This window comes from Bidens hawaiensis, unplaced genomic scaffold, assembly GCF_021521415.1.
Source record: "Bidens hawaiensis isolate Kalapana, Puna unplaced genomic scaffold, B.hawaiensis_p1.1 tig00004748_1, whole genome shotgun sequence".
NCBI lineage: Eukaryota > Viridiplantae > Streptophyta > Magnoliopsida > Asterales > Asteraceae > Bidens > Bidens hawaiensis.
Genome location: NW_027491294.1, coordinates 410,450 through 476,024, shown reverse-complemented (window position 1 = coordinate 476,024; position 65,575 = coordinate 410,450). Strand labels below are relative to the sequence as shown.

The 65,575-nt window shown below is 35.0% G+C and overlaps 6 protein-coding genes across 7 annotated transcripts; 2 read left to right on the top strand and 4 right to left on the bottom strand.

Moving 5' to 3' along the window:
• Positions 1-31,443: 31,443 nt before the first annotated feature.
• On the bottom strand, positions 31,444-33,572 carry LOC143627894 (uncharacterized). The gene is made up of 2 exons (XM_077097609.1): positions 32,888-33,572; positions 31,444-31,818 (listed from the first exon to the last, which is right to left on the bottom strand). The coding sequence occupies exons 1-2, from the start codon at positions 33,502-33,504 to the stop codon at positions 31,812-31,814; spliced, it is 624 nt and encodes a 207-aa protein (XP_076953724.1). The 5' UTR covers positions 33,505-33,572; the 3' UTR covers positions 31,444-31,811.
• Positions 33,573-35,042: 1,470 nt separating this feature from the next.
• Positions 35,043-38,205, bottom strand: LOC143627893 (soluble inorganic pyrophosphatase 1-like). The gene is made up of 9 exons (XM_077097607.1): positions 38,097-38,205; positions 37,048-37,237; positions 36,906-36,934; positions 36,744-36,809; positions 36,549-36,656; positions 36,363-36,428; positions 35,934-36,054; positions 35,646-35,727; positions 35,043-35,323 (listed from the first exon to the last, which is right to left on the bottom strand). Exons 1-9 carry the CDS (start codon positions 38,142-38,144, stop codon positions 35,281-35,283), a joined length of 753 nt encoding a protein of 250 aa, XP_076953722.1. The 5' UTR covers positions 38,145-38,205; the 3' UTR covers positions 35,043-35,280.
• Positions 38,206-46,275: 8,070 nt separating this feature from the next.
• Positions 46,276-46,848, top strand: LOC143627892 (histone H3.2-like). The gene has a single exon (XM_077097606.1). It carries the CDS (start codon positions 46,336-46,338, stop codon positions 46,744-46,746), a length of 411 nt encoding a protein of 136 aa, XP_076953721.1. The 5' UTR covers positions 46,276-46,335; the 3' UTR covers positions 46,747-46,848.
• A 1,514-nt stretch (positions 46,849-48,362) lies between these two features.
• LOC143627891 (ras-related protein RABE1c-like) lies at positions 48,363-50,806 on the bottom strand. Of its 2 annotated transcripts, none has more exons than XM_077097604.1 (8): positions 50,552-50,806; positions 50,326-50,398; positions 50,132-50,232; positions 49,988-50,053; positions 49,799-49,896; positions 49,640-49,702; positions 49,452-49,550; positions 48,363-48,772 (listed from the first exon to the last, which is right to left on the bottom strand). In XM_077097604.1, the coding sequence occupies exons 1-8, from the start codon at positions 50,622-50,624 to the stop codon at positions 48,692-48,694; spliced, it is 654 nt and encodes a 217-aa protein (XP_076953719.1). In that variant the 5' UTR covers positions 50,625-50,806; the 3' UTR covers positions 48,363-48,691. The 2 variants fall into 2 exon arrangements, with proteins under 2 accessions (XP_076953719.1, XP_076953720.1); XM_077097605.1 differs by having other exon boundaries at positions 48,369-48,772; positions 49,458-49,550; positions 50,552-50,802.
• Positions 50,807-52,066: 1,260 nt separating this feature from the next.
• LOC143627889 (putative pectate lyase 4) lies at positions 52,067-54,801 on the bottom strand. Its single transcript, XM_077097603.1, has 5 exons — positions 54,663-54,801; positions 53,537-53,888; positions 53,232-53,442; positions 52,527-52,595; positions 52,067-52,456 (listed from the first exon to the last, which is right to left on the bottom strand). The coding sequence occupies exons 1-5, from the start codon at positions 54,796-54,798 to the stop codon at positions 52,232-52,234; spliced, it is 993 nt and encodes a 330-aa protein (XP_076953718.1). The 5' UTR covers positions 54,799-54,801; the 3' UTR covers positions 52,067-52,231.
• A 7,452-nt stretch (positions 54,802-62,253) lies between these two features.
• Positions 62,254-63,707, top strand: LOC143627888 (protein CANDIDATE G-PROTEIN COUPLED RECEPTOR 7-like). Its single transcript, XM_077097602.1, has 2 exons — positions 62,254-63,102; positions 63,241-63,707. Exons 1-2 carry the CDS (start codon positions 62,254-62,256, stop codon positions 63,658-63,660), a joined length of 1,269 nt encoding a protein of 422 aa, XP_076953717.1. The 3' UTR covers positions 63,661-63,707.
• Positions 63,708-65,575: the final 1,868 nt, after the last annotated feature.

The window sequence follows — 65,575 nt, the reverse complement described above, 5'->3', positions numbered from 1 at the left end:
ATACACATTCATCTTTCATATACATACCTCCCTTGTCAATACGTGCAATATCCGAAGATCATTCACGTACCGTGTCACACCCTCAAAATCCACTAACGGAGTTTTACCGTCAGAGGGTGTGAACTAACAGGATCGGAATCATTAGTTATAATCAAACCATAAAAACGTTTAAAAGAAAATAAGTGCGGAAGCGTAAAAACCAAAAGACAAAAGTTGCGTCACGCAGGACGACTTAAAATCCAATGACCACAGTTTAAAAATCAGTTTGCATAAACAAAAGCGTTTCAATCAATGCATGATCCTATATCGCGCGCCCGCCTCGGCTACCTGAGAATAACATACTAAAAGTGTCAACACGAGGTTGGTGAGTTCACAAGTTTATATAAAATAAAGCGTTTAACATTTTGCGTTTAGCGTTTTGCGTTACCAGATAGTGTTATATCAATTATATATCTATAGGTAGCTAGCCTATAAAGCAAGTATTACTAAGTGTTCGACACCGAAGCTGACTGTTTATCAAGTGCCTTGCCACCAGGTCATCCAGACCATGGTAATGTGTTAGCCAAAATTACACCCACTCGACCTCCAGTCGAGTTTAGCGTTGGGTGGGGTTTGTCAAACCCAGTAGTACTACTCAACAGTGACTCGCTATTTTCCAATACTAAACGGTTCGATGTGTAGGACTTCAATTGTTTCGTTTGCCACTTAGCCTTTACAAGTGATATATAATTTACTAACAAAATCTTAAAAGCGTTTTCGGAGTATGTTATCTTCCCCAAGAGAAAAACGTTTAAAGAGTTTAAAAGGGGTAAGTGAAACTCACTGTTTGCGAAGAATTTCCAAAACAAGTCACCAAGTGATGCGCGTCACAGAAAGCTCTCACTAGCGTTCTATAACAAGGAGATTTTCTAAGTATCGGAACTATTATTGAGTCTCTAGACCCGGCACATAATTCCTAAGCACAAGATACGTTTCGTGTTTCGTTTGTGAATCGTGTATGAATTAATAAGTATATTTGTGATACGTTACACGTGTAAACAACTTCTCAAGCATCAAGTATAATCATAGCATACTTCTAGTAATGTTCTAACACAAGGGTATTTTGGTCAAACACGTAGCAATTATCGACTATCAACATATTTCATGTACTTTCGCCTAACTTAGCAACTAGCTTTACCGAGACAGATTACTACTAGTAAAGATTACTCAAATCCACATATCACAACTCATCAATTAATTCATCAAAAATCACCACAAGAGAATACATGTGTTGGGTTTCCAGAACATATTTTGTTGTATTTTTATTCCACATATATTTCTCACAATGATCAATTTACTACAGCAAACTCACAACAGTCAAATTCATGCGCAACAGAATGTTATTTGAAATTCCCGTTAAATGAAAAATCCAACAAATGCAAGACCAATTGGGTTAGGTTCTTAACTCAACAAGTTAACTTCCAGAAGTGGAACCAACCCATTTGGTCTTGTAGTTCATGAGATATAATATTTACAAAACAACCTAACAGCAGGTCTCACAATTCAGATTTGCACAACGTTTTTGTAAAATCATAAAAGTTAACTTTTACACGTCCAAAAATTGCAAATTTATACTCTTTAGAAACTAGACTCAACCTAGTACACTGTAGTATCAATAATCTCAACCAATTTTCACATTTACACCCCGTTACAGTCAATTGAACATCAACAACACAATCTGTCCAGAAACTGTTTGCATCCAAACTCAACATATTAACTATCTATGGACCATAATCCGTTCATATGACATTCTAGACACCATAATCACTATCCATGCACATCAATTACATACTACATACATGATTAGGGTTTTATTTGAACTCAAAATCAAAGACACCAACGATTAACATGTAATAACACCAATTCTAGTTATCAAATCACAATCAATACATCATCTAATCAAAACAAAACATATGAACACCATACATATGATTTTCGGACCTAGGGTTTATAATTATACCTTCAAAAACACCAAAGCAAGCAAGAGGAAGGTAGAAGATGGCTAGAAACGGGTGTAGGATGCTTCAATTGAGAAAGACAAGATCAAAAATCAAGTAATATGTGTGTGTGTGTGAGCCGATCGCAAGGAGAGGGGAGGGGTGGGGCTGCCGTCGGGTTTGGGAGGAGAGAAAGAGAGGGCTAGGGTTCTTGATTAATATTATTTAATAACAATATATTACACTTAAGTCCCTCAACTTTCAAATGTTACTTTTCTAGCTTAATTAACTAGTTCTTGTTTCTTGTCTAGCATTACACATAATATCATCAAGTAACACATATGTCTAACACGTAATTATCACATAATTATTGTTTTGACGTTTTTCGTTTATTCACCAATTGTTTGCGTCAACTCGTTTGCGTTTCGGTGCAATTCCCGAAAGACTACACATGTAGTAATTGTTCAAGCGTCATTTAAACCCTAGTTTAAATGTAATGAGGTGTGCGTTATAGATTCAATGATCTTTAAGTTTGAATTGACGGAGTTGAGTTAACGGAGTTAACCTGAAATTGACGAATGTCACATCATTCCCATGTTAAAGAATTTTCGTCCCGAAAATTTGAGTCAAGTCGTGATGAGTGTCTGAAAAAGTAAGAAAAATTTTCAGTTTGTCATATACCGGCAAGCTTTCATTCACAATCATAACATAATATCTATCACATAAATCATACATGGCATACACTTACCATTTAAGGTAAGTGTATTAACTATCACATCGAGTATGCACACAGCCCCGAAAACATAACAAGAAAATGGGGCTAGAAACTCACCTAGATCCTGTTGCGTTCGCCATTAATAGTGATTTCTTTCTTTAACTGAGCACGACTGACTGTTAAACATATACCTTTGTTAATTAACCGTTCTCTTGATTAAGTTGGAGTCTAAGTTAACCAACATAATTCTAAATTGGGCTTAGTTGTTTAATTCCTACACATGGGCCAACTAATCAGATTGGGTTCACTAATCGCAATGTCTGGGCCCAACTGATCAGGCCCAAGGTCAACAGGTGGCTTGACCGAGAACCCGTTTCAGCCGAGAACCCATGTTGACCCAAACCGTTACCCGACCGAATACTCGTATCCAACCGAGAACCCATGTCCGACCGAGAACTCGTTGGCCGAGAACTCTCCTTGGCCGAGAACTCTCTTTTGCCGAGAACTCTCTTGGCCGAGAATTTTTCCTTGACCGAGAACCATGGGATTTGACCAAGAATTCTCAAACTTGGCCGAAAACCCCCAGCTCAGTTTATCCTTTACATTTCTATCACAGCCAAGTCATTGTTCTAAGGTTTAAATCATGAACTTTTAAATTTCTATATCATCTTCGTTCATACTTGGTTACACCCATTACTATCATGGCTTCAAGATCTATCCCGTTTTAGGCATAAAGTTTGGACCTTTATAAATTTAAAGCGTTCTAGGCTAGATTTAGGGTTCATCTTAAGCCGTTTATACCTATGAGTTCATACTGTCCATTTTAATCATCAAGTTTGCATTTTTACAAGATATCTAGATCCAATCTACTCTAGGGTCAAGTTTCATGGCTAACCGATCATAAAAACGTAACCTTTAATCATAGAGGACATACCTTTTGATGCTTCTCGGTTACGGATAGCTTGATATAGGATCTTGGACTCGTTGTCTAACTTGTATGGTTGAAGATCTAATGTTGTTATTATCGATTTAAGGTTTGGATTTGATCTCTGTTCCTTAATATAGGCGGCGGCCGAAATAGGAAAGGATGGGTGAGGGTTTTAGGCTTAGAGAGAGAATGAGATGGATATTATGGATGAAAATGGAAAAAGGGTTTAAGGGGTATTTATACTCCCTTAAGCCCATGGACCTAAGGCCCATCTTTCCTTTTTGGTCCATGATTAATTTCATCTAGTCTACTTATCTTTCTCTCTTATTATTATTTTATTTACTACCCAAGTAAACTTTTCCAATAAATGAAATAATATAAATTATTATTATTTTGAAAGTCCGGGATGTTACAAGTCTTCCCTCCTTAAAGAGGTTTCGTCCCCGAAACCTAACTATTACATAAACAGATCAAGGTAAAACTTGCGCATCTCGTCCTCAGCTTCCCAAGTGGCATCCGATCCCTTGCGGTGCTTCCATATCACTTTTACTAAGGGTATGACCTTGTGACGAAGTTGCTTTTCCTTACGATCAACAATCTCTATGGGTTGTTCAATGTAGTTCAGCTGTTCATCTACCTCAATGTCCATTAGTGGCATGTGAGACGTGTCATCTACTAGGCACTTTCTCAGATGAGAAACATGAAAGGTTGAATGAATTCCTTCTAGCTCCGCGGGTAAATCCAGCTTATAGGCCACTTCACCCACACGATCTAGAATCTTAAACGGTCCAATATACCTTGGACTCAACTTTTCTCTCTTTCTGAAACGAATGATCCCCTTCCAAGGCGAGACCTTGAGCATCACGTTGTCACCAACGTTAAACTCGATTGGTCGTCGCCGCTTATCAGCATACGATTTCTGTCTGTCTTGAGCAGCTTTCATTCTTGCTTTAATCTGATCGAACCTTGAAGATGTTTCTTGAACCACTTCTAGACTTCCCATTTTTTTCTGGCCAATCTCTCCCCAACACACGGGAGTCCTACATCGTCTTCCATAAAACATTTCAAATGGTGGCATACCAATACTTGAATGGTAACTGTTGTTGTAGGAGAACTCTGCTAGGTGCAGGTGATCATCCCAGCTTCCACCAAAGTCTAAAACACAAGCACGTAGAATATCCTCAAGGGTCTGGATCGTCCTCTCGGACTGTCCATCGGTTTGAGGATGATACGTTGTACTGATGTTCAATCTCGTCCCCATAGCTTCATGGAACTTCTTCCAAAACCTCGAAGTGAATCGGGTGTCTCTATCGGACACGATCGACAGTGGCACTCCATGCTTAGATACAACCTCTTTGATGAACAAACTTGCTAATGTTTCTGACGAGATGGCCTCTCGTATAGGCAGAAAGTGAGCACTTTTGGTCAAACGGTCCACTATCACCCAAATGGTATCATGGTGTTTAGCTATACGAGGTAGCTTAGTTATGAAATCCATGGTGATGTGTTCCCATTTCCATTCAGGTATCTCTAAAGGCTGCATCTTCCCATAAGGCTTCTGATGTTCGGCTTTGACTTGTAAACAGGTTAAGCACTTACTAACGTAATCTACTACATCATTTTTCATTCCAGGCCACCAGTAGTCTCTTTTCAAATCTTGGTACATCTTTGTAGCTCCAGGATGAATCGAGTATCTTGATTTGTGAGATTCATCTAAGATTCGACCTCTGAGATCTCCATGGCGTGGGATCCACATGCGGTCAAATCTAATCTTAACGCCATGAGTGTTTTCCATCAACTCACCTTGCTGGCCGTAAACTCTCTCTTTCTTCACTAACCCTTCATCTGATAACACCTCTGATTGTATTTTGATGATTTCTTCAAAAAGACTTGAGTTCATAATTAGCTTGTATGACTTCACTGTTGCAAGGACCTCCTCATTCTTACGACTTAACGCATCAGCGACCACATTAGCTTTTCCAGGGTAGTACTTTATATCAAAGTCGTAGTCTTTTATCAGCTCTAACCACCTTCTCTGTCTCATATTCAGTTCTTTCTGCTCAAAGAAATATTTTAAGCTCTTATGGTCAGTGTAGATGGTACACTTAGTACCATATAAGTAGTGTCTCCAAATCTTGAGAGTATGCACTACAGCTGCTAGCTCTAAGTCATGCGTCGGATAAGTACTCTCATGGACTTTCAACTGTCTAGATGCGTAAGCTATCACCTTTCCTCGTTGCATCAACACACAACCTAACCCACGGTGCGAAGCATCAGTACAAACAACTAAATCCTCGTCACCATCGGGTAAAGCAAGGATTGGGGCTTGCGTGAGTCTCTTCTTTAACTCCTGAAAAGCCTCTTCTTGAAACTTACCCCAACTGAATACTATAGTCTTCCAGGTCATACCGGTCAACGGTGCGGCTATCTTGGAGAAACCTTCGATGAATCTCCTATAGTAGCCAGCTAGGGGTGTTCAAAACCGGATATCCGAAGTTTCGGATATCCGAACTTCGGATATCCGGACCTTTCGGATAGAGGATTTCACTATCCGAATCCGAAATTTCGGATATCCGAAGTTCGGATATCCGAAATTTCGGATATCCGATCGGATAGTCAAACGGATATCCGAAACATGAACATCTTAGAAACAGATCTAGAAAAATAACTAGATCTGGACCACCATTGTTGGATGATCGGACCACCGCCATCTGAGGGAGGAGTGCGACCACCGAGAACCAGAGAATGATGGATCTGGAGGCGATGACCGAGCAGATCGGAGAACACCGGAGAGGAGAATGAGTGAACAACCACTGGCGAGAGGAGAATGGCCGCCACCGTCGTTTGTGAAGTGGAAAACGGCAAGGAGATAAGATGGGTTAAGGTTTAATAATGTTTTAACTGTCAAATGTTAGTGGAGTCTGAACGTTTGTAAGGGAATTAAAGTTTCAAAAGGATATAATATTGATTATTGTATATAAAATGTAATTAAAAAAATATTAAATTTAATATTTCGGATAGTTCGGATATCCGAACTATCCGAAAATTCCCAGAATTACTATCTGAATCCGAATCCGAAATTTCGGATATCCGAAATTCCGGATAGTTCGGATACGGATTTTCGGATATTTCGGATACGGATACGGATTCGGATTCGGATTCTTTTGAACACCCCTATAGCCAGCTAACCCTAAGAAGCTTCGTATATCAGTCGGATTCTATGGAGTCTTCCAATTAGTTATCACTTCAATCTTAGCTGGGTCCACGGTAATCCCTTCAGGATTAATCACGTGACCTAGAAATTGTACTTCTCGCAACCAGAATGCGCATTTCGAAAACTTAGCATACAACTTCTATTTCTTCAGAGTCTCCAATACCTCTTCCAGATGCTCAGCATGGTCAGACTCGCTCTTTGAATAAATCAATATATCGTCGATGAAGACAATAACTTACTTATCCAACATTGGCCGACACACCCTATTCATCATGTCCATAAATGCTGCGGGAGCATTTGTTAGACCGAATGACATCACGAGGAACTCGTAGTGTCCATACCGCGTTCGGAACGCTGTCTTAGGTATGTCTGCCTCCTTCACCTTTAGCTGGTGATAACCTGATCTAAGATCTATTCGTGAGAACCAACTTGAACCTTGCAGTTGGTCAAACAAATCATCAATCCTTGGCAAAGGATATCTATTCTTTATCGTAAGCTTATTCAACTCACGATAGCCTATGCACATTCTCATACTTCCATCATTCTTCTTCATGAACAAAACTGGAGCACCCCACGGGGAAACACTTGGTCTAATAAAACCCTTGCCGAGGAGTTCTTGCAGTTGGGACATTAATTCTTTCATCTCGGATGGTGCTAAACGGTAAGGTGCTTTCGCGACTGGTTGGGCTCCTGGTACTAAATATATCTGAAATTCTATCTCTCGCTCCGGCGGCAACCCCGGAAGATCCTCAGGGAATCCTTCTGGGTAATCGCGCACTATAGGAACATCTTTCATTTCTTTTGTCTCATCCGTAGCGTTGACAACATACGCCAGGTAGGCACCGCACCCTCGCCTTAACAATCCCTCGGCTTTTATCATCGAAATGACGTTAAGCCCAGAACTTTCCTTATCACCATAAACCGTCACCGCACTACCATCCAAGGACTTTAACCTTATTATCCTACTCTTACATACTATCTGAGCTTCAAACTCAGATAACCAATCCATTCCCAAAACTACATCGAACCCTCCTATGGTCATAACGTACAAGGTAACAGGGAACTCGTGTCCCTCTAACTCTATCTTACAGTCCTTAACCATTCTCATTATTTTAACTGAGGCATCACTAGCGGTTTCTACTATAAAAGTTTCAGACATTCGGCTACATTTCATTTTAGCTAATTTAGTAAATGGCGTCGCTACGAAACTTTTGTTTGCACCTGAATCAAATAATACTAAAGCAGAAATACCCTTTACTAGAAACGTACCTGTGACAACATCTGGGATCTGCTTGGCTTGTTCTTGAGTTAACATGTAGGCTCTGGTCCTTGGCCTAGTCTGATCAGCATCATTCTTCCCACTCCCTCCGGCACCACTGTCAGTGCATTCCTTAGCAAAATGTCCAGGCTTACCGCACTTGTAACATGCAGATTTTGCAGTACAATCGGGAGCATAATGCCCCACCTTTCCATACTTATAACAGGCATTCGATCCCAGCCTACATTCCCCACCATGAGCCTTACCACACTTATAACAAACATCCGATCCTTTACCCCAAATACACTCACCACCATGCATCTTGCCACACGTCTTGCACGACCTCTTCTCCCACACTTTCTGCTTCTTATCCTTGGAGTTCCACAACTGAGTACCAGGTCATTTAACCGGAGCAACCCACTTCTTATCCTTCTTCTCTTCTTCTACCACAATATCATCCGCAGCCAGATCTGCATAAACCATCTCTGCAAGCTCGACAGCAGAGTCAAAGGTAGCAGGTTTACTTGTCCTGACTAACATGCGGACTTTTTGTGGCAATCCTCTCACATAACACTTAATCCTTTTTGCCTCAATGTTGACCATATCGGGTACCAACCTAGACATTCGGTTGAACTCGGTGGTGTACTCACGATGAGTCATCGCTCCAGCTTTCAAGTTCAGGAATTTCATCTCCGCCCTCTCAACCTCGGCGTCAGCACAGAATTTCTTCATGACCAGTTCTTTCAGATCCTCTCACTTCATGGCCTTAATCTATTCCCAAGTCTTCCTCTGCTCCACACTTTCCCACAAATACATCGCCTCCTCTTCAAACGATTGAGTGGCGTAACCGACAGCTTGGTCAGGGCGACACTCGCTGATTCGGATAATTTTATCCATAGAGGTTATCCATTGGAGAGTAGCGATTGCGTCTCCCAAACCAGTCAGCTTCGGCGGGTCACATCCCTTGAAGGACTTATAGTTGCACCCACCTCGGCCTCGTTTCCTGTCACCGGCTTTCACAGACCTAACTCCACTCAAGGCCTCCCTCTCTTCTTCCTCATTTCTCTCACCATCACACCCTGCCCCTCCAGCAGTTCTTTCCCGACTTCCAGCAGACCCTCCAGGAGTAATATTCTTCACAGCGGTGGCTACAGCTTGAACAATAGCTGCTTGAATTGCGGGATTCAGTTGAACCCCTTCATTGTTGACCGGACCTCCTCCAGCTGCACTCCCTTCATCTCTAGTGTTGGAAGCTGTCTCAACCGAAGGTCGTTGGATACGACGAGGCCTGCCGCGACGTCCAGTGCGACCTCCAGCTCCTACATTTTCTTCCGTTCCAGCCATCGTATTCTAAAAAGGGGAAACACAAACATCATCACTCAAGGAACTATTTAGTACAAGGATAGTAAGGCTAACAGGTAATAACAGTGGCTAGCTGTGATTAACTGATCACGTTACTTTCCGTGTCCTATACACTTCCCTTTATGAGTCTATTTGTGTTGGTTCTACTTAAACAGTTAGTCAATCAAAACAATCAATTAATCCTATCCCTATCGTTCACATATCATTTCCTTATCATTTAACATGCATCATTTAATCGTACATCTTACCTTTGCTGAGCTTGCTTGAGCGACACATGGCATTCTTGAACTGACATCTTCTTTCTTTTCTTACTTAAATCCCATTCTCTGTTCGAGTCTAAGCATGTAGGATGCTTAAATCTCTCGAACTTTGCTCTGATACCAACTTGTAAAGCCCCGTTACCGGTGCCTCACATTGGACGTTGGATTTACTCATAAGCGTAGTTCTAAATATCAAAGTTAACTAAAACTTTTCGCGGAACATAAAACTTTCATAAAACGTTACATATCAAATCATAAACATGTCTTAAAACATTCTTCTTGTCTTTCAAAATTTAAAACATAACATATAAAACATAAAAGTTCTCCAGATGCCATGCTTTTATTCTTCTGCCATGTGTCCTGCTCACGCCAACTGTCGCATCCTACTCACCTGCGTGCATACTAAAAGTCAGCTACACTGAGTAAGTTCTAGTTAATCATACATCATACAATACATTCACTTACCTTCAATCACGCATCCGAAGATACATAATAGTTACTTTACTACTTTACTTATATATCGTACTTTCATACATACGTACATACTTCATTAAGTTTATACTTTATATATATTTACTGTCCATTCTATCTCAGATATTATTAGGGTCTGATCCCTTCATTTTCTATCTCAGATATTATTAGGGTCTGATCCCTCTTTCCTTTGTCTATCTCAGATATTATTTAGGGTCTGATCCCTTTCTTGTCTATCTCAGATATTATTAGGGTCTGATCCCTTTTTACTTCTCTATCTCAGACATTATAAGGGTCTGATCCCGTCTTCTCTATCTCAGATATTATTAGGGTCTGATCCCTCTTTTTTCTTCTTTGTTCATACTCATACATATACTTTCTTTAATCGTTATTACATACTCATATATCGTTCATATATTTATATCATACACATTCATCTTTCATATACATACCTCCCTTGTCAATACGTGCAATATCCGAAGATCGTTCACGTACCGACAAGCTTTCATTCACAATCATAACATAATATCTATCACATAAATCATACATGGCATACACTTACCATTTAAGGTAAGTGTATTAACTATCACATCGAGTATGCACACAGCCCCGAAAACATAACAAGTTAATGGGGCTAGAAACTCACCTGGATCCTGTTGCTTTCGCCGTTAAAAGTGATTCCTTTCTTTAACTGAGCACGACTTACTGTTAAACATATACCTTTGTTAATTAACCGCTCTCTTGATTAAGTTGGTTTCTAAGTTAACCAACATGATTCTAAATTGGGCTTAGTTGTTTAATTCCTACACATGGGCCAACTAATCAGATTGGGTTCACTAATCGCAATGTCTGGGCCCAACTGATCAGGCCCAAAGTCAACAGGTGGCTTGACCGAGAACCCGTTTCAGCTGAGAACCCATGTTGACCCAAGCCCTTTCCCGACCGAATACCCGTATCCAACCGAGAACCAATATCCGACCGAGAACTCGTTGGCCGAGAACTCTCCTTGGCCGAGAACTCTCTTGGTCGAGAATTCTGCCTTGACCGAGAACCATGGGATTTGACCAAGAATTCTCAAACTTGGCCGAAAACCCCAGCTCAGTTTATCCTTTTCATTTCTATCACAGCCAAGTCATTGTTCTAAGGTTTAATTCATGAACTTTTAAATTTCTATATCATCTTCGTTCATACTTGGTTACACCCATTACTATCATGGCTTCAAGATCTATCCCGTTTTAGGCATAAAGTTTGGACCTTTATAAATTTAAAGCGTTCTAGGCTAGATTTAGGGTTCATCTTAAGCCGTTTATACCTATGAGTCCATACCGTCCATTTTAATCATCAAGTTTGCATTTTTACAAGATATCTAGATCCAATCTACTCTAGGGTCAAGTTTCATGGCTAACCGATCATAAAAACGTAACCTTTAATCATAGAGGACATACCTTTTGATGCTTCTCGGTTACGGATAGCTTGATATAGGATCTTGGACTCGTCGTCTAACTTGTATGGTTGAAGATCTAATGTTGTTATGATCGATTTAAGGTTTGGATTTGATCTCGCTTCCTTAATATAGGCGGCGGCCGAAATAGGAAATGATGGGTGAGGGTTTTAGGCTTAGAGAGAGAATGAGATGGATATTATGGATGAAAATGGAAAGATTTAGGGTTTAAGGGGTATTTATATTCCCTTAAGCCCATGGACCTAAAGCCCATCTTTCCTTTTTAGTCCATGATTAATTTCATCTAGTCTACTATTCTTTCTCTCTTATTATTATTTTATTTACTACCCAAGTAAACTTTTCCATTAAATGAAATAATATAAATTATTATTATTTTGAAAGTCCGGGATGTTACATTTTTTGAACAATGGCGCAGTGCCAGCCATTTTAAGGATAGACACTTGCCGCAGTCTGCCACAATTTCACACTTTTTTATATAAATTATTGGAAGAACATATCTAATAAAACTTTGAATACCGAATGTTGAAAACTTGATGAAACTGGTAATTGCTTCCAGTAGCCTCATGTGGATTTCATAATCCCTATGGTGAAAAATGTCATTAAAAGTTGTAAGCTATTTTTTTTTCAAATTATTAATCTTAATGATTTTTTTGTTAATTTTATTCAATTTTTTTTTGTTACTCGATGTTTTGTAAAACTATAGTAATAAAAAATCCAGTCACAAAATATTTTGTCCAATAATATAGCAAGTAACACGCTTACATTTTCCGTTTGAATTTTTAAGCGATCAATAGTCAAATTTGATCAAGATTTTTTTAAACCTTTCCACTAATTTTGTCAATCTTTATAAATTTTCCTAATTTATCTCAATTTTATTAACTAAATTCCTTTGTTGCTAATTTGAATTAAATAACAAGATTTTAACTAGGTTGAGCATGCACGGTCAAGATACGTTACCTTATCAAGAGTTACAGGTAAACATGGACTAATGATTTTGATTTTTGATAAACAATGTATACTGACCATTACAATCACAAATGTAGTGTATAAAGAATGTTTTACTTATTTGTAACATATTTGTATAATCTTATTTTATAATTTCTGTAATTTTATTGTAAATTATAATTGTATTAACAACATATGATCATTTTCTTGATTGTATTTCACTTAATGGTTAAGGTTAAAATGCTCATCAATTACCGTGTAATACACGGGCCTCAAACTAGTTATATATATATAACATGGTTAAATTATTCATTTTCCATTAAACTCTAGTTATATTATATCTATAAATTTTTATAAAAATAAAAATAAATATTTACATATTATAATAATATACGTTGTTAGAATATATTTAACAATATACTTTGTGAAATCCAAAAATAACAGCAAAACGTGTTTGTTAAAGATTGAAAAGAACATAATTTTAAATGTTATCATCAACATATTATTCTATGTATATTGTTGACGATTGTAAATAAAAAAAACTCTAATAAGCTTTCATTTTATGAAACAATTTTTTAATCATTAAACCTTAAATATATATAAACGAAACCTTTAAAAACTCTCTGGTTTCTCTATACATTATATCAAACCACCATATTGTTTTATTTGTAAATTGAGGTTTCTAATACATTTGACCTGAATTCGGGTATGGGTCTCACCAAAGCCATATAGCCCTTAAAAAGGTAATAACATCTAATTAAATTAAAATTAATCTCACCAAATATTTGATACGAAAAATCCTATAAAATAATGATATACTAAAAATTAATATCCGATTTTTTTAAAGTATATATTATTTATAATTAAAAAACAATTTTATAGTAAAAAAAATACCGGATAACTTTTAAACCGGGTTCTAATATCTCATTTTATTGTGAACCCTTTCATCGTAAAGTCCTAAGTATATTATTAAGTTATTTATAATAAATAAATTAAAATCCAAAAAAATATAAATATTAGAAACGAATAATGTAAAATAACCCCGTAACACGGGGGAATTAAAACTAAGTATTGATAAAAAATATATTATGATATTACCAAGTGCATAAATGCTAATGTATAAAAATAAAAGAATGAATTAGCTCATTAGTATCTTTAATATATATAAATGAAAGCTCCCTAAATTCTCTCAAGTTTATTCTTAAATAAAGGTTTCTCATGCATTTGACCCGAATTCACGGGAATGGGTCACAACAAACCCATATAGCTCTTAAACGGGTTCTAACATCTCATTATATTAAAAATTAATCTCATCAAATATTTGATATGAAAATTTCTATAAAATATAGATATATTAAAAATTATTATCCATTTAAAAAAAAATATTTTTTATAATTAACCAAACAATTTTATAGTAAAAAAATATTAAATGGGTCATGGGTCTCACTAAACCCATATAACTTTTAAACCGAGTATAACATCTCATTTATTTACCAAACATTTTTATCATAATATCCTAAGTATATTATTAACTTTTTTTACAATAAATAAAATTAAAATAAAAAAAATATAAACGAAAGCTCCCTAAATTATCTCAAGCCACCAGATTGTTTTATTTGTAAACGAAGGCTTCTCATGCATTTGACCCGAATTCACGGGTATGAGTCTCACTAAACCCATATAACTCTTAAACGCGTTATAACATCTAATTATATTAAAAAAGAATCTCACCTTGATATGAAAAATCTTATAAAATAGGGATATACTAAAAATTAATATCTAGTTTTTTTTAAAAAAAAATAGTATTTATATTAAGTATCAATTTTATAATAAAAAATAAATAAAGGGGTCATGGGTCTTACCAAACTCATAGCTTTTAAACAGGGTATAACGTCTTATTTATTTGTGAAACGCTTTTATCTTCAAATCCTGAGTATATTACTAAATTTCTTACAACAAATAAAATTAAAATAAAAAAAACGCAACCCTCGTAATACGGGGGATAAAAACTAGTAATATATTGACGGGTGGTCCATGGGACAACCCTTAATTGATTTAAAGCCGTAATTATCATGTTTTGTATTGGTTTATTTTGTGGAATTAGATAACTACGGTATGGTTGGTGAATTGTAGGTAAAAGGAGGTTCCGGAGCTATTAAGACGTATAACGAAGAAACCCAAGGAACCGGAGATGCGAAAGAAGTCAAAAATAAGAGAAAGCGAGGGTGCATGGTCGGTGTCCACCGTGACCCACGGTTCAAACCGTGGGCCACGGTCCAAAGAAGATCAAATGGACAGAGGCCACCGTACCGTGGCGCTCTGTCCCACCATGGAGCTCACCGTGACCCACGGTTGAACCGTGGGCCACGGTCCAGGATTTTCAGGAAACCACCGTGACCCACGGTGTGAACCGTGGGCCACGGTCCAGAGTCGTAACTGCCGAATTTTATTCTTATTTTATGAGTTTTTGGGCTGTCTTTTCAATATTCTTCATTCTAAACACCTCTTGGACGATATTGGGAGTGCAAGTACTTTATTTGGGCAATTGTAATCATTGAACTGGATTGGAAATTCATCTACATACATTGATTTATGCTATGATGAACCGAATTATGAGTGGCTAGTACTCTTTATGTTCTCTCCCGAATTGTAAGGTTTTCTAATTGAATATTTGTTAATTGTTTATGTTATTGGTGAGATAGTATTTTGATCATATGATTATTGTGCTATGGTGATTGTGTATTTTTTTGTAATTGTCAGTGTGGTATAAATTCGTGTTCTTGACTATCCGTTCTTGGTGCTATAAGCAATCGAGATTTAGTAGAAGAGAATTAGGGTTAGCTATACTATATTGATTATTGAGTGATAACCTTGCATTTTTTATAATCCAAGTACTTCGTCCTCTTTGATCACTTTCAAACTCACTTTCATAAATTATGTTTATGTAGTTCTTCACAAAAGTAAACATTAACATTATCAATATTGAAAACCTGAAATCGGGAGAGAGCATTGTTTCTCTTATTGATTAAAACTCGTTTAATTGTTTTAGTTATTTCGTTAATCACATCAACCAACCAAATCATTGAATTTATTTTCTGCGCTTAGTTTAATATAGAGTAATTACTATGCTACTTAATAACACATTTTCCACAAACTCCATGTGTTCGATACCCGCTTACCGCTATCTAACTAGTTGTATTCGGTTTATTTATGAGTGAGTTTTCGACCTCACGTCATATATATAAACGAAAGCTTAAAAATCCTACGTATCACGATGTGGTCGCTCCCCCCTTTTATGGAAGCCACCAGATTGCTTGATTTTTAAATGGAGACTTCTCATGCATTTGACCTGATATCACGGGTATGGGTCTTACCAAACCCAGACAGTCCTTAAACGAGTTATAACATCTCATTAAATTAACAAAATTAATTTCACCAAATATTTGATATGAAAATCCTATAAAATAGGGATCTACTAAAAATTAATATATATATTTTTTAAAAGATATGATTTTTAATTAAGAAATAATTTTATATTTGAAAAAAGAAGCGGATCATGGGTCTTACCAAACTCATATAACTTTTAAACCAGGTTATAACATTTAATTTATTTGTGAAACAATTTTCATCATCAAATCCTAAGTATAATTATTAACTTCTTTACAATACAAAAAATTAAAATCATATATATATATATATATTAGATACGAGTAATATAAAATAACCCCGTAATACGAGCGGAACCTTTAATATCCTACGTGTCGCGCTCTAGTCATTCCCAACCCCCTCTCAAGCCACCAGATTGCTTAATTTGAAAATGAAGTCTTTTTATGCGTTTTAACCGCTTTGATGTGTATGGGGCTTCTAATGAAACCCAAATAGCCCATTGATCATAACAACTCATCTTAACATTTTCCTTTTTCTTCTACCTGCGAGATCTTTCTCACACCCACCTTATCGCTGGTGTGGATTGAAACAAGAAGAAGACTGAGCGAAGGTCATTGTAGATTGAAAGTCTTTCTCTATCTTCACAATTGCAAAACCTTACATTTCAATCAACGATTCCATGGTGCGATTTCATCACTTGAGCAACACATTAATTGCTCACTAATTTTGAATCCTTTTTTTTACAAGCAACACATTAATTGTTTAAAACCAATATATTATTTTAAAAGTGGTTGCAAATTGTTATTGACACAATGTTTGATTAAATAAAATAAAAACAAACACAAATTCCGTCAACAACCTACAAAACTTCCACTTAACAACAAAATTCGTCCTAATTAAGGGGAATGTTAACTTAGGGTTTCTAATTGCTAGATGAAACGAATGATTTGATAAAGAAGGCGAGAAAAGAGTTCTCAAGACGGTTTATTATCATTATAGCGTAACTTTCAAATGAAGGCTTCCATTTATTACCCATTTTAAAATATAAAAAAGAAATAAATCTACAAAACTTCATAATACAAAAATTTATGTATAAAATATTAAAAACGTATACATTATTAATAAAAAAAAATTTTAAAAACTTAGTTTTTACATATGATCATAAAATCTTCGTTAATATAATTCATAAACTAATATAACTTCTATTATATTTGATAAGAATAAAAACTAATTAACAAAATAAATGTTCTTTTAATACATAACAATAACTAAACTATAAAATCTATAAATACAACAAATACATACAAAATAATAAGAAAATCACAAACTAAACACCATACAAGAAAAAATATAATAAATTAATAATTGACCCAAAAATGAAATGATAACACATGACGTACCCATTTCAGATAGACGTGGAACTAGAATTGGCCTATAGAAATTCAAATACATCAATTTATTAAAAGCTCAACTCACTATCAAGCACAAAATACATATTTTAAACAACAAAACACAAAATGTTGGGCTACATTAATTGACACAAACCATATAAATTTGTTTTTTGCATTCATGTATATTAAGACGAAAATTCGCATTTTAAATAACAAAATGTTGGGTCACGTTAACTACTAGACCAATGAGACCCATTTAAGATATAAACAAAAAACAAAATAAACTATATATAACTACAGTTAATAAATAAAACATATTTTACAAGTTCATTTAACCTTTAAATTTAGTACCTAAACACATCCTATATAAAAAATATACATAAACAATAATTAAAAAAACAGTTATTAAAAAAAACTAAAAGTAACCCGCGTAACATGCGGGCTAAAAGCTAGTTATTAATATTGCCAATAATATGGTAGTGGAGTGATAAGGGAGAGATATTGTGTTTCATGTGACCTCGGTTCGGTTTCTGCCCCCATCATTTGGTATCGGCAGCACTGGGTGATGATGTGTAACATTTAAGTTTTTCCGTTTCTTGTATTTATATTATATACCCGACTCGGGTTTGTTATTCGGATGATTTGTATTAATTACATTATTCGGTTACCTTAATCGAGTAATTTCTAAACAATTAATTATAGTCTCTGCATTCTTAACCAAGACACAATTATAAACCCTACAACCTTTTATCTCAGCCATATCTAGCAAAACCCACGAAATTTCCATTTCCCATCATCAAATTCTTCAAGATTTAATCGATTTCATTTAAGACTAGTTGACTTTGGTATTCAAGACATCGTTGACCACAAATTTCTCTTAGTTTCAATCCGTGTTTGGGTAAGTAGTCTTCTTAAATATCGTAGATTTTTATCTCATTTACAAAAACCCTCAATCAATTTATGAGATTGAGGGGATTTACCATTTCAATTGGACTCTTACCCGTATAAGGGCAAAATAGTCAATAATATTGAGTAATTGATTTCTAACTAATCTGGTTGGAATTAGCTTTAGTGCCAGAAGACTTTTATGTTTATTTTTAGATTTTAAGTGTACTGACCAAAACCCGACTCCCGACTCTCTGTTCGGATTTTGGTAAGTACCAGCTCGTTATTTATTAAAAATATCATAACCGGAGTTCTATAGATCTATTTGGATTGATTCCAGCGGTATGTTCTCGGTTTTGAATCTATTTTCATTTTTATAAGTCCCATGTCTGTTTGGATCAGAATACTTGTCACGATAACCTTGCTCATTTATTTTATCTCTTGGTTTACTCGCTTAAACATCAAGGTGAGTAATCACCCCCCTATTTTACTGTTTCAAATACTTTTGGGGACTTTATGCATATATATTTTTACTTTTCATACTACATATTACCCATTCCAGCAAATCATGATTATTGTATTGTTGATCAATTAAATATTTATTTGCTAATTACTTATTTGCTTATTTTTTTGCTTCTAGCAATTCAGAGAGGTCTATCATTGATTCTAGCAAGTCTTGATTCTAGCAAATCATCATAGTGGCCATAGCCCGTTTGTGAGGCAGAGTCAACTAACACCCATTACTCATTATATTGATTCACAGTTTTTATCTCATGTTTTATTTAGAGTAAAAAACTAGTGATTTTCTCACTCAAACTCGTGCTGATAACATATATATATATATATATATATATATATATATATATATATATATATATATATATATATATATATATATTTACGCATATTGTAGGTTTTGGTTTGAGTGAAGATTGAAGATCACATATATTAGCTTTAGGTTATATATAAAAAAGACAACTAGTTTGATTTATTTGTTTTCAGATTAATTATTTGTAACAAGTTGAGACGATGTGTATTTTATTGAATATGAATATATAAATTAGATATTGTCATATTTAAATTGTGTGATAGTACCTTGTGAGCAATCAGTTCGCGTCCCGACATTTCCGTCTTAGGTTAGGGTGTGACAGTGGTGAATTTAGCCAATAGGTCATTTGAAGGATTCGTTGACCGTTTAGAAAAAAAGTATTACTAATATTTAATATATAATATCTACAAGAGTTAATTACGGTTTGCTTTCTTTAGATTTAACCAAAATGACCAGTTGAGTATCAAACCCGTTTTTTTTTTATAAATGTGAGGTTAAGGTGTCCTTATTTTATATATCTGCGTCATTTTAACTAATTCAACTAGATTTCTCAGTTAAGTAGAAGTGTGTTTTAATCATTTCACATCTGAGGGGTTATGTATGTTTATAAGTACATATATATGGTCTATTTGTGTAATTTATTATAAATAAAATAATAAATAATACTATTATTATTATTATTATTATTTATTCAACCCCTCACCCCTCCCTATCTTTTTTTTACGTGAAACCAATGTTTTAAAAACCGGTATTTTATTCGTACCGAGTTGGACTAAAAAATGATACAACCGGGTTGTAACATCCTGAAATTTCTAAAATAATATTAATTATATTATTATTGATGGTGAGAAAGTTTACTCAGGTTAGTGTGAAAATAATAAAATAAAGTAGGAGTTATTATGAGTCGGGCTTGTGTTGGGTTAGGTAATATGGGTAATGGACTTGGGTTAGAAAAAAGGGAAGATGGACCATGGGCTCAAGCCCATGACCCACATATATAAACCTTAATCACCCATTAATTCTTTCATTTTACACATATTCCATACACCACCCAAAACACACACTTAACTCTCTCTCATCCTACTTCTCTCTCTCTAGCCGAAATAAAAGAATAAACCGAGCATCAACCTGAGGTAAGGATAGTATGGTATTGTAGAGATCCTAACTGTTAGATCTAGTCTCGAAACGACGAGCCGACATCGTTAAACCGTTGATGTCACGAGATCCGGGTGGAATCGGGTATAAACCGAACCTAAGATGAGCTTAGGGATCACTCTAGCTTAGATCTGGATCGAGCGGGACGAAAAATAGTGAAAACGGTGGTGAAACAAGTGAGATCTCGCTTTTCCAGCGAGATTCACGTTTTTTCGGCAACGGCGGCGCTAGAAAGGCGGCGCCGAAGGTTGTGTCACATCAGATGTGATGTCTGACGTCTGACAAAACCCTAACCTAAATTCGTTACGGAAATATAACGAATTAGCGGTAATTCGTTAAATGAAGGATAACAAGTTCGTTATGGTAATTCGTTAGGGTGGGATGACGAACTAGAAACAGATCGCTAAGTAATTCGTTAAGGAGAAATAATGAATTAGACTATCGAACTGAGATAACGAACCAGAATAACGAATTAAGCTAACGAATCATGACAACGAAGCGGATAACGAATTAGAATGTGATCTGATAACGAATTAGAGTGTGAATTGATAACGAATTAGACTTAATTCGTTATAGCAAAATGAGATGGCGAATTAGATAATAATTTAAAATATTAATGGAAAATGTGTCAAGACAGTTTATAGAAATAAATTTTTTTCCAAGCTGACCTGGCAGCTCGACCCCAGCCGGGGGCTCTGCCCCTTGGACCCTGCTAGGGGCTGCCGCCCCTAGACCCCTCTGCCAGGGGCGTTGCCCCCGGACCCCCGTTCGTTGAGGGTAATAATTAAACTAGAAACGCGATATGGAGAGTGATAGTAATCAATGCGCGTAATTGTTATACAATTAGCTGTGCACAGCCAAAGAAAGGAGTAACCATTACGGAAGAAGTAACCGAGTTCAAGTGAGTTTCTAGCCCCATTCCTTGTTACGTTTCCGGGGCTGTGTGCATACTCGATGTGATAGCTAATACACTTACCTTAATTGGTAAGTGCATGTCATGTATGATTTATATGTTATCTATATATGTCTTGAATGAGAATGAAAGCTTGTCGGTACGTGAACGATCTTCGGATATTGCACGTACTGTCAAGTTATAAATATAGATTTGAATATTGTATGTAATGTAAAGATGATTGCTTGTCGGTACGTGAACGATCTTCGGATATTGCATGTATTGTTAAGAATAGTGATTGTCTCCTTATATGGATATTAAATAATAAATTATGTACAGAGTTCCTTCTACGGATATATATATAGAGTGTACCTTCTATGGAAAGCATAGTGTTCCTTTAATGGAAAGCATAGTGTTCCTTTAATGGAAAGTACAGTGTTCTTTTAATGGAAAACGTAGTGTTCCTTTAGTGGAAAGCATAGTGTTCCTTCTATGGAAATATATAGGATGTTCCTTCTATGAAAGTATATACAGAGTGTCCTTCTATGGAGAATATATATAGCATGGGCAATAGTAATAGTTCTTTTAATAGATATTACGTGACGTTCCTCTTATGGATATTTACACAAGGTTAAGATATTAATATGTACCTTTGGATATGTATGTATATGTGTGTAATTGTATATATGGTATGAGGTATGATTAACTAGAACTCACTCAGCGTAGCTGACTTTTAGTATGCACGCTGGTAAATGTGTTTAATGAGCTAGCATGAGGAGGGCACATGGCATGGATTGAACGACTGGCATTTGAAGATGGAAGAAATGATGTTTTAAATGGGATGTTTTACGTTATGGTTTTAAAGAAAAGATTAATGTTTTGTATCAAATGATTAAAGTTAATGTTTCCGAGAAAAGTTTTAAATAACTCTGATTGTAAGAACTGCGTTTATGAGTAAATCCGACGTTAAAGTAGGGCTACCGGGTTCGGGGCCTTACACGGGTTATATAGTTTACCTTATATTTTTATAAAAATGCAACTTTAACTAAAAAAACAAAAAATACATGACCCCATAATAAATATCATTCAAAAGTTAATCCATATTCAAAAAACAATACAAAAGCACTTAATAGATTTATGTCATCAGAGTGTTGTATGCATTGAGTTTACGTTCGTTTAAAAGATGAAATTCACTCTCATCGGCAATACATCAACAAGATTATAAGTACTTTCATTTCCTACTATAATAAACAAGAAGATTTAGTTACCTATAATCATAATATACAAAAATTACATGAACTAAATAACATATACAACAACAAAAATAAATAAATAAATAATATAAATAAATTTGGGCCTGAAACACAAAAAATCCAGTAGGCTTTTAAACCTGTTTACCGGTATAAGCCGGTGACAACGAGGATGAGTATGCGGAGTTGCCTCGACATGGCAATAGAAGAAGTCATGGAAAGGGGAAAACGGCGGGGTCATAGGCGGCTGGTGTTGAGTGTGGAAATGAAAGAAGAATTAAACGAAATGAATCGTCGACTCGCCGATTTACACCACCTTGAGAAATCAATGTTTTCAGGTGATGCAACAAAATTCTGAATCCAAGAAGGTGTTCGCCGAGATATTAAACGAGAGAAAATGGACAAATATCTCGTTTTTTTGCAGGAACCGATCAACCACCTTACCGGACATGTCCAGAGGCTAGCCGAAATAAAAAGAGATAAAATTATTAAAAAATATTTAATAAGTACTATTTTTTAGTACCACTCATTTTTTTAATGATTATATTAAATTAATGTATTGTTTTAATTTTAGTGTGGCTTTTGTTAATTTATTATATTTAATGGAACTTAATTTGTTTTGTTTTTATCATAAAAATAAAATATAATAATAATGAGGTAATTATTGGAATGAGCTCCATCAGCTACACGGTTTTTTTTTCTTTTTTTTTTGTCAAAAAGCCCATATGGTGACGTATCGACACATGGCGCCGAACGTCCCCATAAGGGATCCCACACATGGTCTAATAATGATAATGTTGAATTGGCTGAAATTGCAGCTAAACATTTGTTTGAAATCGAACCCGATACTGCAGGAAACCATGTCTTGCTTTCTAATATCTATGCTGCAAATAGACAATGGGATGAAGTTATACAAATAAGAAGGTTGTTAAAAGAAACAGGAGAAAACAATAAAGGGGTAAAAGTTGGATTAAAATTAAAGATAAAGTTTACGCCTTTATGGCTGGGAAAGCAACCATGAGAGAATTAGTGAGATTTATGAAAAAATGGAGGGTTCAACACTAGCTCGATCCTCTTAATTAGTTTCGGTTGCGTTTGTGTTGCCAAACATACTTTATGATCTAGGTTCAAAGGTCCGTGACATGTTTGATTGTTATGTATCGCTATGTTATTTTCCAGGTGGTGTTTGCATTAGTATGAAAAGCCTCGTTCGTGGCACATCAATAGAAGTTACGTCATTGGACCAAGAACTTATCACATATACTTCATCTTCAACCATTATATCATCATACTATGCAATGTGTTATGCGTGCTGCGTGCACCTATGTAGTCAAAGGCTCAAAACGCAAGATCCAGTGCAGTTAAACTGCCTTAGGGCCATCAAGCAGCTCCGGCGACCTTCTAGTGAGATTTTGGTCAAATCTGAAAATTCTGGTCCAAACAACTAAAACCGGTCTGAAACATAAAAAATTGAACCAAAACTAATCTAAAACAACATAAACTAGCCCTGAAGCAGCCTAAAATAAGTCTAAAACCCCAAATACTGGTTTGTTTATACGTGCGCATTACTAAAAAAACCATCAGTTTTTAAGCGCATTATGTATAGATCCAAGGCTCACCTTTGCGTCTTGAGTGCATGTAGCTTGCTCCTTGTAGCATGGTTGGTCCCTGTACACGGATTGGCCGTAGTGCCATCGGTTCATGGCTACCAACTACCATTCATAATACTTCATATGAAAATAAAAGAAACAAGTAAACAACACCATCATTAAACTGAAAACAACACTGGTTTAGTCAAATGTCATAAAACAAACAACAATACTAGCAGTCAAGAGTCAAGACTCAAGAAACAACTTATTCCAACGAAGATTATGATAAGTCTACCCATAAGGAAACAACCTTAAAAAACACGAAAACACGAAAAGGAGAAAACTAATCCTAGCTTTCTTCGCAGCTGTCTCAATCACGGTACATATCAAGCAAGCCATCTCCTCTGCCACACACAGGACACCTACGGTCCGCATCACACACCATCACATGCATGTAGCAGTTGCGACAACCCATCACAATCAAAACTGAACCACGAGCACTTGAAGACTCGGGAGCATAATTACCACGGGCTGCAGGATCCTGCCTAAAGCGTAAGCCCGATGATCTCCCGCTTTCAATCCTTGTGTTGTTACCACCAAGAGACAATCTCGAAGGCGCCGGCTGATCATGACTCGAAGAGGGTTTCATGAAACTTGGTTCAACTTTGATACGACAAGTGTTCTTGTATGCGGTCCCTGTGACCTCTTCAATCTACAAAAGAATATAAGAGTACTGGAGTCAACTTTATTCACAAATATAACTGCATGATTATTATTGTTGTATACTAAGAAAAATAAGTATTAAATTTCTTAACAAAAATGACCCTGATATTAAAATCTGCTTTTATATTATGTACTAAAAAGTTGAGACACCCTATATGGAAGCTTATTATTATTATTATTATTATTATTATTATTATTATTATTATTATTATTATTAAAATAGGTACCTTGATGGACTTTCCCTTTTTGGCTGAATCTTTGTTTTCCTGAGCCGCTAGATAGTTCCCGGCAAGATTCAAACTTAAATCACACATATCATCTGGCAGCTGTGAACTCTGGCTTCCACTTCCACTTGACTTGTTGATGGTTACATTTTTCATAGGATGCCCGCCAGGTTTTCCCATTTCTCTATATATAGTTTTTCCAACCATTGTTTAAAAGTAGAGTGAGGTGATGATAAAAAAAATTACAATCATGACAAGTAAATAAAGACTGTTTGCAACCAACAAATTGTCACAAAAGATTTTACTACTACTACTACTACTATTATTATTATTATTATTATGTTATGAGATTTTTTTTACCCCTAATCGAAAATCGAACCTAACCTAATTCGGAAAGGGGATAATCGATCTGAATTCATTTTGGTTCGGTTTCAGTTAAAAACAAACAAATCGCTTCAAATCGTATTATCTTGAATTCATCCAAAACAACAAACTTTCGCGTTTGTGTTCCTGATTCGGACAGTTGTTTTGAGTTTCATACTACATCAATATTTTCAAACAAACCCAATACACACAACCTAAGACATCCAAACCAACGAACCATTAAATAGTCGTGAACATGCAACTATTCAATCATGAATTAACCATCCTAAAACATCCAAAATGAAAAAAACGACATGGATTTGGATATGGACTATAAATTAGGCATTGACATATACAAAGTAACTAATACAAACTACATTTTAACGATTAATTCGGTTAAACCGAAAACATTGAACAAAACACATTAAAAAAAAGGTCACGTCAACAAATTAATCCGCATATATAACTTAGAGTTCAGTTTTCGGCTATAACCAAATCGAAAGTCAAATTATGAATTTGGATTCGTTTTTTTCAGTTTTTCTGAACGCTCCTAATATGATGTATTAATAAAATAATAATGATAATTTAATGACTAGTTAATAATACATTGGGAAATGATGAAGTTTGGTTTTTCAATTAATATAATAAGGAGTATTAACAATGACCAAAAAAAAATATTAACTCCAATATTATAAATTAAACCCTATAAATGCATACATAAGTATTAATTATAAATAAGTATTAAATAACTAACATTAAGTGTTCATTTAAAGTTTCATATTCTGTAAATTTTATAAATTGATTGTTTTTTTATAATGAAATTCCATTTTTACATTGTACTTATAGAGATTTGAACCCAAAATTTCATATTTATGAAAAGAAACACCGTACTACTAGACCAATAGATCATGAGTATTTTATAAATTGATTATTGTATGAAAAAAAGTTGTAAATGACTCACGCTCATTTTGTATTGCAAAACATAATTTCCGAAAATAAATTCACTCAAATATTGGCGGAAATTTCAATCAAACACCAAATACATATTTCTTTAAACGAAAAAGGACCTAGTTACCAAAAGAATTAAAAGAATTCCAGTGCAACAAAACAAAACATATGGTCATAAACGATTTATAAACTTACTTGCACGTCGTATTGTCTAGTGTTGCAGACTTGCAGATGCTTATCTTGCCTGTAAACAATAAAATGTGCATATGATTAAGCAATTGTTACTTTTCCTCGTATTTATAGCGGTGCATATGCATTTAATCGACTACTTAATAAATATAATTTACGTTGTCGTTTAGCGTTTACTGCACTGATTAAATATTTATTTTGTTATGTCGCTAAAATTGATGATAATAATATTAAAATTATTACCAAGCGCGTCAATGCTAATATATAAAAATATGAAATTAATAAAAAATATTATTTTTTAATATCAATTTAATGTATATTTAATTTACATGTTCTAATAAAGTAAAATAATTGTGGACACGTGTCGTTTTGTGGTTAATCCTTATAATTTTTTTTCTTCCAAAACTAATATACGCCATAGATCAACAAGTATTTACTTTCCTTTTACACTCCATTTTGTGTTATATATATAACATGGTTAAATTATTCATTTTCCATTAAACTCTATTTATATTATATCTATACATTTTTTAAAAATAAAAATAAAAATAAATATTTACCTATTATAATAATATACGTTGTTAGAGTATATTTGACAATATACTTTGTGAAATCCAAAAATTAACAGCAAACCGTGTTTGTTAAAAATTGAAAAGAACATAAATTTAAATATTATCATCAACATATTATTCTATGTATATTGTTGACGATTGTAAATAAAAAAAACTCTAATAAGCTATCATTTTACGAAACAATTTTTTTAATCATTAAACTTTAAATATATATAAACGAAACCTTTAAAAACTCTCTGGTTTCGCCTTACATTATATCAAACCACCAGATTGCTTTATTTGTAAATTGAGGTTTCTAATACATTTAACCCGAATTCGGGTATGGGTCTCACCAACCCAGATAGCCCTTAAACGGGTAATAACATCTAATTAAATTAAAATTAATCTCACCAGATATTTGATACTAAAATCATATAAAATAATGATATACTAAAAATTAATATCCGATTTTTTAAAGTATATATTATTTATAATTAAAAAACAATTTTATAGTAAAAAAAATACCGGATAACTTTTAAACCGGGTTATAACATTTCATTTATTTGTGAACCCTTTCATCATCAAATCCTAAGTATATTATTAACTTCTTTACAATAATTAAATCAAAATAAAAAAAAGTATAAATATTATAAACGAATAATGTAAAGCAGTCCCGTGATACGGGGGATTAAAACTAATATAGAATATACAATAAAGTTAATTTCAGTTTGCTTCTCTAAAGATTAACCGGAGTTAATTCCTTTTAATGTTTACTCCCTTATTAAATACTTATTTATTATGTAGCTTATATTGATAAAAAGAATATATTATGATATTACCAAGTGCGTAAATGCTAATGTATAAAAATAAAAGAATTAATTAGCTCCTTAGTATCTTTAATTATTAATTAGCTCATTAGTATCTTTAATATATATAAACGAAAGCTCTCTAAATTCTCTCAAGTCATCAGATTGTTTTATTCTTAAATAAAAGTTTATCATGCATTTGATCTGAATTCATGGACATGGGTCACACCAAACCCAGATAGCCCTTAAACGGGTTACAACATCTCATTATATTAAAAATTAATCTCATCAAAAATTTGATACGAAAAATCCTACATAATATAGATATATTAAAAATTAATATCCATTTTAAAAAAATATGTATTATTTATAATTAACCAAACAATTTTATAGTAAAAAAATATTAAATGGGTCATGGGTCTCACTAAACTCATATAACTTTTAAACCGAGTATAACATCTCATTTATTTGTGAAACATTTTTATCATAATATCCTAAGTATATTATTAACTTTTTTACAATAAATAAAATTAAAATCCAAAAAATATATATATAAACGAAAGCTCCCTAAGTTCTCTCAAGCCACCAGATTGTTTTATTTGTAAATGAAGGCTTCTGATGCATTTTACCTGAATTCACGGGTATGAGTCTCACTAAACTCAGATAACCCTTAAACGCGTTATAACATCTCATTATATTAAAAAATAATCTCACCTTGATATGAAAAATCTTATAAAATAGGGATATACTAAAAATTAATATCCATTTTTTTAAAAAAATATTTATATTAAATAACAATTTTATAATAAAAAATAAACGGGACATAGGTCTTGCCAAACCCATAGCTTTTAAACGGGTTATAACATATCATTTATCTGTGAAACACTTTTATAATCAAATCCTGAGTATATTATTAAATTTCTTACAACAAATAAAATTAAAATAGAAAAAACACAACCCCCGTAATACAGGGGGATAAAAACTAGTAATATATACAACCGAAAGCTAAAAAATCTTACGTTTCGCTATGTGGTCGCTCCCCACTTTTATGGAAGTCACCGGGTTATAACATCTAATTTATTTGTGAAACAATTTTCATCATCAAATCCTAAGTATATAGTTATTAACTTCTTTACAATACATAAAATTATGATCAAATATATATATATATACGAGTAATATAAAATAACCCCGTAATACTAGCGAAACCTTTAATATCATACGTGTCGCGCTCTGGTCACTCCTCACCCCTCTCAAGCCACCAGATTGCTTAATTTGTAAATAAAGTCTTTTTATGCGTTTGAACCGCTTTGACGGATATGAGGCTTCTAATGAACCAGATAGCCCACAAATCATAACAACTCATCTTAACATTTTCCTCTTTCCTCTGCCTGCGAGATCTTGCTCACACCCACCTTATCGCTAGTGTGGATTGAAACAAGAAGAATACTAAGCGAAATTGAAAGTCTTTATTTATCTTTACAATTGCAAAACCTTACCTTTCAATCAGCGATTTCATCACTTCAACAACACATTAATTGCGCATTAATTTTGAATCCTTTTTTTACAAGCAACACATTAATTGTTTAAAACCAATATATTATTTTAAAAGTGGTTGTAAATTGTTATTTACACAATGTTTGATTTTATAAACTAAGAACAAACACAAATCCCTTCAACAACCTATAAAACTTCCACTTAACAACAAAATTCGTCCTAATTAAGGGGAATATTAACTTAGAGTTTCTAATTGTTAGATGAAACGAAGAAAAGAGTTCTCAAGACGGTTTATTATCACTATAACGTAACTTTCAAATGACGGCTTCCAATTATTACCCATTTTAAAATATAAAAAAGAAATAAATCTACAAAACTTCATAATGCAAAAAAATATGTATAAAATATTAAAAACGTATACATTATTAATAAAAAATAAATTTTAAAAACTTAGATTTTACATATGATCATAAAATTTTTATTAATATAATTCATAAACTAATATAACTTCTATTATATTTGATAAGAATAAAAACTAATTAACAAATTAAATGTTCTTTTAATACATAACAATAACTAAACTATAAATTCTATAAATACAACAAATACATACAAAATAATAAGAAAATCACAAACTAAACACCACACTAGAAAAAATATAATAAATTAATAATTGACTCAAAATGAAATGGAAAATATAATAATTGCCCGGACAGGTCGGTAAACCCCAGACGGTAGCAAAACTCAAGCGTTGTTGGTCTTAAGCGTTGAAGCGGTACGTCGATGCGAATTCGGTCAGTTTCGGTTACGTGCGTTATAAAACAAAAAAAAATTATAAAAATTGAGACAGACCAATGGAGGTGGCGTCGATCAGTAAAAATCGAGTGCCGGTAAAACAGACCATTGTCGATTTCGGGCGTTGAGGTGGTGAGTCTACACAAATTTGGTCGGTTTAATCCGTCACGTTCGTTACGGTACCATAACTAAAATATATTTGCATCCGGCCGGTTTTCGTTACCGTATCGGAACTAAACAAAACTCGGTGAGTCTATGTGAATTCGGTCGGTCTCGATTACATTTGTGACGGTACCGAAACTAAACAAAAAGGGCGGTAAAACCCGGTCATTAGTAAAACCTGAAAGTTGTCGATCGCGGACATTGCTTCGGCGAGTCGACGTGAATAACCGTGGGGTTATCAAATTTAAAAATGTGTGGTTCATATTTTATGTTTTGTTATCAAATTACAAAATGTGTGGTTCATATTCAATGTTTTAATGAATAGTAACTTATGTAAGTGTGTTAAAAGTTGGCAAATTGGAATTTAATAATCTCATATTTTTACAGTTGACCGATAATAATATCAATTTAGAAAATAGTTGTCACCGGTTTCACTGTTCACACTAATTGTTTTCCCTAGACCTCCGTCAAAAAAACTTAACTCTATTAAGTTTTTTCGAATTTTAAACTGATGTGTTTAGGACTTTTGATTGAAAGAAAGAAACGAATCAATTAATGTAAAACTTATATTAAAGCAGTGCTCCAAGTTTGAATTCTTGTAGTGCAAATTTGATAAAACCATAAATTTTTCCTTAAATTATACGGTTGAATAACATATATGAATTCCAATGTAAATGCTCCGTGTGCAAAACACATATTTGTTTGGTTTATTAAACAAGCTTAAATTCTTCTCTTTTTCTAACACATTTTTGAAATTTGATAACTTGGAAATATGTAAGTTCGTAGTTTAATGAATTGAAATGGTGTGCCGGTTACATATAAACAGTTGACTCCATTTCACCAGCAAATATAATAGATCTGTGAAGGTGGCCTGTGAATTATTTACAGGTTTCGATTAATCGAGGTGGCACACAGTGCAGATGGTGAATGATAGCGATTCGTAGAGCTGCCACAATTCCTTCATCGATCGGCTTGGGATTCAATAATGCTTTCGTTTTGAAATAAACGAACTGCGTGTAAAAGACTAAAACTTAACAGAATTTTATGTAGGTTAGCCATCAAAATTTAAAACCAAAAAATTGTTAAAAACTAGTAAACAAAAAGTGTTACTTTTGCCTGAATACAACAAACCTATAGGGCAAACAGAGACCCGCATATGCGGTCCGGTTCTTAATTCCAGTAATCGATAACTCAATACCAGAAACGAAGCCAACATCATTTTCAAAAGAATGACAGAGCAATAATATAAAGATTGCTCGGGTTTGATGTAAGATGAAGAGCCAACTCAAAAGCAAGCCACATACAAACAGCCATTTCAGCAAAATACAAAAGATTAAACAAATGTTCCACGGTAGATTAACAAAGCTTCCATTCACAACATTAGTGAAAACTGAAAAGATCATTCTTTTGAGCATATATAATGCTTCAAAACTAGCTTATGAACATAAGAACACAATATCATCTGCTTTAAAAAGTATCAAAATCTTTGATTTTTGCACTAAACCTGATGGTCTCCACCTAGACCAGCAAACAACTATAGAAGAAAGGGATTCCTTGTTGCGTTTCTGATACGGACAGGCTTGTCTACGCTCTGCCAAAAGTACAAAAAGTTAGGATTCAACTTACACCAGTCTTATACTGCAGATAAATAACATTAACTTTTTCCATAAATAAGAATATAGCTACAAATAACAACGGAGGACGACATCTTCAATCAAGCGATTTTAGTACAGGTTCTAATGAATCTTATACATCTAAACCGCGTATGTTGGTTATTACCCTGAATTAATGAACATACAAATAATGAAATGATATAAGTTGGTGGAAACTTTTCCAACAAAAAAGAGACGAAAACTCTCATAAAAATTGCAACCGTTCCTTTTGTGGTATTTCACATAATTGACAAGGGTCGTCAAAATATATTACTTGAACTATGTAATGGTTAAAATATTGCAATTTCTATATATTGGACCACCAGATACTTGTGATCAAGAAATACAATGACATGAATATACTACTACAAAGGCAACACGGTAAAATTTAATGAAACACCTAACCCAATACTCGTTTTCTTTTTCTAACATAAATGGTATTACAACGTTAAACATGAATTTTGTAGTCAAGATTTCTACCTAATATACACGTATGGTCCTTGTAACTCATTAGACTACAAGCCTACAACCTGAAAACAATATACTATTCTTCCGTCGGAAAAAGTTACAAAAAAATTTGCATCACAATCAAGACCCTTATTTGTTTTCTTGGCATATGTTGCCACTTGTGTATGACTCTTAAAATTTAATGTGTTTAACAAACGGTAAACATGTATAGCAATCTCACATGTATGCTATAAACATCACTACAACAACCCTTCATATAAATTGAAAAACTTAATATGTACGCATCCTTTAAACAAACATATAGAACCATAAGGATATCTACTACGAAAAAAAAACCCAAAAAATCAGAGGTTGCTACAACACCCCGAAAAATTTCGTTAATCATGATAAAGAAAACCCGAACACACATTTGAGCACAAAATTCATAAAATCCTAAACACATTCTTTAATCCAATATGGATAACTACTATTAAAACCGTAATTGCAAAAACAGATAACTTTAAACAAATTGTTTAAAAGATTAAGGTTGTAAGATCAAACCTCGACGACCCAGCATTCATATTCCGATGAAGTATCCGACCCGTCCCCGACTCCTCACTCGCTCCAATCAACTCCTTCAAACCCGAATTCACATTCTTATCTTCCTTACCACCATCACCATCATCATCTTTCGCAACGTCCTCCGTCTTAACCTTACCTCTCAACCTCTCAAAATAATTCCCATAAATATACTCCGGGTTATACCCATTCTCATCATCAAACAACATAACATGCCCATGCCACTCCCACACCCGGTACTCCGACCCAGGCTCCATATGGTATCCAACACAAATATGGTGCTCCCCGATCGACACCGCCTGGCCCGAATTGGGCTTTAAAGTTTCCTCGGTGTTTCCGGCCAAAATTAACTTAATAATCTCTTTTTCGAGCTTTGATTCCTCTTTGGCGAGGTGGGTTTTGTTGCTGATGATGTTGCCGTCATCGTCTGGGTCTTCTTCTTCTGTGTCTGAGATGGTGTTAATGGTGTCCAGTAGAAGGTCTTCTAGGGTTTGATTGAAGAGTGGTGAGAGGTGTGGTTGAAGTGGGTTTGGTGGCCGGATTTGCAGGCGGCCGAGTAGGGTTTGGAGTAAGAGGTTATCGAAATTTGATGGGTTCATGGTTTGAGTGAATTTAGGGTTTTTGATGGAGAATGAAATGTGTGAGGAAGAGGGTTTATCAGGTTTATGATGAAATAGAATCTTTGAAAATGAATTTGTGAGAGTTAATATGCTCCCTTGGTTATTCTTTCATGTGCAATTCCTGATACGGGATTGTTAAACCGAACAATAAAAAATATGCAAAAACGTTAAAGCTTGAACGTGTTGCAGGTCAATGCGAATTTGGTCGGTGTCGGATTACGGAATCATACTAAACGTGTCAATGATAAAATATTAAAGTACAATAAGTTATCATATGTAGAACCAAAATAACTGAGACGTTAAAGCTGCGGACTGATGTGATTTCAGTTGGTATCGGTGATACCGACATTAATTTGTTAACATATGTTAATTAGCAAAAAAAATGCTTAAGTGTGATGTATTTAACATCAAAACACAGATAAAAACACATGTGACGACGGGATATTTGTAAATCAGGAAAAAAGTTTCGGTTATTATAAAGACAGACTATAGAAAATACAAAAAGAACCTTTAAAACAATCGTTTAACCAACAAAAAAACATGTAAAAACGACACTCGTTTAAATTAAAGGTTGGAAAATATAGTTTTAGAATATTATAATTATAATTAGTTGAAAAGAAAAGTAACATAAATGGAAAAAACCCATTTGATAGTGTGAAAAAATATATAAATAACAAAAGATATACTCAAGCTTGGGTAAAAGAAAAAAATTAAAGACATTGGTGGTTGTAGCCTTGTGTTCTTGTATAGGAAATTGAACAACCAAATCTTCCTTTTAATATATATACAATTCTGGACTATTTGTAAATGATAGATGGTTGATGTGGAAGAGAAAGGGAGCAACGGAGACGAAAAAGTTGACACACACGGCGAGAACGAAGACCTTATGCTTTGTGGCTAGGAAGTATATTTGTGAGTAGAAGGCAACTTCTGTGAAAGAGGAAGGTGAGGAGAAAAATGATGGCTCATGAGACATAATACTAGTAGTGAATCATAATTTATTTTATTTCGTAGAAGGCAACTTTGTGGTTGGTTGTATTGGTGTTTGGACGCCTTTCAATTCGATGCCAAAAAAAAAGTTCGGTCTAGTTAAGTCACTTAAACAATGACAACTTGTCGTTGTAAATGATAGTAGTAACTAGTAAGAATGGCCTCTTTTAAGGTAAGCATGACAACAAAATGGTAGCATGTGTAACCATTTAGAAATTGAAGTGCTCAATCAAAATCAATTTTTACCTAAATCTTACTTTTTTTTACTTCGCTATTAAAAAATTATATGAGCCCAGCATTCAAAGTTGAGTTATAAATGAGTTGAGTTCAAGATCAAGTTTCAACTCAGCAGAAGCCAGAGTACAGTTACAAGCGCCGGCTTGAGTTGAACCGACTATGTAATATACATAAGATATACCCATCTATTGGCTTTCCAGCAACAGATTGGAACACTTCTTAAAAAGAATTGTTTTCATTATATAAAATCAATATAAAAGACCAGAAATAGTACTACCATATTTGAAAACGCATAATAATTCTTTCCTTTCACATTGCCAATATATCAAACGAGAAAAATAGAATACGTGTAACAATCCAACTAGTGTTTGTTGTCGCCTTCGTCGTAGTCGTCGTCATCATCATAATATAACAATCATAAGATTACACTACACATGAGCATGTGCAGGTTTGATCCAAATATAGAATTTGCAAAAATAAAAATTATATGAAAACATCTTCTTCAGTTATATATGAACCAAACATCCACTATCTCCTTAAGCTCTCCACAATGTAGTCCGCATACAAATCCCTTTAAGATTAACGACATGGTCACTGTTAGGAAAATTAGTTGAAAAATATGATTTTCACAACGCAGATTATTTTAATGAAATGTGTAATTAAAACATTATAGGTTAGCATTCTCAATGATGAGATCTTTGCAACGAGCTACGTGTCCAAAACAGAGCTAAGGTGATTGATGATTACTAATAGATGAAAAGGCAATCCTTGATATCCAAACAAATCATTGAACCGGCCACCTTACCGGGTCATTGATTAGATCGGTTTCAAAAACCATATGTACAAAAAGTGGTATATATGAAGCAAATGAAGTATTTTGAGAATGTACTTACATGGAATGTTTGACCACCTCAATTGCCTCAGCAGCCGGCAAGAATTCATTGACTGCAACCTCCTTATTCTCGTTCTTCTTATCTGAGTAGTGTCAGCATAAACAAGACTTGAGTCCATTAACATTGTCATTAATCAAATGTAAATAGTTAAAACTTTTAGCTAACTTCATTTTATGGACCCAATTAAGTTTAACACAACCCGTATCAGCCCATTCATAAATGTGACCATAAAACTGCATCTAAAAATACTATTTGTGAGAATTTAAAAAGTGAGTTTTGAGATATTACAGTCTTCAAAGAAACGACGAATCTCAGCCAACCGATGTGGTGGGAGCTCTTTAATGTCATTGAAGTGTCTATACTCAGGATCATCAGCACATACTGCAATAATCTTATCATCCTTTTCTCCCTGATTTGTCAACCATGTCGGTAAAATTTAATGATAAACACAAAATAAGGCAATTTCATATATACCCCTGAAAATTTGAATAATGTCATATTGACTCAATCAAAAAATTAATATCAAATATTCCCATCTTATTAAATACAAATATGAATATGACCATCATACCCTATTCTTTTGCCTTACACTCCAAACTCTCAATAGTCTAACGAAAAGTTAAGAAAAGGGTACAAATGTCAAAAATTTGAAAATGGGTACATTTGATATTATGAGCTTTTTTGTTGGGTAAACATGATGTTATACCAAGTTGATACCTGATCAATCATGGGCATGACACCAATTGCTTTTGCACGAAGAAAACAACCTGGCAGGATTGGTTCCTATAACGTAAGTGTTTCCAAACACCATAATAAATCAGCAAATTTCCCATTAATATACAAATTTCACAACTTCCAAACCATACAGTGATAACAAAATAATAAAAGATAAAAATGGCACACCTGCATGATAACCAAGACATCAAGTGGATCATTGTCCTCGCAAAGAGTACGTGGTACAAAGCCATAGTTGTGAGGGTACACGACAGATGAATACAGGACACGATCCACCTGATAAAAGCACATGTAAGATTATTACATGAACCAATAGAATCCAACTCATTACACCAATTATCAATTTATCATCATCATAGTTACCTTAATAAGCCCTGTTTTTTTGTCAAGCTCATACTTTACCTTGCTACCCTTGCTAATTTCAATCACCTGCAACAAACAAACAGATTTTTAAAAAAAAAATCCTTGTATAAACACACACACAAAATCTTATATGGCAGCAAGTATCTGATTCCACATCCTTACACAATTGAATATTTTTGGTGCTCCTGGTCCTGCATTGGATTATTATAAAAGTCAGATGTTTGAATGTTAATAGACTACTACACAGAATTATTTTATTTTGTCTATTAAAAACATTAATCTTTAGATGAAAAGTGTGAAATACCTATCTCGAGATCATGCCAAGGATGAGAAGCAGCTGATCTTCTCCTTATGGATGAAAGTATTCTTTCGTTGAGAGGAGGGTGTGAATGATAATGAGAGTCAGCAGGTTTTTTTGGTGTTTCAGTAGGTGGTGTCTCAATTGATATTGTCTCAGTTGGCAGTGTCTCAATTGGTGGTGTCATTGTTGAAACCTGCACATGTAACCACACTTAAAAATTCAATACAAAAAAATTGCTTTTAACCATGTCAAATGTCAGTATAGTAAAATAAAAAATTAACACCAAAAAGAGAAGATTACTACCACAAGATGTACAACAAGTAAGAAACAAATAAATTTCCAAAAATCACATACAGTGACACGACACAAGGTCTATATTATAAGAAAAATCAAAGCCAAGAAAACACTTTTTGGTACCAAAAATTTATTTAGTAGATCATGTTGCATTGGCGCCACGTATTACAAATATACAAATTACAAAATACCATATGCACAGCCTGTTTCATGTAAAACATTCATAATGACAGTGACCTGTTATTTCCAAAACTGTTTGCATTTATGGTCTATGAAATTCCTCACAAAAAAAAATAATAAAAAAAATCATGAAGTAAGCTGTTTCATAATCATAGGTCATAAATCACATTTTTCACCTATTTAATCACTTTCGAGTATCTTCAAAAAACTAGTAAAAATTCCTACAAATATTCCCGATCTCATTGTACCTAAAACAATACTAAAATTAAAAAATTATCCAACAAAATTCAAAAACTCAGATCATCAAACAATGTGTATGTTCAGACCTATGGTGATGTAAAATCTCTCTATCTCTGAAACACACACACACACACACACACACACATAAATTAACTTCAGAAACAGCATTTTATATTATAATCCTATCAAATTCCATCAGAACAAATAAAAAAGTAAAAAACTAATAAAATCGTATGATACATAGTAACGTATGTGCATAAATCATTTAATCAAACAAAAGCAACAAAACTATTAAATTCTAACTTCAATAACAATACGCGTGTTAGAGAAACAGAAACCTGAAGCGATCCGTGAACCTGATGCGGAGAAATAGAACTGCAAATCATGATATTTAACAACGAAATCAATAAGCGTAAGATTAAAGCAAAACATGTGGATACACATATACATACAGATACACTCATATACACGTACCTTATAGAGAGAGAAAGCAAAGCAGTAAGCGGAAGCTTCACGCAGTTGTTGTTCTGTTCCCGCTATCTTCACCTTTCTCATTTTAAAGCAAACACCGGGCCTTTTCTTTCCATAACAGATCTCTTCATATTCCAGATAAGTGTACAACTGTTAATGTGCAATGTACAAGTTGTGATGCGTTGGGTGATGTGGAATTAGCAGTTTGTGCTCTGGATAAAAAGGTTTGGCGAATTAAAAGGAGAAAATGCCATATGGAATATTAAAAGATGCCGATGAGGATGCCATACGTGATGAGTCACCGTCACGCTGGAGTTCGGTGGTGGGCCTGAGTGGGCCACTATCACCGCCGGCCCGACTAAGATACCGTGACACTTTGACAAACTTGGTTGACGTTTGGTGTTAGAAGAAGAAGAAGAAGAAGATATTTGTCTATTTAATAGATTTCCGTTGATTAAGGGGTTTTAAGTTTTAACTTTTAGGTTGAATGAAACGCTCGTTTGAAATATTTATTTTGATTTCAATCATCACTATTGTTAGGATAATAATAATAATAATCATTTATATAAGAAACAAAAAAATGGTTGTGTCATTAAACAATCTTTGTGTTACTTGATACCATAACTCCTTAAAGTTTAAAAGAAAACTAAATTTCATCTCACATTGCTTCAACGAGAAATCAAATTGGAAGCAAATGATTATAAAAGACATTGCATCAAACGTACCACTAAGTAGCGCATGAATTATTGTGTACAACTAATCAGTTTCAAAAAGAATCAAGATGGTGTTTATATGAGGAAACTTTTGTTGCTGAATGTGTCTTCTTTAGTTGAAGCTACTTAGATTATTCACATCGGACAACCGTCAGCATATGGAGAAGAGATGCTTAAAGGATTAATACTCATGCTTAATGTTGAGGTGCTAAAAATGGGGGTTATTGTTGTAAGATAAGCTTACTTCTCTTTTGGATTTTTGTGTCTTTAATTATATGATTATGGTTTCATTTATATCAAATGTGGGCTAACATAATGTTAATTTTTTTTAGGTAGGTTTCGATCATTTGGAAGTTAAGGGCTTCATCCGTCCATCAAACTTGAAGGTCCCTTAACCTTTATTGCTTGGTGATGAATATGGATGAGCGTGGGACAGTACCTGTATCTGTATTCGTACTTGTATCCGATTGTACTCGTACCAAAAATCAATAAAAACACGTATCAATACTCGTACCAAATTTTTTGGTATGGTACAGGTACGGGTATTGGTACGAGTATTTCGGTACAATACTTATTTTTGTACCACTTTGCTTTTTTTATTTCCAAGTTTTCGACGATATTGAAACCGGTATCGGTACAAGTAACAAACAAACTGAATTAGTTCGGGATCGGTACTTGCACAGGAGCGTGACGGATACCGAATTAGTACATGTGTCAAATTGGCCGTCGATTTAATGATAAGACAGTACTGAAGAACCCTAATTCGGTCGCTGACTTTAAGAGATTTGTTTGTTGGTTCGAGCCTTGGATGTTATATTATTTAATTTTGAAGAAACGTTTGGTAATTGTTCAATAATAATATGGTTGGAGAATTTTTTATATATATTAAATATGAAGAACCCTATTTAAACTCTTATATAATCAAAACAGGCACAAAATACCAATGTACCCGTACCGTGCCCGTACCTGTGCGGCTGTTGATATACATGTATTTATACATCTCGAATCCCGTGTAAAGTTGTGTTTCCTTAATGTTTTAAGTTCGTTTTAGTTCGTGTTTTGGTTTATCTTTTATTAATTTAGGTTTTGAGTCAAGTATTTCATATATTTACATGTTTTATATCGTTTGGTGTCTTGAATATTAAGCCTTAATTCTTTCTATCTTTTCATGTGAAGTTTGAGTTCGTTTTTATTCGTTAATGACTACATGATTACTTCACTTACGAGTTTTGATTTATTTGCATGTAGATGCTGGCTTGAAAGTTAAGGGAAAGAAGGTCTAGAAGCTTCCATGCGTTACTTAGAGTTCAAGAAAGAATATTATCAAGATCTAACAATAATAATCAAGAAATAAATGAAAAATTCGTAGCCTCCCTCCATGAGGGCGCCTAGCCGCGCCTAGGCAAATGCCCAGGATGCCTAGGCCGGGCGCCTAGGCCTTCTGGTCAGCCAATAACTGCAAGCCCAAATCCATTCTCGCTTATATAAACATCTTCATTCCTTAGCCGATTATAAGCTTTTTGGCAGCCGATTTCAAGAGTTTTTCCAAAGTTTTGAAGGTGATTTGAAGCTAGGAACTAAGGAGGATTGAGAGAGCTTTCATCCGGGTGTCCGAGGATCAATCGCAAAGGGTTTTATCGCTCTAACTTTCGTTCCTTGTTCATTATTCTTGATGTATTTCCTATTTGTTTTTAAGACTTGTTTAGTATTGTTTTTAATAATGATTCTAGGCTAAACTTCATGTCTACCTAGGTTTGATGAACATGTTTGAGACTTGATTCTTGCTTTGGACTTATGCTTTGATTATGGTTTGTTGACTTAATAGTAAAAGACTTGATGTTGCTTTCATGATGCATATGAATGTTTATTATCTTGATTGATTGTTAATTATAGCTTCACATAGATCTTTTATCTTTTGATTGTGTTCTTTAGATTTAGGGTTTATGTTTAAATCATTACTTGGTGTTTTGATTATTGTGATTAAATGGGCCCATTAGATCATAGAAGCTTGTTGATAGTTGGTTAAGGTTTTAAATGTTTTGCTAAATTCCAATAGGTGTAAGGTGAGGAGTTGTTCATGTGTATTAGTCAATTGCATGCTAGGATAGTAGTGACAATATTCTTGCTTATTGTGTTGATCCATGTTCATGATGTCATGTTAGTTTATCAAGTTATCTAGGGTTTAGTATTTCGTAAGATTGCTTGCTTTAGATACTATTAATTAACCCTAATTGACGACTTTGCGGAAATCAATTCAACTGATTGCTTAATAATCTAATAATTGTTCTTTGGGATTTCATTTGATTCAGTCAAAGGTCCTTAGGGTTTGTTAGATGAACACGTTTAGAAATCAGTTGCCATAATCATGTTATTTGTCCATTGCTTGATGATTGTTGATACATGGGATTCTTACCTAGGTAGGTTCCTTCTCTGATTGGTTTCGATCTTGTGTTAAATTGATTGTCTCTTGTTTGCTTGTTTATTTACTTTCTTAGTTTAATCTTAGTTTAATATTAGTTTAAAAATCCCCCTTAAAAATTAATAATAAATAGTCGTGTCGTAAGTCGAATCTAATTAGTTAATTAACGTAATTTATATAGTCATGTGGGTTCGATATTCCGGACTTACTTAGCTTTAGTACAATTGACCGGTTCACTTGCCGGTGTTTTGTGTAGTTGAGTCTTAAGTCTAGTTTTTATTACTTGTTAATTTAGTTAATATTTAATTGATTGTTTTAAGCACATCAGCTGTACCCAATTGTACTTGCACCAAAATTCAACAAAAATGAGTATCAATACTCGTACCGAATAGGCTAAATCGGTACGTGTACAGATACGTGTACGGGTACTGTAAGGCTCCGTTACCGGTGCCTCGCCTTGAGCGTTGAATTTACTTATAAACACAGTTCTAAATATCATAGTTAATAAAAACATTCGTGGAGTATTAAAACTTCGTAAAACATTACATATTAATCCATAACTTTGTCTTAATCAAACACATTGTCTTTCAAAACATTAAGGGGGTGTTTGGCCTAGCTTCTATTTTTAATCTTATGTTTATATATAAAATTAGCTTATAGCTTTTTTTTCTATTATCTGATAAATTATTTTTAAGTGTTTGGATTAACTTATATTCTATAAGTTAATTATGTGTCTTAATAAGTTGTTAAATCCAACATTCTTTATTTTGTTAGAGTAATAATTACTAATCCACCACCATTTGAGAACAAATGAATAATTTACACCCTTAAACAAATAAGCTTCTTACAAATAAGCTAAAAAAACCATCTTCAAATAAGCTTATTCAAATGGGCTTATATAAGTTAATAAGCATAAGCTTAAAAAGCTACGCCAAACACCAAGTTAAGCTTATTTTGTAAAAAAAAAAAAAAAAAAAAACTAAAAAAGCTATAAGCTTGGTTAAAAAAGCTAGGCCAAACACCCCCTAATTATAAAACGTCTTGAGTCTTCATATGCCAACCTCTTATTCATCTGCCACGTACCCCGCTCAAGCTAGCTGTCTCATCCTACTCACCTGCGTGCATACTAAAATTCAGCTACGCTGAGTGAGTTCTAGTTAATCATACAACATGCAACATACAATACATATATGTTTATATACTTTCGTTCATACTTTTCATACTTTTATCATACACCTACTTACCTTCATAACTTACATTATAAAGAGCATCACACCCTACTTTCCTCGAGTATTATTAGGGTCTGGTTCCCTCTTGCTTCGAATATTATTAGGGTTCGGTTCTGTTTTGGACAAAAATCTACTAAGGATAATGTATCCAAATTCGGTTTGTGATGATTAAAGGAAAAAAACCTCGAGTGATGACAACTTGTCTATCACCAATTTATTAATATGAAAAATGAGGATACAAGGTTGAAGATTATGATCAGTGTTTATAATAATTCTAAGTGTGTGTGTGTGTGTATTGCTGGTTTCGCAGAGAGCAGAGTGTGTTTCCTAGCTGATCATAGCCTTAATATATACATAAAAGATAATAACTCAATGCTTTATGAATAGTAAAGGTATTAATTAAGTTTCCTAAAAATCCGCCATTGTCTTTATTATAAACGTAACAGCCACTTTGACCACGTGCTCCATCACTCAGGCTGCGAAATAGAGGGTAGACCAGGTCTCTTAGCCGTTACATCTGTCAAATATAATGTTATACACATGAAACAATCGTTAGTAAATAATAAGTACTGAGCATCCTTGATCCTGATGGGATCTGACTAAGGATAACTGATCCATAACATATGCCAGGATAACATATCCATAGTGTCAAAATTCTGTGCACTAACAGGTTCCCTCTTACCTCGAGTATTATTAGGGCCCGGTTCCCTATTGCCTCGAATATTATTAGGGTTCGGTTCCCTCTTACCTCGAGTATTATTAGGGCTCGGTTCCCTCTTGCCTCGAGTATTATTAGGGCCCGGTTTCCTCTTCGTTACCATACAACCATACATCATTTTACATATATACATACATATCATACATACAATGTCCATGCATACTTTATCTCATATACTCGTTACATACTTACTGCATGTACCTCTCTTAACAATAAATGCAATACCCGAAGGTCGTTCACATACTGATAAGCATTCATTCATCATATAATACAAACATATCACATTTATCATTAAGGCATACACTTACCATTTAAGGTAAGTGCATTAACATTCACGTTGAGTATGCACACAACCCCGAAACATAACAAGGAAATGGGGCTAAAAACTCACCTGGATTCGGTTACGCTATCCGTTAATCGTTATCCCTTTCTTTAATTGAGCTCGGCTAACTGTTATATATATATATATATATTCGTTAATTAACCTTATAATTATTTAAGTTGGTATTTTAATTTACCAACGCACTTTCTAAGTTGGGCTCGTCTTGATCAGTTTTTACAGATGGGCCAAGTTAGTTAATTCAGGCCCATTGTCCATCACAGCACCTGGCCCCAATAGGCCGGGCTCAAAGTCAACAGAGAACCATATGGCCGAGAACGCAAGGCAGAGAACTCAGGTTGGCCGATAACTCTGTTTTGACCGTAAACCCGTAAGGTGGCCGAGAACTCTTGGTCACCGAGAACTCTCGGTCACCGAGAACTCTCGTTGATCGAGAACTCATATTGACCGGGTTCCCGCGTTGACCGATAACTCAAGGTGGAGGCTCAGGTTACCGAGAACCCTTGTCTGATGCTCTCAACTCTTATTCGCCTATCTTTAAATCCATTTTGGGCTCAAATAACGGTTAATGGTCCATAACTACCCTTTTAACCACCTAAATCCCATTCTCCTTAACCGTTTTACATTCGTTATCAACCCATCATCCAGACTTGACTCGTTTTCTAGCATAAAGCTTGAACCTTTATTACTTTCAAAACCCGTTTTAGCTAGATTTATCACTAATGAGTAGATTAAGTCTATTCTTGACATCAAGTTTGCAACTTTAAGATTTGTCTGGACCCGATCTATTCTAGGTTTGGGTTTCACGATCATTCGTCTATAAAAACGTAACATTTAAGATCAAGAACATACCTTTATGTGCTCTTTAGGTCACGGTTAGCTTGGTTACGAACTTGAATCGTGTATCTTGCTTGAATATCGAAGGTCTATCAAGGATCTTTGTCCGTTTGATCTCGGAGCTTCTTCCCTTGCTTGCGGCCGTGAGGGTGCATGTGTGTTTTGAGTGTGTAGAAGATAAGATGGATATAAATAGAAAGAATTATGATATAAAGGGTATTTATACTCCCTTAAGCCAATGGACCTGAGGCTCATATTTCCTTTTTAGTCCATAATTAACTTCATCTAATTAGTCTATTTTCCTTTCTATCTTTCTTATTTTATTATTTCTATACCAACTCAAGTAAACTTTTCCATTATAATAAATAATATATTACATATTGCTCTTAGAAATTTCAAGATGTTACAGTTACAGATACGAGTATCTGGGACAAAATGCTCATCCCTAATGATAAGGCTAATTGATATTTAATGGCACTTTGAAGTTTTTGTATACACTGTTGGTAAACCTACAAAACTTTGGCTTATTGAGGGTTTTTCTTGGATTATATTAGTTTTGGCCTGCAAGGAACATATTACATGTAATTAGAAGCGAGAATTTTACCAATATAGTAACGAATGAGCCCATTCAGGTAGGGGTGAACCAAACTTATAACCATCAGTGTCACAAAAAGTCATGACTTTTGAAGTATTAAAGAAATGTAAATAATTGAAAACTTGAGTGAGACCATAGTAATTTGTAAATTGACTTAATTGTAAAAGTTATAATGCTATTGCAGTGGTTAGCTACTGCGTTTCTTATTAATTTTGCAAGCGTTCAAAGCACACAATGTACGTTGTACCTTATACACTTTTTCCCTTCTTTAGAAACACGCCCAGTCACACACACTCACATGTAACCACTCTAGCTCGCCTTCTTTATCGGTTTTAGCCAATTCTGCTCCCTTCATCATAAATTTCAGCGACACTTTCTATTTTCTCCGTTTTAGTTTCCCCCCTTCATCATCTTCAAAATGAATGTTAGGACTGGTAATAAAGTTTATCAAGTTATGCCAAGCCTAACATTCATTTCATTGACATTTTGTAAAACAGTTTACAAGAGATGGTTTCATCAACAAAGTATGTTTTAACTTAGCTTTATGCTAATTCTTTTATAGTTGTATGTTTTCGTTAAAAAGATACACTTAAATATAAACTTCTAGATAATGAAAACTCCCCGGCATGGTTTAGAGCAACCGTAACATCACAATCAAAGACACAAAAACACACATGCCATTTAGTGGACGACGAATGGTGAAGCCGCGTTGCATTACAAGAGTTTGTTCATGCCCGGAAGACAATATGTTCTTAGTGACGACAAATTAGCAAACAACCCCTATCATGAGCCTGTTTCAATTTCAATTATATTATCTTTTTACTGTTTTATAAAATAAAGTGTATAAAACATATAAACTTATTAAAATTTTATAAATAAGTTTGTTAATTCTTGACGATAAATTACCATCTCATCAAAAACATTAACCTCACATATTAAAAACAAAATAATAAACCTTTTGTTGCCAAATACACCATCCCAAAACCAAAATCTCCAAATAAAAACCATTAATCCAACGGCCCAGATTTCTCCTCGTCCATACTAACACCCCATTGGCTGAATCCACTTCACACGGATCACAATCCACACAAAAACCCCCCAAAATCCATTTCAAAATTTCAACTTTTACCGCCAACTCCCCCAAATCCTCCACTATATAAACACCCCATCAAAACCCATTACCCACACATCACAAACACTCACAATCTCTTCAATCAATTTATTACTTACCAATTCATCCTTTGCAATCAAATCAATGGCTCGTACCAAGCAAACCGCAAGGAAGTCCACCGGAGGCAAGGCACCAAGGAAGCAGCTAGCCACGAAAGCCGCACGGAAGTCAGCTCCAGCCACCGGCGGCGTGAAGAAGCCGCACAGGTTCAGGCCTGGAACCGTGGCGTTGAGGGAGATCAGGAAGTACCAGAAGAGTACTGAGCTTTTGATCCGTAAGCTTCCGTTCCAGAGGCTTGTGAGGGAGATTGCTCAGGATTTTAAGACGGATTTGAGGTTCCAGAGCTCGGCTGTTGCGGCTTTGCAAGAGGCGTCTGAGGCGTATCTTGTTGGACTGTTTGAGGATACGAATTTGTGTGCGATTCATGCGAAGAGGGTTACGATTATGCCAAAAGATATGCAGCTTGCTAGGAGGATCCGTGGTGAGAGGGCTTAGGGTTTGGTTTCTGGTGTTTGGATTATTATGTTTAGGGGTTTACTTGTTATCTGAATGTATGTAATGAAGTAATCAAGAATGGAATTTGAGTTTTCTGTTTTATTTTCGAGTTTTTACCTATTTAGATCTAAATTGCAAGTGTAGGGGTTTAATACAGATGGTTTTGTATATTCTTGGATTAGTGCTTAAATGCTTTTCAAGATGAAATCCCATTTGAGGTCGAAGGTTAACACAAACTAGTGTTTTAGCACGGTTCGGTTTGGTTTTTAGGTGAAACCAAAACCGAAAATTTGTTTTTTTCATATATAAAAACTGTTCGGTTTCGGTTTTTTGGTTCGGTTATATTTGTTATTTTTTATTTTTTCTCGTTTTGTGTTTTTGTTTTATTAGTTGTTTTATGTAACTAGTTCTGATGTACAAAAATAAATATTAACATTTATTATTCCTTTCACAAACTCTAATTTCTCTTACAAATATATTGAACCAACAAACTCCTAATTTGTTTCGGTTGTTTTCGCATATGGTTTAGTATAAATATATTTAACAATCATTTAAATTATTTATTTTAATATACCAAGTTAATCGGTTCGGTTCGGTTTTTTTCGGTATTTTTGAAAAGGGTAACTGAACAGAAACCGAAATTTCGGTTTTCCAAAAAAACAAAAAAAAAGTCGGTTAATGCTTCGGTTCGGTATTTTCGGTTAATTCGGTTTCGGTATTTTCGGTTTTCTGCTCACCCCTAACACAAACACACAATAATCTCAATGGTGCTATCTCAATTCCATTTAGTATTATTCTACAAGAATGGTACAAATAACGTCTCAATTCCTTATGAGCCTTGGTTCTGTTTTAAATAGAGATAAAATGGCACATAAGTTATCTCAAAGTATTTGAAGTCATTGTATGCACTGATGGGTAGTTTTCTTAAACCTGTAAAACAATCCGGTTACTTGAAGGATTGAGTTACACCTCAACAAAAAAAAATTGAATTTAAAGAAAAAAACAAAACTTTTTTGACAAGTGTTGTTCGATCATTGGGTTATAAAAAAGGGTGGTCCGATTGGTTTTACGCTGGACATAACGGAACCGGTGAGATATGTATGGGCATTTTGAAGATTCATGTGATTAAAATGGGATTTTTATCATTTCTCATAGTATATTGTCAGATCTCAATGTTCATATCCTGTAAATCAGTTTCACCGGCTCCATTCCATAAAAAATTGGAACTTTGATAACATTTACAACTTTTGTATGTTTCTGAAAATCAGATTTTGGTTTGCTGTCCGTCTTAGGAAGATTGGAAAAGCTTCAATCCATGTAGCTATATCACAATAATCTCAGTCGAGTAATTAATCAAGAGCGCTTTTAGGGGAGGGTTTGGTTGTTTTAAGTTTTAGCTTCTTTATATTTTGTTTAATAGTAAGGGGTGATTTACAAATATTTAAGGGGTGATACAAAAAGCTTTAGCCAAGCCTAGATGTCCCATCCCGACTGACCCGTTATCTAACCCTTTCAACTTGCATGTTTTGCCACCTCTACAACACAAAGAGGGACCATTACACTTGCTTGCCAACATCATAATCAAAATGACGCAATCGAATTACAAACTTGATGCTTTTACATTATTTCAAAGTTATTAAAGATCTTTTCATTCCACAACTATTGATAATATCTTTTGACCATCTTTTTCCCAGTTTTTCTTTTATAACTTTCCAATAGATCAAATAGTCAAACTGCAGTTTCTTTATAAGTCCACACGCTAACACGGTGATTAGAAACAATAAAACAAGAAGGATATATAAATCACTTTCTCGTAACAGGAACAAATTTAAAACCACAACTTTGTAAATCAAATTTGAAACAATGAGCAAAGTACACAAGAAAACCTTAACAGTGACATAACTACCCTGTGGATATCAGATATCTTTCATGCAAGTCATGTTTTTTATCCACAGCATCCAGATTTCTGACCACCTTCTGAACCACCTGCTGACTGGTCTGGTTTGTTAATCTTAATTGTCTGAGGCTGCAATTAGAAAGCATCAAAATGGTTAAAACAGAACAAGATGGCCACTCTGTACGCAGGTTGTAAATCACAAGAACAATGTTATAACATTATACTCTAAATTAGGCCTGTAAACTATGCAGGAAGTTCGTTTCTGTTCGTTTATCTAACAAATGAACGAACATGAACAGAAAAATGTGTTCATTTAGTTAAACGAACAAACATGAACACATGTCTCGTACGTTCATTTATGTCCGCTCATTTACATTCATTTATGTTCGTTAGTTTATGTGTGTTTAAGTTCGTTAGTATATTCATTTGTTTTTATGCCTATAACGACTTCGTCTAGTTTTAATAAACCTTAGGCCAAGCAAATTGTTCTTCACATTATTTATAACTGGTTCAGCTCCATTATGTAACTATGTAAGTTCATCTATGTTCAGCTATCTTCGTTCGTGAACTGTTCATTTATTATGTTAACGAACGAACATAAACAAACACCAACATGCTCGTTTTCTTAACGAACAAAACAAACCAGGAAACCCACTTCTTTAGTTGTTCATGCTCGATCAATTGTTCGGTTAAAGTTAAACAAATGAACACGAACATGCTCCGTTCGTGATCATTAGGTTCGTTTACAAGCCTAATCTAAATCACTTGAACAAAAGGATTTAGAAGGTTGTAAGCATTAAAAACACACGTTTACCTCCGGCTTTGTGTCAGTTTCAGAAAGTCTTTGTTTTATATCCCGACCTATCGAGTAGAAAACATCTTCCACATTCATATTTGTTTTCGCACTCTGTTTGAAATTCAAATAATAATATTAATGCAAGTAGCAATTTAATCATGTACCAATAATGTTTGACCAGCGATAGAAGCGTGACTTACAGTTTCAAAGAATTTGATTCCATATTCATCAGCAAGTGCCTGACCCTTTGATGTAGGAACAGCCTAAACAGTTTGATTTCACCAGTTCAGCACGTGTGTAATATATATACCATAAAAAAATCAGAATTTAAAAATCTAAACAAAGTGCAGACTGCAGACCCGTTTGCTTTCGTCCATGTCAGCTTTGTTCCCAACCAGTATCTTGTTTACATTATCAGACGCATGCTGTTCGATGTTACGAATCCAATTCCTTATGTCTAACAAACATATAAATCATAATATTTCTTTAAACCAATGAAGGCGAAAATATTATAAAAAATAACCAACTAAAGAGTTATATGCAATTACTGTTGAACGACGATTCATCGGTTACATCATACACCAGCAGTATACCCATAGCCCCACGATAATACGCTGCACAACATCAACATTAATAATAATAAAAATAAAATACCAACTTCAGAAATTGTATAAATATAAATAAAGAGTTACCAGTTGTGATTGTTCGGAACCGCTCTTGACCAGCAGTGTCCCAGATTTGCAGTTTGACTCGTTTTCCATCAAGCTCAATGGTCCTTATCTTAAAATCAATACTACATAGGTAAAAAAAATCAAAGCATTAAATAATTAATTAATTATGAGCATACCCTGTGACAATTTATAAAATAACTGAAAAACATACGAACCCTATGGTCGTAATGAAGCTAGTGGTGAATGATCCATCTGAGAAACGTAAAAGAAGACAACTTTTACCAACACCTGCAGAAGAATAAATACACAATAATAATAATAATAATAATAATAATAATAATAATAATAATAATAATAATAATAAATGACCCTAATTACAAAATCAGAGGCAGATTCAATGGCGAAAATTGAGATCTGGTTAATGGAAACAATACTACGTACCGCTGTCGCCGATTAAGAGGAGCTTGATGAGGTAATCGTAATCCGCACGAGCTCTAGCTGGTGGAGCGGCCATTTGAATTGATCAAAATGGACCAGAAGAAGAAACCCTAGGAGAGCTTGTTGCTTCTGATCTTGTTTCTCTGAGTATCAAAATTGGGGGAAAATCAAACATAAAATTGAAAACTTAACAGAACAGGTTTATACATAAGGAATGTTTTAACTTTTTTTTTTTAAATATTGTTTTGTTTCCTTTATTAATGAAACTTTAGTCCTGGGTTTTCAGTTTAAAATTTAAATACTTTGTAACCTCGTTCTTAATTCGATTAGTTTGTCGGTTTTTGGTTTGTTTTAGTTAATTTCGGTTAATTACGATAATCAAACTTGGGATAAAATTTTTACTTAAAATACATGAAATGATATAAATACATGACATGATGGTATAAACATGAAATACAAGAAATGAAAGTATAAAAGTTAAAAATATATGAAAATACATATGATTTCGTTCGGTTAATTTATGTTAACCGTGTGTACAAAAGAAAAAAAAGATAATTGCTTTTCGATTTAGTTTCGTCGGTTTCGGTTTAGTTTGGTTATTGTTCGCCTCTAATTTTCATGGTATCAAAACGTGATCTCAACCAACACCGCCACAAATAATCCTAAAAGGCCATGGCCGGCATCGATTGTTCTCGCTCTATTCCGAGAAATAAAGAAGATTAATACAAGATGTTTTCTAAAACATCTTGCCAACGACAATAGTAAAACGACACCATTCACCAATTGGGGGGGGGGGGATCTCACACGAGTTGCGATTGTATTGTTTACTTGGGTGCAACCAATCATATAATTTATCGAGGCGAGTTGCTTGAACATGTAACATCATATTCTCATGGGTTGTTTGAATCAGTTGTCATATCTATGTTATGAGAAAAGACAGAACTACCTTATTAGGAGGAACCAAGATAGGTAGAGTGTTAAACGTTCCGAATTTTTAAGTGCAACTTATTGTCTGTTCACCGATTAGCGGATGATCTTTGTGAGCCTTGATGTTTTGCCCCGACTTCTTTGTCGTGCGGGACTTGGAAGCAAGGAATGTGATTGGAGTAGGCCAATGCGATGGTGGTCTTTACTGAATGGGAGGCATGAAGGAAAAATGGAAGGCTATGATAAAGAGTTAACGAGCACTGTCACGTGGCATAAGAGAAGATCACACTTCAGACGACAAATTTTCTCATGCAAGCATTCTTAAAAAGTATATAATTTGTTTCAAAGACAAGATCCAAATTTTGAATAGTTTGCTAACCTAAAATTTTAAAACCAAAACTGAAACCAATTTCAGTTTTGGGATTTTTAAATCTGATTTGAATACCTAACGCCTCAAAAAGAATCCGAGAATAACACGAAACTACATTTGAAATAGACTATATGGCTTTTTCTATGTCCTCGGCCGTGAGACACACACTCGAACGACCAGATTTAACTGTCTAGGTATATGCCATGAGAAGAACATAAAGACATAAAAAGATACCACAAAAATACACAAAATACATGTCTTGGAGGCTAGACAAACCAAATCACAAAGCTTATTATGTTTAAATATTAAAACTCTTTTTCACAGAATCAATCATATGAATAAATAACAGCAATATGCACTTCTGATACAACATATCATGAATCTGTTTACAGGCCAGGTGGGCGTGGAACATCTTGCCACCCTGTACAATGCTGGAGTTTATGTCTGAGCTCCTTTGTTGCAGGTGCAACCGTCAATATCTGGTAATATTGGCTTGGATGAAATGGGTCACTTGTTGCGGTTGGTTCCAATAAGCCCGATTGAGTACCATCCATAAACAAATCACCCTCAGATATAATGCAGCCCGTGCAGGGTTCCTCTTTGTCAGCTGCCTACACAACATAATACAATCTTATAATAATTATGCACAAAAGTAAAAATATCATGAGAATATAAAATTACCTTCTCAGTAAGATATTTAAATGCCACCTTCTTTTGACCCGCTTCGTATATGTTGCATTGTGAGTATATCTGAATCAGTAAGTTATATCATAATTAGTTAAAAATATATGTGCTCAGTGCTCTGCTAGGTATATCTTAATCAATAACTATATCATAATTAGTTAATTACATATGTGCTTTAAGAACTAGGGGTGTGCATGGGTACGTTGTAGGCTCAAACCGAACCAAAAACCGAAAATTCGGGTTTTGAGTTTTTAAAAACTGTTCTGTTTGGGTTTCGTTTTGGGTTAGCTTTGGTTCAATTTTGATTTTTTCGGTCTTACCACTTGCTCATTTGGGCATGAAAATTTTTTGACAAAAAAAGGCCCAAAATAATGAATTTGGATCGAAAACTTTGGGCTAAATCTTTTTGTTACTTAATAATTAACTGATTATTATATGTTCGGGCTAATATAATTGGGTTACACTATTTATTAAATTCTTAAAAATTACTTAGCATTCAAACTAAAAAGAAAAATCCACAAATTCGGTTCAATTAAGTTTTATTTTAATTACATTTTAAACCAAAATGGAACCAATACCAGACAGTCGGTTTTTGTTTGGATTCGGTTAATCCGGTTACGGATTGTTTTTTCGGTTTAATGCACACCCCGCTAAGTACAGATATAGAAAACATAATTTACAATTTATGAGCAGCAATTTGACCTGTGATTCAACACTGGCACACACAGCATAAATGCCCCAATTACTGGTGTAATTGTTATACAGGTGCACTCTAGCAAACCTGACTCGTGGATGTCGTTGACGGGTCCCATCAAAGAAACAATGGTGAATAGTTACACACATACATCTATCACCACAGTTGGAAGCATCCCCTCCAATAAGTATTGTTTTGTCATGGTTTGAAAAGTGACACCTAAATGACATAACAAGAAGTTCAAATAACTGTCCAAACAGTATCAACTAAAACAAAACGCGTTACCAAACACCACCCTAGAGTAATTAGTTACCGGGAAATGGTGATATTTGTGCTTTCGCGGGTAATATCAATCAACCCGTCTGCATAATCTTTGAGGCTACAACGATCGATCCATATGTGTTTTGAATTGGGCTTGATTTGAATGGCGTCTACATCGTGTCCTCTACCGCCTTCAAACTCTAAGTTGCATATGATCACATGTTCACATTCTTTTAGCCTAAGTCCCTTGCCCGTTAGCTTAATCCGTTGCCCCCGCCCATCAATGGTCTTGTAAGATGAAACACTCAAATGAGATGAAAGCTCAATGGTGCCCGACACTTCAAAAACAATCCATAGAGGTTCTTTCTTTCGGCATCCGGCCCGTAGTGATCCAGGCCCGTCATCTGCAGCAGATACAAAACTTAAAACTGCGTCTTTATTGAACGTGCTCCATGAACTCTCGGTAAATATATGTATACGTGTACGTATGTATGCAGTAAGAGTTCTACGTATAAGCCAGTTTTTTGTGAGAACCGAAAGAACAAAACAGATCATTCATGTTTTCAATTTTAAAAAATTTATAATACAAGAAAATGGACAATACGCAACGTTTATTCATCTCTTCTAATATCTAATACTATAGAAAAAAATAAACATATTTCGTTTATTTATAAAACCTACACATGTGTATTTCCTACACAACATGCGCATGTGTCCGTAAGTAGTTGAAAATGAACCAAAAACATATGAACAAATTAGTTTTAATGGTGAAGAAACACCAAACTTGAACGAAAATGCACGGGGCCGAGCTCAAATTTTGGGAGACTCAAATTTCCGAACAAAAACAGGAAAATCTGCACTACTGAGCAAAAAAACACGGGCAAACGTTTTTAAAAATAAGAACATAGAAAATAGTAACCGGTTTAGGTTTATTCTTTTTGTTCTCATAATATAATTTAGTCTTTAATTATTTTAATCTTCAACCTCTAATCCTCTATGTATACATATTCCCTGTCAATTTATTAACTAACTGTAAAATTGACAAAAGATTGGGCTATTATCCTCAACACAATTAAGAAATCTTATACATGACATCACAAAACCCTAACTATTTAACAATTCGATAACTAGAATCGAGCATAATTATTATTATTAACTAGTCTGACTGACTGACTGACCTGAGAGTGTTGTGACATGATACAGCGCCCCGTGATGTCCACCGACGGTGAAGTGACCGAATCCCTCTGCTTGACCGGCAAGTGCTCGCAGGCTACAGTCGACATGAGAGTAACAAGGCACTGATACCGCTGCCATTCAGGATATTATGGTTACAACCAACACGGGATTTGTCATTTTTTGCTCACCCATGCAATGATTGAGACTCAGCCGACAGTTTGTTTGCTATAACAAATCAGGTAAAATCGGTTGCCACTTGGCACAAGAAGGGCGGTTACGGTTCGGTTTAACGGTTTTTTTAGGTTAAACCGTGAGTAAACGCTACCAAGGTTTTTATTTATTTATTTATTTATTTATTTATTTTTATTGAAAATTGAAACGCTGAATTTTAAACCTAACAGTTACTAACTGTTTGGTTTCATGGTTTTCGCTCATGGGGACAAGTTTTTGAGCATAACGCATGACATATATAAATGATTAAATTCATTATTTTTTAGGCTTTGCCTAAAAAACTGCGTAAAATGAACGATTGTGGCTTATCGGGCTTGTGAAATGATGGGTCATGAGAGAAGAGAATGAAGATTGTGAGTGCGACTTATTTTATGAAGCTTTGTTTGTTTGAACCGGTAATATATTTTATCTTTTGAGATAAGTAGTTTTTGCATCCCAGTAATAAAATGGTGGATGCACTTTGCAACTCTGGTTTGAAAAACAACCACTTATGCCCCTAACGTCTACAAAAGCCTCCACTTTAAGTTCGGCCACCAACGTAGTTTGCCCAACCGTTTGAAAAATGTTGCAATTACCTTTCCAATCAAGTTTGAATTGATCAAATTGGTCCAGAAGAACCCCTAAGAAAGCTAGTAACTTCTAATCGTCTTCCTTTTAGTATCAAAATTGGAAAAAATCAAACACAAAATTGAAAACTTGTATAGTTGAAGAGATTTATATATAATGAATGTTTCTTTTTATATATTATTTTGTTTCCTTTATTGGTGTAACTTAGTCCGTTAAGCTACGTTTTTAGTTTATATACTTTGTAATCTCATTCTCAATTTTAATCTATTAACACACTAACCTTTCATTATTTTCAATTGGGGTGTGCACTGTTCGATTATTAACCTCAACTGAATTAACTAATCGGTTTCCAATTAATCGATTCAGTTAATTTGTTGATTTTTGATTGGGTTAAGTTAATTGTGGTACAATTGTTGCCGTTAATGGACTAGTTTAGGGATTTATGGGTTTATTATCTCTTGCGTTTTAGGTTAGCCTTCATAGATCACATTTAGCACATAAAAATGTGTAATATCTCAATGTATTAATTAATATATGGCATAACTGCATAAGTGCAATTCTATTTGTGGTCTTAAGGGAAGGACCATTCCCTGCCACTATCTTGATATATTCAGCCATTTAGGTGGTGATCTTGTAGGTCCCATTTCTTTATGATCGTTATATACTATTGTTATTTTGTCTTAGCCTGTGTAGATGCAGTCCTTTCTCTATCGGTTTGTTAATTGGGGTGTTATCCCTGCAAGCCCCCTAGTCAGTTGGTGTGGGATGTGGTTACTTTTTTAATGTTGTCTTTTTTGTGAGGGCTTCATTTGGATTGCCAAACTATTATTTTAATTTTACTTAATCCGGAAATACAGCTAGCAGTTACAGGCTATCATTTGTTTGGTTTTCTTTTTAAAACTCATTTTCACCTACTCATTTCACATTTTCATCTATCTTCTTCTTCTAAGCATCTTCTTTGATAATGTGTTCTTCTAAGCATGATATTCGTGTTTTGATGAATGAGTTTAATATCCCTTGGGATTTGAAACCGCTAATGCACGTCGAAACCTGAACACCGATCTATCCTTTCACAAAGGCACGTTTTCTCTCAATGTTGATCTTTTTTGGGTTTTGAATTGTTGGATTCCCTTTAATAAGTTTTTGTTAAAAAATCTTGATGCACTTTAATATGCACATTTCTTAATGTCATCCTTTGGCTATTGCTCGAGTTATCCATTATGAAATCCTTTGTCTATCTTTGGATAGAACTTATTGCTTGACCCAATTTAGGGCTTTTTATTGTTTGTCCTGGCCAAATATTCGTTTATTTTCGAGAAACGACATAATGTCATCCTTGCTACTTATTCCCCCCACCAATCTTCATGATTGGAAGAGTTGTTTCTTTTTCTTGAGGATCGTTGCCTTCCGAAACACATTAAGACATTCTCTTGATGAGGCTGTCACAGACAATGCTCCAGACAAATCTGAAATAAACCGGTGCTTTTCGAACTTGTTGAAGACAAATCCCCATGATATAAAAGCCTAACCCAAAGGTGTGTTATGGGCTCGTTTAAGTAGGAGTTGGTTTAATGAGGATACTATTCTTACCATGATCATGGTAAGTTTTATGTTCTTAGTTTACTTTATTTTCTTTTTTCTTAGATACTTATCTTGTTTCGTTGCTTGTCTCTTGTTTTGTTACTAGAGATGGATCTTCGCTCAGTCTGAAGTTAAAGAGCGTCAAGAATGTGAAAGTCAGAGAAGAGCCTTTGGTTGAAGGCGATGCTTAGTTTTTGGAGCAGACCAAAGCCCACCATCCACCCTGTACAACAGCTATATTTCTTCCCGCCTTGTTACTAAAGGCTCCACGAGTATTTGTTGATGATGCTTCTAAATTCATGGTTCTACCTACTAATGTTGTCTCTAATCATGCGACCGTGAACTTAACTTTAGGTGATCCTTTCTTATCAACTGATCAGGTGATAATTCTTTTTGAGACAAGTTCAACTTTTATTGATTATGAAGCCACTATTTTTTAAATGTTCTTTGTTTTGGCTAAAAAGATGCTTTAGTGAATTTGCTTCAAAGACTACAACTTTCGAGGATGCTTCAAAACATGTTGCTCTTTCAAAGAAAGTGGTTGTTGCTTTTGCCTTACTTGCCTATGATGAAGTTACTTATGGATATGTCTTTGATTGCCTTTTGATCTTCTCGCAAGTGCTTGTTCCGTGAACAATCAGCCTCTCAAGCCCTTCCTTTCAATCAGTGCTCCTCTCAGTTTCGTTTATAGTATCCCAAACACATCAACAAGACGTGAGAATGTGTACCCCAAGAGTTGGTACACATGATCATTTTAAAAAAAGGTTGTCCAACTGGTCAGTTTTATAACCGTCCCACCCTCCCATCACGCAGATTAGTGACGTGGCGATCATCTCCACTATATGTTTACATACAATTGGTTAAGCCGTTAACAAAATTAACCAATTATCAACTATTACACCCGCCAACCCTCATCCTTTCTCGTTCTTTGACAACCTACCTTCAAACCCGCTGCCATTGTGGCACCGCCACCACCACTACCACAACAACCACCAATGTCACCTCTAACTTCAACAAGATGAACGCAAATCAATCCTCTAATAAACAATTGCAACAGGAACGCAAAGCTCTTGAACCTACACTTGAGGAAATGGATGGTGATGAGGAAGAATTGAAGAAACAAATCCAACGATTGAAGGAACAAGGAAGATAACTCAAGGAAACGAATAGAAAGCTGGAGCATGATAAAGCGATCAGGGAGAGAATCGAAAAAGGATCATCTTCCACGTCCACCGGTTCCAATTCAGGTAAGTTACTCTAACAACAACAACAATAGCAGTAACAAGACCGCCATGGGTTGTGCAATCAGCCCCTCAATCACCCCCTCACCCACGGCATTCCTCGCGTTTACAAGCACCTCCTGCCCCGAGGCGATCCTCATGTATTTGTCGGAACCGCCATCACGTAACAACTGCTCATTATTAATGTATTATTTTAACCGTTCAAGCGTTGCCCTCAATGTGTATATTGAATGTTAGGTTAACGTACACGGATGAGATTAGAGAAAATGAAGAAACAGAGGCTTTGTATGTCAATTTGCTGCAAATCTTGTGTTGGATATTGAATAAAGTCAATAATTCGTTGATAGTATCTTCGTGTAATTGATTGTTTGAGTTTGTTAAACCCGGTTAGAGTTTCGTCTAATGGAGGAACAATGTTAGATGTATGTTTCCTTGATGTTGAGGTGTCTACTATTGAAAAATGAGAGCTCATCCAGTATCACCATCTCATCTATAACTTTTCGACTTCATCATAGAGTTTTCAAGTTTTGATCTTACAATTACCGCCCTTATCATCATTGTCTTTCTTGATAAATACTGCTTTAAATTTTCAAGTAATCAGGATGTTTTTCACATCTCTTGGCATGTCAACCAAATGTAGATGTGCTTTTTACAACCAAGTATGCCGCCAAATTAGCCGAGCAGTACTTGCATCTTGCCCTTTTGTTCTCGTCCTCAACCGTAAACTTCTCAAAATTAACCCACAAGCCACTCTTTTTAGAACCTCTTTTCTTTTTAGAACTTTTCATTTTACTTTTTGTTTTTTGGGTTTCCCGTTTCAACATGTGGTGAGTTCCTTTAATCTCTGTGTGAGATTCGTCAGTCAATAAATTTTTGATATTATTTGAATCCACCTATGTTTAATTAAGAATAAAACACCAAGTTATTAAACACATATATTTGAACACATCCTCATTTTCACATTAATTTTTGAATGCATATATGTTGATAGGGCATGTATAAAATGAAAACCCATTTGAGTTGAGAAAATCTATGAAAACCCTATGGAACATCGTTTTTTTTGTTTTTTACATATGTAACATATGCTGTTACATTTAATATAAAACATCAAAAAATAAAAAATAAAAATTGGCTCACACTATTTTTACATTTTTTTAACTTTCAAACATATTTTTCAGGAGAAAGAAAATATAACTTTACTTTCACATTTTTATTAACTTTAACCGTGGACAACAAGTTTCAAACTTTAATTAAATACATGTGATTGAGAATGAGTTTATTGAGTTTTCATAACTTAAGTAGGTTTTTATTTTATTCTAACCTATGTTGATATGTTATCACATATGTTGTATATACAGTCGGATGTCAAATTTGTAGATAATAAATAATCACATATGCTTTTTTAAGTCATTCACATATTAAAGCACATATCATTTGTTCAATAAGGCTAAGATTTTGAGAAACTTTTTTTTAATTGCCAATAAATAGAGAATTTCCTAGTTACTTCGTAAGGGTGACCCAATAACAAAATGCCATCGGCAGCTGGCACAACCTAATCGAACAGGACACTAAACACCTCCAAATTATACAAAGATCTCAGTCTTCCATCACTCCTCTTCACTTACATAGATTTTTCTCCTCATCTCCCCCTTTCACAAATTGTACCATGTGACCTACCCAAGCGATTGCTCACTCTTCTTCACCAACTGCAACCTTGAATAACTATCTATCACCAGGGCTTACAATGCTCTAGTCTCTATACTTCATCTTCTCCATACTTTATCTATGTTTTCTTGGGTTTTGGATCTTTCTGTGCTTTAGGAACTGGCAATCTGTTCACCAGCTTCATTTATTAATGGGCGTGTTGATTATTATGAAAAAACTTAGCTTGTTCTGTATTGCAGAGGATAGACATTACTTGTAGGTTACACGCACTCATCATGGATGGAATGCTTTGGTTTACATAATCGAGTTTATAAATACCATGCTTTCGTTCACCGTGATAGCGTTGATTGGTTTTGGATGGCCTTATTTTAAACCATTCTTGTTAAAAAGGGAAGAGAAGGTTTTGATGATCGTGATCACGCTTCAGGTTTTGGCTAACGTAGCGTTCGTATAGTGATCGGCGAAACCAATCCTATTTACAAAGACGGGTGATGTGGAATCAAGCATCTTTGTTGGCAGACTTCATCTGTTGTTGTGCCGTCATATTCCCTGTTGTATGGCCGATGGAAGTCGTTTTCAAGAACCGATGGGAAAGCTGCTAGAAATCTGAAGGTGTTTAGGGTGTTTTGTATCGAAATTATTGGTTTTTTCTTTGAGTGAAGTTACCAATACTTAATATTTGAAATAAAAGGATCCAATTACAATAGAGAGACAGGTAAGCGGGCAACAAGCTGCGGCGCCATCCCCTTTTGAATGACAAATCGATCCTACTGAAAACAAAGTTATCGTTCTTCGGCGTCGTTGAGATACTGTGTACGGCTCGGTGAACTCTTTTTAAAAAATGTAGCAGCATCGGGGGCAAGAGACCCAACTGCAACGAAAGCAAAAGGAACGAAGGCGTGTTGAATCTCAACACACGCCTACTCGTGCTTAGCAATTGTTGTTCACAAGTTGGTGTTTTTGCGCCGAAGATCTTTGTAGTTTATAAGGATCAATGGGCGTGAAGTGCAGAGGAGGAATAGCCAATAGTGTGTTCTATTTGGTGATGTTTTACATGTTTAGGTTAGTTGATAACTTTGTTGTTGACTATATATGGAGGTGAATATGAAGAAGTAGCTGAGATGGTTAAGGATAAAAAGTTTCAGTTTTGAAATGGTATATCATGAATACTTCAACAATTTGTGTATAAAATTGTATTTGTGTATAAGTATATTGTATACACATAATATATGTATTTAAGAGTTTTGGGACAAAATGATATTTAGCCTTCTTTGAATTAATAAGACTTTTAGCCTCCTAAAATGATATTTGTAATCCTAAGTGTACAAAATATCTAGCACGCAACATGTGTATTTACAGCAAAAGTATACACTGTATATGTTTGGAATTACCAATGTAAAACAACCAACCTCATCTAAGGCTATGTGTAGCGGGAGACTAAGAATTAGGGGGGATAAGTGACACGTGGTGTCTAGTCAGCAAAATAAAAATTTTTGTTTTAGAGGTATAATGGTGTTGTATGGGTGATTTTCACACATGGCGGGCTACCAATGGTCACATTACCTTTCATCAGAAAAGAGAAATTCTCGTCACCTCTCTTATCGCGAGGGGGAAGGGGGTGTTCCTCCAAAATTTCGCCCCTTGTCGCCCAACATACCGCCCACTAAGCATGCGATTATGAGTTTGTACAACTTAAATACACCGTTTTTATTTCTTCCTTGTTCTCGCATCTCTGCCTATTTAATCTTTAAAACAATATCTTTCCGCATAGTCAACACTCTTGGATTCGTATATATTATTATTGTGACATTGTTGAAAAGTAACATGATTTTCCTTACCATTTGATGTATAACCTGAACAATAAAATAAACATACATAAATTGTTTGATAAGTAATTACTTAATGTTTATCACACTTATTTCAAAGATATAAAAAACTCTGATTTTAAGTTTGGTGACGTAAATTTACGCAAAAAGATGTTAGTATATAAAAGTTATGAATGTTCTTAGGATCTAGAATTTGAGTGGCCAAACGTGTTACCCTTCTTAGAACTAATAATAAGACTTTTAGCCTCCTAGAATGGATTGAAAACCAAACTTCACATTTTGAACTCGTCAGATAATGAAATAAACCAGACCAGCATAACGACAATGAATAGATGCATAAGTCAACCAGACCAACACCTACATATGCCAGCTATACTCATGTATAAATGGATAAGTATATAATGTCAACTCTCTCTTAACTACTGTAAAAACGTAGACATATTTTATCTCACCCGTTATTTAGACCGCGCCTGTCACTAAAAATGATTGTTTTGGGGAAAACTGTCACCGCAATTCTCCTCCTCTTCCTTTTCGCTACACCGTCCACCGCGGCCATCAAATCCATCAAGATCCAATCCGATAACCGACCCGTGATCCTCTTCCACAAGTTCGGGTTCACACATACCGGCAACCTCTCCATCACCATCTCCAACGTGTCAGTCACCTCCACGGATTCCTCATATGATCCGTCACTCATAGGCTTCTACCTTCTTTCGGACTCAACGCTGATCCAACTCTTGCAACAAAGCCCCACTCTCTGCCTCATGGATCTCATGTTCGTCTCACTCTTTTTCACTTTCCGAGATCTCTCTCCCTCACAGTCTTCCTACCATAACTGGTACCCTTTGACCAACCCAAACGAATACGCACTCTTCTTTATCAACTGCAATCCACAAACACTCGTCACCATGGACGTACGCACCGAGCTCTACAACACCGAACACGGAGCTACCAAAAACTATCTATCAGTTGGGTTAACGCAGCTCCCGTCTCTGTACTTCATGTTCTCCATACTTTATCTGTGTTTTCTAGGGTGGTGGTTCTCCGTGTGCTTTAAAAACCAGCGGTTCGTTCACCAGATTCATTCGTTAATGAGTTTGTTGCTTCTTTTTAAGGCACATAGTATGTTTCGTGCAGCGGTGGATGAATATTATGTGAAGGTTACAGGTAATGATCCTCTTGGACGGAATGTTTTGTTTTACTTATTCCGGTTCATCAGTTCTACGCTTTTGTTCACTGTGATCATCTTGATCGGTGCCGGAAGGTCGTATTTGAAACCGTTCTTGCAAGCCAAGGAAAAGATAGTCTTTATAATTGTGATCCCATTTCAGGTTATATTTATTGTTATTTTGATTTATCATTTATCTTTTGGTTTTGTTTGTTATATATACTTCTGATTTTCGGTTTTTCAATATACAGAAAATATGATATTCAACAATAGTGTTTTGTTTCTTTGAATTCCTTTGCAGGTTTTGGCTAATGTAGCTTCCATAGTGATCGATGAAACCGGCCCTTTTAGTAAAGATTGGGTGACATGGAATCAAGTATACATGTGGTCTGATGCCATCTGTTATTGTGCTATTTTCTTTCCCATCGGCTGGTTGATTAAGTCGTTGAATGAGCTTTCTAATACTGATCAGAAAGCTGATAGAAAATTGACTCTATATGTGCGGTTCTATCGCTTGGTTTTCGGATATTTCTTTTTCACAAGGATTGGTGTTGTTGCACTCATGACCATTTCAACTTATGAGTACCAATGGGTGTCTATTGCAGCAGAGGCAGTGGCCAATCTTGTGTTGTATTTGGTGATGTTTTACATGTTCAGGCCGGTTGAGAAAAGCGCGTATGTTGTTCTTGAAGATAAAGAAGCATCTGGGATGGCGAAATGATTAAGAGCTTAAGCTTTGAAAACTTCATGACGTTCTCCGAATATGTGTATATATATATATATATATATATATATATATATATATAAATCTCAGCTCACTTGTCATTAATTTTTGTTTCATTGTTTCGGTGGTTGCAATGTTCATTCTTGAGTAATACCATGTTGAGTAATCTGAGAAAGCACACAGAGAACCACCACCCTAGAAAACACAGATAAAGTATGGAGAACATGAAGTACAGAGACGGGAGCTGCGTTAACCCGACTGATAGATAGTTATTGGCAGATCCGTGTTCAGTGTTGTAGAGCTCGGTGCGTACATCCATCGTGACGAGTGTTTGTGGATTGCAGTTGACAAAGAAGAGTGCGTATTCGTTTGGGTTGGTCACAGGGTACCAGTTATGGTAGGAAGACTGTAAGGGAGAGAGATCTCGGAAAGTGAAAAAGAGTGAGACGAACATGAGATCCATGAGGCGGAATGTGGGGCTTTGTTGCAAGAGTTGGATCAGCGTTGCGTCCGAAAGAAGGTAGAAACCTATGAGTGACGGATCATATGAGGAATCCGTAGAGGCGACTGATGTTGGGTTTCAACGGAGGTTCGGAACGAAAACGGTCAAGTAATTTCAAACCCGTTTTAGTTATAATTTCGTTACGATAGATATTAATCAAATTATTAATATACAAACTTAAACGAACTATAAAAACGCAGCGGAATATAAACGAATAAAGGAACCAAAACCGAAACCCAAAACCCGGATCCGATTACAACTATACGAGCGCGATTTAAACGATAATAAATCAACCATAGATAAGTTTTCAATATACCTCGGTTATCGAAACCGGGAAGACACCAAGGGATTAACGAGATGAACTAGAGATTGACACAATCCAGCAAGATCCAGTCCAAACGGCGGCGTTATGGCAGCTGACGATGGCTGCACGGCGGCGTACGGTGGCAGACGGCGTCGGACAAGGATTAGTGGTGTCGGACGGCAGTGGATGGCGTCGGAAAGCAGCAATACTCAGTGCACAACAGCAGCAAAGATGAATGTGGCCGGAAACAGGGCTCGCCGGAAAAACGGGCCTGCCGGAAAACAACCAGTACGCCGGAAACGAGCTGCAACTTGTGGCTGAACCAAAAGCACGCACTAATAGGTCTTCGGTGATGATTCTGGTAGCCAAGGGTGACTGAGGTGATGAGTGGACGGCGGAATAGACTCGCCGGAAAACCGAGCAGCCGGAATTCGGCGCCGGCAGCGGCTGAGTAGGATGGAGGTGATTAGGGTTTGTTGTTTTTAAGGTTATTTCATAAGTATGATATCTCATTATATAAATTGTAATAATATTAGGGTTTAATCCAATTAAACCAATTGGGCTTGAGCCCAATTAACAACACAAAACCTTTAACCACCATCCGGTCCAACTAATAGATTGTGTCGGGCCTAATCAACATTTAAGTAGGTTTATATCTCGTTACCCCCGGTGTAACTCATACCAGGTCACATTCGGGTCGGTCGCGTTGACTTGACCCGAACCGACCATTAAATCCAACAGTCTCCCACTTGGACGGATTTGGGTCAAGTATCACAACGCTAACAGCCAGAGGCGTTCTAGCTACACATAGCTGTCCCCAACCAAATATGACATTTTTAAATCCATAACCAAAATATCTTGGAATAACTTATTGCAAGATAATGAATTTATAGTAATCGTTGTCATCTATTCTTTCTGTATAAGACATTAATTGAACAATGAGACATGGATCAAATCAATCTCATATAGTGTTCAATTATTGTAGTTCTCGATATAGAGTCAAAGTGGTCCAATCAAACACACAGTAAGTTTGGGTGAGGCCTCACACTTTACCAGTTTGAATCAACGAGGGCGTCAATATGTCTAACTGTTACATTTTAATGTAA

Excerpts from the sequence above, each read along its gene's own strand:
- LOC143627888 (XM_077097602.1), top strand. The coding sequence starts at position 62,254 with ATGATTGTTTTGGGGAAAACTGTCACCGCAATTCTCCTCCTCTTCCTT. Across the intron at positions 63,103-63,240 it reads TAATTGTGATCCCATTTCAG|GTTTTGGCTAATGTAGCTTC; the intron begins GTTATATTTATT and ends ATTCCTTTGCAG.
- LOC143627894 (XM_077097609.1), bottom strand. The coding sequence starts at position 33,504 with ATGAACCCATCAAATTTCGATAACCTCTTACTCCAAACCCTACTCGGC.
- LOC143627892 (XM_077097606.1), top strand. The coding sequence starts at position 46,336 with ATGGCTCGTACCAAGCAAACCGCAAGGAAGTCCACCGGAGGCAAGGCA.
- LOC143627889 (XM_077097603.1), bottom strand. The coding sequence starts at position 54,798 with ATGGCAGCGGTATCAGTGCCTTGTTACTCTCATGTCGACTGTAGCCTG. Across the intron at positions 53,889-54,662 it reads TCATGTCACAACACTCTCAG|ATGACGGGCCTGGATCACTA; the intron begins GTCAGTCAGTCA and ends TATCTGCTGCAG. Across the intron at positions 52,596-53,231 it reads GTGCCAGTGTTGAATCACAG|ATATACTCACAATGCAACAT; the intron begins GTCAAATTGCTG and ends TTACTGATTCAG.
- LOC143627891 (XM_077097604.1), bottom strand. The coding sequence starts at position 50,624 with ATGGCCGCTCCACCAGCTAGAGCTCGTGCGGATTACGATTACCTCATC. Across the intron at positions 50,233-50,325 it reads AGCTTCATTACGACCATAGG|TATTGATTTTAAGATAAGGA; the intron begins GTTCGTATGTTT and ends TTACCTATGTAG. Across the intron at positions 49,703-49,798 it reads ACATGGACGAAAGCAAACGG|GCTGTTCCTACATCAAAGGG; the intron begins GTCTGCAGTCTG and ends CAAACTGTTTAG.
- LOC143627893 (XM_077097607.1), bottom strand. The coding sequence starts at position 38,144 with ATGATTTGCAGTTCTATTTCTCCGCATCAGGTTCACGGATCGCTTCAG. Across the intron at positions 36,935-37,047 it reads TTGGCATGATCTCGAGATAG|GACCAGGAGCACCAAAAATA; the intron begins GTATTTCACACT and ends AATCCAATGCAG. Across the intron at positions 36,055-36,362 it reads TCATGCCCATGATTGATCAG|GGAGAAAAGGATGATAAGAT; the intron begins GTATCAACTTGG and ends TTGACAAATCAG.